At 43.1% G+C, this 60,948-nt stretch overlaps 2 protein-coding genes and 2 long non-coding RNA genes across 5 annotated transcripts; all 4 read right to left on the bottom strand.

Moving 5' to 3' along the window:
* Window positions 1–237: 237 nt before the first annotated feature.
* On the bottom strand, window positions 238–4,580 carry LOC148044755 (uncharacterized). The gene is made up of 3 exons (XR_015697371.1): window positions 4,509–4,580; window positions 3,995–4,048; window positions 238–274 (listed from the first exon to the last, which is right to left on the bottom strand). It is a non-coding gene; the product is annotated as an uncharacterized LOC148044755 (long non-coding RNA).
* Window positions 4,581–7,293: 2,713 nt separating this feature from the next.
* LOC148044754 (uncharacterized) lies at window positions 7,294–15,218 on the bottom strand. Its single transcript, XR_015697370.1, has 3 exons — window positions 14,745–15,218; window positions 9,340–9,408; window positions 7,294–7,364 (listed from the first exon to the last, which is right to left on the bottom strand). It is a non-coding gene; the product is annotated as an uncharacterized LOC148044754 (long non-coding RNA).
* A 7,341-nt stretch (window positions 15,219–22,559) lies between these two features.
* On the bottom strand, window positions 22,560–43,112 carry OGFR (opioid growth factor receptor). 2 transcript variants are annotated; one of them, XM_087720573.1, is made up of 9 exons: window positions 42,505–43,112; window positions 37,549–37,587; window positions 36,745–36,855; window positions 32,409–32,471; window positions 31,886–31,967; window positions 28,680–28,758; window positions 27,095–27,161; window positions 26,007–26,155; window positions 22,560–24,023 (listed from the first exon to the last, which is right to left on the bottom strand). In XM_087720573.1, exons 1-9 carry the CDS (start codon window positions 42,775–42,777, stop codon window positions 22,709–22,711), a joined length of 2,178 nt encoding a protein of 725 aa, XP_087576699.1. In that variant the 5' UTR covers window positions 42,778–43,112; the 3' UTR covers window positions 22,560–22,708. The 2 variants fall into 2 exon arrangements, with proteins under 2 accessions (XP_087576699.1, XP_087576700.1); XM_087720574.1 differs by lacking the exon at window positions 36,745–36,855 and having other exon boundaries at window positions 42,505–43,110.
* Window positions 43,113–47,221: 4,109 nt separating this feature from the next.
* On the bottom strand, window positions 47,222–58,442 carry MRGBP (MRG domain binding protein). The gene is made up of 5 exons (XM_087720571.1): window positions 58,157–58,442; window positions 54,740–54,861; window positions 52,797–52,878; window positions 51,118–51,192; window positions 47,222–48,236 (listed from the first exon to the last, which is right to left on the bottom strand). The coding sequence occupies exons 1-5, from the start codon at window positions 58,416–58,418 to the stop codon at window positions 48,046–48,048; spliced, it is 732 nt and encodes a 243-aa protein (XP_087576697.1). The 5' UTR covers window positions 58,419–58,442; the 3' UTR covers window positions 47,222–48,045.
* Between the last annotated feature and the right edge of the window lie 2,506 nt (window positions 58,443–60,948).

The raw sequence follows: 60,948 nt of genomic DNA, 5'->3' as shown, positions 1-60,948 counted from the left end.
TATACTTTCTGTTCTATTCTATTCTATTCTATTCTATTCTGTTCTATTCTACTCTACTCTACTCTACTCTACTCTACTCTACTCTACTCTACTCTACTCTACTCTACTCTACTCTACTCTACTCTACTCTACTCTACCCTTAACCCTAAGTGGATTTTTACCACAATGGGATTTTCCCATGTAATGTTTTTTGCTAGATTGCTTAATGGGAGAAATAGACATGGATCTCTTCACTTACCGCTGGCCCAACAGCTCCCGCTGCTCCTACACTTCCCTAGGTGGACAAAACACAAAAATTAGTACTCTCCATCTTAAAAATGCTGATACAATAAGAATCTCTTGGCTCTTGGAAGAAAAGTAGGACAGATTAAGAGAGAAAAAATACACACCCTCCCCATCTTTCCACTGGGCTGCAATCATTCCAGCCATTGCCTATCGGCTGCAGGATGAAGGCCTCTTCTGCATGTTTTCAACCAAGATGGCCATGAGCGTTCTTTTGCCAATTGGTCCCACCATACTTGCTGATATCATCCATCCATCTTGTTTTAGGTCTCTTTCATGGACGGTTTTTATCAAGTGGGATCCATTGTACGACTGCCTGCCTTAGTCCACCTGCCACCAGTGCTTCTTGCTATGGGACCAGCCTGTTTCCCTTTCAGTTCTTCTATTCTCTCGATGATATTGTATACTTTCGTTTGTTCTCCAATCCATGCACAGGTCTTTCTAGCTTGCCTTGTAATGCATGTATCTTTCCATGGCTCTTTGTGCCACTCATAGATTTTGTATCAACGGTGAGGTTAGTGCCTATGTTTCACCAGCAGATGCATCGTCTTTTGGCTTATATTGTTTTTATCTTTTAGGATTGTAAGCCACCCAGACTTACCCTGTGGTATGATGGGCAGCACTAAATGTAGGAAAGAGAAAGGAAGGAAGGAAGGAAGGAAGGAAGGAAGGAAAGAAAGAAGAAAGAAAAAGGAAGGAAGAAAGAAAGGAAGGAAAGAAAAAAGAAAGAAAGAAGAAAGAAAAAGGAAGGAAGGAAAAAAGAAAGGAAAAAGAAAGAAAGGAAAAAAGAAGAAAGGAAGGAAGAAAAGAAAGAAAGCAAGGAAAGAAAGAAAAAGGAAGGAAGGAAAAAAGGAAGGAAAAAAGAAAGAAAGAAAGAAGACAGAAAGAAAAAGGAAGGAAGGAAGGAAGGAAAGAGAAAAGAAGAAAGGGAGGAAGAAAAGAAAAAAGAAAGGAAGCAAGGAAAGAAAGAAAGAAAAAGGAAGGAAGGAAGAAAGGAAGGAAAGAAAGAAAAAAGAAAGAAAAAGGAAGGAAGGAAAGAAAAAAGAAAGAAAGGAAAAAGAAAGAAAGAAAAGAAAGAAGAAAGGAAGGAAGAAAATAAAGAAAGAAAGAAAGGAAAAAAAGAAGAAAGAAAAAGGAAAGGAGGAAGGAAGGAAAGAAAGAAAGAAGAAAGAAAAAGGAAAGGAGGAAGGAAGGAAAGAAAGAAGAAAGAAAAAGGAAGAAAAAGGAAGGAAGGAAGGAAGGAAGGAAGGAAGGAAGGAAGGAAGGAAGGAAGGAAGGAGGATTAATGGAAGAAAATGCTATGAAATAGGATCAAAAGAAGCTTGTGTTTGTGCATATGAGGAATGCCTAAATTATAACTGACTGATTTCTCCCGTTCAGACTGAATTGATAAAACCACTGTCTGCACCACTGAAGCCACCTTCTTTTCCACTTCAAGTGATTTTTCACATTTCACATTTAGTGTAATTTTCCTTGCTTCCTCCCCCTTCTGCCGTATCGCCAGGTATTTTTCTTCCTTTCCTTTCCACCTGACCAAATTCTCAGAGTCTGCATTTCAACTTGGGAGAGCATGTCGACATGCTTGCCTTTAATTGGGCACTTGAATAGCTGTCAAAGTCCATTCAATTTTGCTAAAATTAAAGCCTTTAAGAGTGCGCTGGGGGCAGAGAAGAGTGCAAGACTGTCTTGAATCTTGGGGGCTGAACGAAAACAACTAAAAAAAAGTCAAATTCCTTATGGGTCTAATCATACTTGGACTAATCATACTAGTATTCAATCTAATTCAGTTCAGTTTAATTCAATGCCATTCAATTTGGATAGCAGACGTTTGACATTAATTTAGCCTGTAGTTTAAGATGAGCAATGTTTTTACTAGTCTTGCAATAGGTATTGCCATTTTATTTGCACAGCAGTAGGCTGGCATTTATTTAGCACTAGCCGATAACCTGGCGTTGCCCTGGTATTGACTTAATTTCTAATGCTGGATTTTCCCCCTTACCAGAGGGAGCCCCTTTGTGGAGTACTGTGAAGGCATTACCAGGGCAACTCCACTGTGCAGCACAGTAGAAGCTTTTTTACGGCAGTACAGTAGAAGTCATTTTAAGGCACAACAGGCTGTATCTTAACAGAACACACAGTCCGCGGGGTTTTAGGGGTGTCTTACCCACACAGTATTTGTTTCCAGAGAGTAAGTCATCTGTATACTAAGTTTGGTTGAAATTGCTTGAGGTGTTCCAGAGTTATGCTGGAACACACACACACACACACACACACACACACAGCCATTTATAGATAGATAGATAGATAGATAGATAGATAGATAGATAGATAGATAGATAGATAGATAGATATAGAGATAGAGATAGATAGATAGATAGATAGATAGATAGATAGATAGATAGATAGATAGATAGATAGATAGATAGATGTTCAGACTAATGACATACATATATACCGGTTTTTCAGTACATAATACATAGATAGATTGTGCTCAAGACTATCAATATTTTTTATTGTCTATTAAAGCTGACCTTTTATGTAGAAGTGCATGTACAGCAGGCAAAAAATTGTAATTAGCTCCCACCTGCCTTCAAAAATCAGGCTGCAATTTTTAAAAAGTTTTTAAAAATTCAGAAATGCCAGGTTCATTTTTTTAAAGATTGCTTTATGCTTTGCCAGTCTATTTCCCCCATGACTTTGTCTGGCTAGAAAATAATTGTGTGTGTTGCTTTCCTTTGTAATAGCTTCTGGAGGAGAACATTTCACTTTCTAACTGGAAAGTTGTTAAACACGGCTGTCAGTTCTCATAAGAAGTCATCCACCCAATCCTAACCCTTTCTCAGCTCAGTCCCCTAATTTGCAGAAATTTAATTAAAGTTCAATCTTTCCCAATGAAAATCCTATTAGGAGATATTGGGGGAACTGTCAATTAAATTAAAAAAAAAAACAAGTTCCTTCACACAAGTATTTTTAAAAGTTGGCATCTTTAAGATGTGTGAACTTTAATTCTCCAAATTGCCCCAGAATTTTTCAGTCAGCATATGTGAACTTCAACTCCCAGAATTCCCCAGATAGCCTGTGTGAACTTTAACTCCCAGAATCCCCCAGCCAGTCTGTGTATTCTTCAACACCCAGAATTCTCCAGTCAGCATGTGTGAATTTCAACTCCCAGAATTCTCCAGTCAGCATGTGTGAACTTCAACTCCCAGAATTCCACAGCCAGCCTGTGTACCTCAACTCCAGAACTTTGACTCCCAGAATTCCCCACCCAGCCTGTATATTCTTCAACACCCAGAATTCCACACCAGCATGTGTGAACATCAACTCCCAGAATTCTCCAGTCAGCATGTGTGAACTTTAACTCCCAGAATTCCCCAGATAATCTGTGTATACTTCATCTCCCAGAATTCTCCAGTCAGCATGTGTGTACTTCAACTCCTAGAATTCCCTAGACTGCATGGGTGAACTTCGACTCCCAGAATTCTCCAGTCAGCATGTGTGAATTACAATTTCCTAGCCAGCATGCAGACATAGGGAATGCTGGGAGTTGAAGTGAACACATGTCAAGTTTGAAAAAATCTTGTTTCGTATCTTAATAATAACAGCAACGTGTTTCAAAAAGTCCATGCTGGACACAACTTGGGATAACTCATCCTTAGTTGAAGAGCTGCACAAATAATGAAGCTTCAGTACCAATAAAACGATTACTTACTCGGTCTCCTGGAGACCCCATTGGTCCAGGCGGGCCATCCAAGCCTGTTAAACCCTGAGAATGAACGAGAAGAAGATATTAGAAAGAATACTAGGAATGTATTAGAGCAGGGGTGTCCAAACTTGGGAACTTTAAGACTTGTGGACTTCAACTCCCAGAATTCCCCAGCCAGCATTCTGGGAGTTGAAGTCCACAAGTCTTAAAAGTTCCCAAGTTTGGACACCCCTGTATTAGAGAGAATGGGAATCGGGAGAAAATTGAAAACAAAAGAACGATCATTCTCCTTAAGCCAAAAGTGTGACCATGTTTTATGTTTGGATGGAAGACCAACAAGAAACTCTTAACGGTCGAAGTCAGATTGAAAACTTGGCAAAGTGTTTGTTTGGCACTGATCAGGGGCCAAAGAATTTTTTTGATCCGGAGACAATAAACACTCCACTGGGTAAAGAAATTTATCTCCCCGTGGGTGACGGGAAGAGAAGACAATGAAAACACAGGAAGCTTGAATACTTACATCTACTCCAGGAAGGCCTGGCAAACCAGCATCTCCTTTCTTCCCATTCTTTCCTCGTGATCCTTTGAGTCCCTGAAACCAGGTAAATAGACAAGCGCTGTTAATATTAGTACCAGGTCATAAGGCGTAAGCCCACCCTTGGAATACTGTGTCCAGTTTTGGTCACCCTGATATAAAAAAGGTGTTGAGACTCTAGAAAGAGGGTGACAGGGCTCCAAATAATGCACCAGTGGTTGGTTTCAAAAATTTTTGGAACCTCTTCTGTAGGTGTGGCCTGCTTTCCGGGTCCACTGGTGGAACCTCTTCTAACCGGTTCGGTAGATTTGACGAACCGGTTCTACCGAATAGGTGCGAACTGGTAGGAACCCACCTCTTTAATGCACCCATAGAAAACAAACTCTGAGGTGCACTTGAGCACCTCAAAGAATAGTTTATTTTGAACATCATATTGGCCCAAACTGGTGAAAGCCGACTCTGATATTTCCCGCGGCTTTCACCTAAGTAAAAGTAAAAGTTTCCCCTCAAGTCACTGGTTGCGCTGTCCAATCCAGGTGCCGGCTGGTTGCTGGGTTACTGACTCCTCCTCTGGCTAGACACCTGTGAGAATGTCCTTGGCTCCCACAGCAAAAAAATTATTGCTTTGGCTACAAAACCCCATCTAACTATTCCCCCCCCTCCCACTGCTGTGTAGCAAGCCTGAAACCTCCAATATGGCTTCAGCCAGATTCACTTCAGAATTGACAAGAGTGCAGAGAAGAGCAACAAAGATAGTAGGAATCTAAAGCTAAACGATAAGTTGGTTGATTGATTGAGGGAGCTCGGCATGTCTCTTCTAAGGAAGAGGAAGACAAAGTTGGCATGATAGCAGACTTTAACATTTGAGGGGCTGCCACACAGTAGAGAGGGGTCAACCTATTCTCCATAGCACCTGATGGTAGAACAAGAAGCAACAGCTGGAAACTAATCAAGGAGAGAAAACCAACCTAGAACTAAGGAGGAATTTCCTGACAATAAGAACAATTGATCAGTGGATCGGTTTGCCTTCAGAAGTTGTGGGTGCTCCATCACTGGAGGCTTCAGGGAGGCCTGCTAGGCCCAAAATGAGGCACCGGGGGGAGGGGGGTTGCATGCGCATGCACAGGTGGGCAGGTGCATGGGAGGTACACGTGTGCATTGCATTATGGGTTTGGGCATACACATCCGCCCTGTCGCACACACGCTCACGCTTTTGGCACATGAAAACAAAAAAGTTAGCCATCACTGGAGTTAGAAATATAATTCTAACGGTTGGGTTGGCAATATATAAATCATATAGCAATGCTGTACCTGTTTCTTTAAATCATACTGTAAAATGTGATTGGTTGCTGTTTTCCTCAATCGGCCATAAGAGGGAGCCAGAGTGACTGTTAGCTCTCTGTTCGTTAGATGCTGGGCTGATCTGATCTGAGTGTTTTGGAAGCTGGCTGTTAGAAAGCGCCGTGAGCTATTGTAAGTTTTGCAACTGTTAGCAAACTTTGTGTACCGGACTGATTATATGATACTGGACTATGTAATTTGGATTATCCCTTAACTAGCAATAGCAATAGCAGTTAGACTTATATACCGCTTCATAGGGCTTTCAGCCCTCTCTAGGTGGTTTACAGAGTCAGCATATTGCCCCCAACAACAATCCGGGTCCTCATTTTACCCACCTCGGAAGGATGGAAGGCTGAGTCAACCCTGAGCTGGTGAGATTTGAACAGCCGAACTGCAGAACTGCAGTCAGCTGAAGTAGCCTGCAGTGCTGCATTTAACCACTGCGCCACCTCCGCTCTTGAAAGACATTGATGACTGACTGTCTTATCCGTGTATGACTTGGACTGTTTGATGGACTCTGATACCTCTATTTCCACAAAAGTAAAAGCCATTTAAACTGCATTGTCTCTGTATGCTGGTTTGTGTGTTCTCCAACACAACTCTCACAACGCTTCGCTGAACGTACTCGGTCTTCCAACGGGGAACTTACTTAACAACTGGTATAGGGTTTCCTGCTGGAGCAGGGGGTTGGACTAGAAGACCTCCAAGGTCCCTTCCAACTGTTATTCTGTCAATATACACAGAACCTGTAACAACATGATGATGGAATACCCAGCTTTAATAAGTGAATTACCAACTGGTATGTGGGCTGCAGGGTCAAATGTCTGGTTACCTTCTCATTCATCCCCATACCTCTCCAGCTTAAAGCTTCTCTAGGTTTAACTCTCTTTCTTCCTTCAGAAGTACTAATGACGTAATGGAAAATGGTCTGGAGATGTTCCCTCATCTCAAAAGCTGCCCAGATATTTAGTAGGTTTCCTTGCAGTCTTTTTTGTTTCCATAGTTGTGTCTCCTTCCTACCAAAATTTATTTCTACCTATGTCTTGAAGATTGTTTAGATATCTTACTAACTGAATTTGTTTCAGAATATGTCATAAAGGTGTAATGTTATTGGAGGTTTATTGAAACTGCGAATGAATGCCAGTAGGTGGTTGGGTCTTTAGATAAAAACATGTTTAAATAACTGTAATTAAATGTGAATGGTGGTACAGGGATAGTAAAATACATAAATTTTCTTTTTTGATTTAAAATGTGCAACTCAATTTGAATGAAGTTTATGTAAGGATTGTGGAAGAAACGCACAAAATAAATGTATTTGTAACCAATCGACACGCTTTCTACAAGATGTAACGAAAGATGATTCTTTTTTGTGTGTGTGTTTTTGTTTAATTAAAATAATAAAACTTTTTCAAAAAAAAAGGTTGTTCCAACAAAATAATATTGTCCCAAGAGAATAATACTTACTGGTGGCCCTGGTAAGCCTGGGGGCCCAGGTTCTCCCTAAACAGATAAGGAAAAAGAGAGCAGCATTAACAACGAACAGTTGCAAGAACTAGGCAGGACTAGTCTAGTGAAGAGGGGAGACATGATAGCAGTCTTCAAATATTTGAGGGGCTGCCATGGAGAGGAGGGGGTCGAGCTATTTTCCAAAGCACCCGAGGGGCAGACAAGGAATAATGGATGGAAACTGACCAAGGAGAGAGATTCAATCTGGAAATAAAGAGACATTTTCTGACAGTGAGAACAATCAACCAACGGAACAGAAGTTGCCTTCAGACGTTGTCGGAGCTCCATCACTGGAAGCTTTCAAGAAGAGACTGGATTGCCATCTGTCAGAAATGGTGTAGGGTCTCCTGCTTGGGGGGTTGGACTAGATGACCTACAAGGTCCCTTCCAACCCTGTTAATCTGTATCTCTGTTATGTTGAGGTGGACCCATTTTAAAATAACAGAAAATAATTATTTTCTCCAAAGTGTGGTGTGTTGTTTTGCTGGAATAAATTATTCGTGAAAACATATTCCTGTGATTCCCCCCCCACTCCCCGTCCCACAGGGTTACCAAAACTTGATGGATGCCAGATTTCCTAACATTTCATTAATTCACGTTAATGTTGATCACAGGGTGAAACCAGCCTTTTCTAACGAAGCATTTATTAAAGCAGTCGTCTTAGTAATTCGTGATTAAGCTACTGTTTTGCCTTAATTGAACTGAATCGGGGCTTGGATTTGTCCCAGAGAAGCAATTGTGGCCTTTGTATTTTTTATTTTTCCTGAGGAAGAAGCTTCAATTGACTTTTCTTGGTGCCTCCTCAAGAAAGATAGACTGAGGTAATCTCATAAAGGCGAAAGGAAAGATTCTAGTCTACACAGAACTTCATAAAATCAACCATTCAGGAGTTGACCACAGTAACCTTCTATCCCTTTCTCCTTCTAGTGTGGACTTATTTATATTGATTGATTGATAGATTGATTGATTAGCCTATAGGCCCATGATGGCGTACCTATGTCACGTGTGCCAAAGGTGGCATGCGGAGCCTCCTCTGCGACCAAGTGAGCTGTCGCCCATCTCAGCTTCATTGCGCATGCACATGGGCCTCTCACCGACCAGCTGATTTTTTTGGGTCTCTGTGCGGGGAAGGGTGGGGGTTAGCACACAAGGGGGGGAGTTTTGCACACATGTGCGGGGGGTCATGTGTGCATGCACAGGGGGCAGGCCGGGTTATATGTGCATGCGCAGGGCCAGGTAGGGTCATGTGTGCATACATGGGGGGGTCATGTGTGCATGCACTGGGGGCAGGCCGGGTTATGTGAGCATGCGCAGGGGCAGGGGGGTTTCATGTGCGCATGCACGGGGGGAGTGATATGCATAGGCGGGGGCAGGAAGGTGGTGTGTTCCCTGTGCCCCGTTTTTTGTTTCAGGAGGCTTCAGGGAGTCCTGCTAGGCCCAAAACAGGGCACAGGGATATGTGGTGCGCCCCCCCCCCGGTCCTATTTTTGGTCTGAGGAGGCTTCAGGGAGGCCTGCTAGGCCCAAAATGAAGCACAGGTGGTCCTGCACATGAGGAGGGGTGTTGCGGGGGGTCATGCACATGCTCAGGGGGCGAGGGGAGTGCAGGGGAGTTGTGTGTGCATGCTCAAGGGGCGGAGCACATTGCAATGTGGGTTTGGGCATGCGCACACTAATGCATGTGCGCGCGCAATTTGGGCACACAAGGGTTAACAAAAGGTTAGCCATCATTCCTATAGGCCGTATCAATGTACAGATTCAAAAACATATTACCAATAAAATTTAAAGAAACAATTTAAAACGAAGGTGGGGTAAAATACAAGAGTTAGATAAAATGCAATAATCTAATGCATAAATAGGAAAAATAGAATAAAATGACATAAAATGATATTTCTCGATCACCCCTGCTGCAATCTGCCCCCCATTCAGGTTCCAGCCTGAACTATAACTCTGGCCGCCTTGATACTTACATCAATGCCATCCTTGCCAGGTGACCCAGGAGGCCCTCGCGGTCCCGGCAAGCCTCGTGCTCCTGGCCTCTGGAGGGAGGAAAATTGAAGCCTCACATCAGAAGAAAGTTACCGCTTGAAAGCAGCGCATGACAACGCAAAGTATTCAGACTCTTAGAATCCCAATAGGAAGTGAAATTCATTGCTACCCATTCTCCCTCCCTCTGGTGAACTGGGTTTTCTTCTTTGGAGCTCTCTACTGCTTCAAATAGCAATAGCAAACTTAGACTTATATACCGCTTCACAGGGCTTTATAGCCCTCTCTAAGGGTGGGCTTCAAAAATTTTAGCAAGGAGTGCTCTGTCCAGTGGCCATAGCGGATGTGGCCAGGGGTGGGTGGGTCATTTTTGCCCTCCCCGGGTTCCGGAGTTTTTTTCCGAGCCTTTGGGAGGGTGAAAACCGTGACCCGTCAAAAGCGCGTTCCACAAAAGTGCGGTCGACGAAATCGCGTATGTGACGTCATCACAACACGACGAAAAAGATCGAAAAATTGAAATAAAAATTAAATTACAGCAAGCCGATTCACATAAAGGTAAGGGTTAGGTTAAGGGTTAGGGTTAGGTTAAGGGTTAGGGTTAGGGTTAGGGTTAGAGCGTTAGCGTTACGTTTAGCGTTAGGTTAAGGGTTAGCGTTAGGTTTTTCGTTACGTTAAGGGTTAGGTTTAGGGTTAGGTTAAGGGTTAGGTTTAGGGTTAGGTTTAGGGTTAGGTTTGGGGGGTTAGGGGAAGGTTTTAGCTTTATTTTTACATTTTTCGATCTTTTTCGATCTTTTTCGTCGCGCTGTGATGACGTCACATACGCGCTTTCGTCGACCGCAATTTTGTCGTCCGCGGTTTTGTGGTAGAACCGGTGAAAACGGCCTCCCCAGGCTCCGGAGGCCCTCTGGAGGCTGGAAATGGGTCTTCCAATAGGCCCCGTTTTTGCCCTCCCAGAACCTCCGTGTGCGCCCTGCACTTATCTGCACCCAAAACAGGTTGCGTGGGGACTTCTGGGAGGGGTGGACGGGGCGGGGCCAGCCAGGAATGGGATTCTGCACAGAATCTTAGCTAAAGGTTCTCCCAAATCACTGCGAACCCCCAGCAGACCATAAACTCCAACAAGTTTTGAAGCTCATTTTCCCCAACGTCCAGCTAAGAAGTTGGGACCACCTTACTCAAGAGAGCAAAAGCAGAATCAAGCAGCAAAGGCTTACCACTCTGAAACTCCAATCATTTAAACTTTTTAAAAATTATCTGCTAGGGAAACAAGGCTCAGTTTTCCACACCCTATAAACGGAACAATATTTAACGGTTCAAATGACGAGAACAATTAACCATGGGCTTGCCTCCAGAAATTGTGGGTGCTCTACCACTGGAGGGGTTTAAGAGGAGATCGGGCCGCCATTGTCTGGAGTGAGTCAGGGCCTCCTGCTTGAGCAGGGATTGGACTAGAAGACCTCCAAAGGTCCCTTCTAATGCTGTTACTTTGGGGGCAGGCAGAGAAAGCACTATTTGGAGTGCTTTGAGGACCCAGATTGTTGGGGGCAATATGCTGTAAACCGCTTAGAGAGGGCTGTAAAGCACCGTGAAGCGGTATATATAAGCGCAATTGCTATTTAAAAATGGGTTTTGTTCTGACCCACCTCGTTCCACACCAAAGCACACTCCGAGTCACAGATAAGTTACGGCATTTAATTAACAGACAGACAGGTCCTTGGCAGCAAACCAGCACAGACAAGCTTGGGCAGCAATAACCACAGATAAGGTTTGGCAGCAATCCAGCCTGCCAAGCTCATAACAATGTTCTCCGACATTCGATCCTGTATTGACTTCTGCAAAGAGGGGCGTGTGCACAAGTAGTCTTTTTAGCCAAGTTAAGAGCCAAGGTGGCGCAGTGGTTAAATGCAGCACTGCAGGCTACTGCTAGATAAGCAGTTCAGCGGTTCAAATCTCACCGGCTCAGGGTTGACTCAGCCTTCCATCCTTCCGAGGTGGGTAAAATGAGGACCCAGATTGTTGGGGGCAATATGCTGACTCTCTGTAAACCGCTTAGAGAGGCCTGAAAGGCCTATGAAGTGGTATATAAGTCTACTGCTATTGCTATTGCTATTGCTATTTATAGTCTGGAGAGGAGCCTAATGACCACCAGCTGAGTGCAATTACCTCCTGTAACTGCGCAACTGTTCCTGATGCCTATTAGCTCTTCGATGCCGTGCATCCAGGAACAACTCACTATTGACGTCCGGATCACTCTCCCTTGTCTCCTCCCCACTGGTCCGAGGCTCAGGTGCCTCCTGGTGGCCAACCAGCCTCTCTGCGCCCTGCTTGGAGTTGGAACCCTGTCCAGGGTCCTCCACATCCTCTAGAGCCGACTCAGAGGACCCCTTGCTGTCGGAGTCTGGTGGCAGCTCCAACGGCTCCTGCTGGGCCACAACAGGTTTGCACTTAATTAGATCACTAAAGTTGTATAGATGTGCATTCACTCATCTTGTTAATCTTGGTTTGTTTCAACTTGCATTAGATTTTGGGGTGGGGTTTTATGTATGGCCATTTGATTCATTTATGACCTGGTTCTGTTGTGACACCTCCCAAAATAGGTTAATTCAGGAACCAGGTTAAGCAAGCTATGATAGCCTTCAAATTAGAATAATAGAATAATCACAGAATATCAGAGTTGGAAGGGACCTTGGAGGTCTTCTAATCCAACCCCCTGCTCAAGCAGGAAACCTGGTATATACCATTTCAGACAAAATTGTTATCCAATCTCTTCTTAAAACACTCCAGTGTTGGGGCACCCACAACATTGGGAGGCAAGAGTAGTGGACAACTTTATAACAGGGTTGTGGGTACAGGCATATCTTTAATTCCCAATGAATGTCACAGTTTAGTTCAGTTTAATTTATTGTCATTGCACATCGTACAATGAAATTAAATGTCACCTTCAGTGTACATTATAACTATAAAGTAAAAGCACAGACACATCCTTCACATGCTATATAATTGAAATGCAAAACCCAATATTGCATTAATATTGCACTGTGCCATAGAATTCAATATAGTTACTGCCCTGGGATGGAAGCTGTTTTTCAGCCTATTTGTCCTTGTTTTTATTGCCCTGTACCGTCTGCCAGATGGTAATAGTTAAAAAAAAGGACGCCCAGGATGAGATGGATCTTTGAAAATGTTTTAAACTTTCTTAAGGCAGCGGGAGCTATAAAGCTCTTTCAAAGAGTGGAGAGAGCAACATCAGTTCAGTTTGATGGCACCGCTTTCTAAATTCCAGCAGTGTTTTATTTTCAGCTCTAGGTATGCAGGGGGAAAAAAAGATGCTATAAAGGTTTCTTTATGTAGGGGAAAAAAAACCTTGGTCCCAGAAAGAAACTTTCAACCAATTTGGACCGACAAAGGTTTCATTGTATAGCAAGATGTGCTCACATCTAAGGAGAGGCAATACCAGGTTTCTGAATTTGACTGCCAAAAACACCCCTGTGCAATTTGATTTGCTAATTAAGAAAGGGATATTTTTTTCCCATTATTCAGTCACATTAACCTGTTTTAGGGTTCTTTTTAAAAATAGACTTTTTAACAGGATAAATCCCTTCTTATATTTGCCTCAAATGCACTGCAAGTAGAGGGCTAAACTTAATTGTGAATGCCACTGAAAATACAGAACTGAGGAGATTTTGTACTTTGTGAAACTTAATCCTTCCACCTGAAGCATTTCCCCCCCCCCCCAAACTTTTTGCTTTAAAAATAATAATCCTATTTTTTTACTAAAGAAGGAAAAAGGAAATTGCAAATATTTTAACTACAGTTTGGCTACTCGGTGACAGGGCCTGTGACTTAAAACCTTCTATTATCTGCTCCTGATGTGGTTTGGAAGTCCAGCTCAGTAAAACTAGTCCATTTTTACTCTTAAAAGTTCTCAATTATGAAATTGGCTTAGAAAAATAGCCCCATTTATCTGTTCCTCTATGAAAAGTTCAGGGCATACACGGGGATGATAAAGATTAATTGCACAAGTGAAACTTTTCTTTAGTTTTTCTAAACAAAATCCCAACATTATTTTTTATTATTATTATTATTATTATTATTATTATTATTATTATTATTATTATTATTATTAATAATAATAATTTTATTCATTAAGCATGAAACTCAGTCAAGGGAACATTTAAAGATGTGTCACAAATTTATTATTATTGTTGTTGTTATTGTTATTATTTAAATTATTAAATTATTTAAAAAATTAAAACAAATATCACCCATTTCTGCATGGAATTTGGTTTTAAGTAGCTGGAGACCAACATTTAGGATAATATTTATTGTCTTAATTTTGTGGAGGTTGTCACCAGAAAATGGATCTTGAGTAAATCATTAGAAGTTCCCAGTGCCAATTAGTTGTGTAACTAATTTTATGAGGGGTCCTTGGTGCCTTCTTGTTTCCTGCAGAAGTTTCATGATCAAACTAAATAACATCATCAAATAAGGCACTGATGTTGTTACCTAGTTTGGTAATAAAACATCTGCAGGAAAACAATGAAGATCAGAGGGCACCAAGGACCCTACATTTTAACCCTGAGCTACAAATATTCTTATCAGAACTAATCTTATTTCTGTAAGCTGCCTGGAGTCCCCATGAGTGAGTTGGATGACCATATAATTTTTATTAATAAATAAAAATAAAATAGATGTTAGAGGTGTATGCAACTTTAGACACATACACACATGAAAAGAAGGAGGAGTAGGGGTGATATGATAGCAATGTTCCAATAGCTAAGGGGCTGCCCCAAAGAAGTGGGGGTCAACCTATTCTCTAAAGAATCTGAAGGCAGAAAAAGGAGCAATGGAAGGAAACTAATCAAGGAGAGAACCAATCTAGAACTAAGGAGAAACTTTCTGACAGTTACAACAATTAATCAGTGGGACAGCTTGACTCTGGAAGCTTTTGTGCTCTCCAACACTGGAGGCTTTTAAGAAGCGATTGGACAACCATTTGTCTGAAATGGTATGGGGTTTCCTGCTTGAGCAGGGGGTTGGACTAGAAGACCTCCAAGGTCCCTTCCAATTCTGTTATTCTGCTCTCTCACTCTCTCTCTCTCTCTCTCGCTCTCTCTCTCTCTCCCTCCCTCCCTCCCTCCCTCCCTCCCTCCCTCCCTCCCTATCTATCTATATCTATATCTATATCTATATCTATATCTATCTATCTATCTATCTATCTATCTATCTATCTATCTATCTATCTATCTATCTATCTATCTATAGCAAGACAGCATCATCATTAATTATTTTAAAGGAGGCTATTGGATCCATAAGTATAGCAATCTATCTAGCCCCCAATTTTATAGGATTGAAGGACTGGCCTTTCAAAAGCCAAAGGGACTCTTACCTGAGCAGAGGTAATGGCTAAAAGTTGAGATAAAAGTATTCCAAGGAAAAATAAACCAGCCATAGTTGTCGCTGTTTAATTCCTTCCAGTCCCAAGGAAACAAGAGAAGTCTTCTTCTTCCTTCAAAGCTTAATTAACTCCTTCCCTGCTGATCCAATCCACCTTTTGCTTCAGAACAAACCCACCTTCCTTCTAGATTTTTCAGAACGACAAGGAGAGGCAGATGGGTGAACCAGGAGCAACATTCAGTGAGAGGAAAGGGGGAAAAAAACCACCCAGGTTCTCCAGAAAGGTGGGGGAGAAAGAAGGAGGGGCAGAAGGGCTGGTCCAACTGTAAAGTTGGACATGAGGCATTGCATTCACAGCTCAAGATTTCTTAGAGCCTGCTGTGTGCTTTCAGCTAGAGAGAGGCAGGAAGAGAGGCCCCATTGTACACCCAAAAAAGGCTTGGTTTAGCTGGTGTATCTCGTCTATTTGCTCAAGAGAGCCTATTTCCCCTTTGCAAAATGTCCTGATTTTTCTTTAGGCTTTTCTGCACAAATATTAAGCTACAGTCTGGAGAATCCCCTGAACACAACAGCCCATCAGAGCAGTCAATGGTGGCCCCAAAATATCCATGGATATTCTCTAGGTCAGGGGTCGGCAAACTGTGGCTCTGGAGCCGCATGCGGCTCATTCATCCCACTGTTGCGGCTCCCTGTCGCTGGATGGCACCACCATTTTGAGAGGACCTTTCGGTTGCAGGGTGTGAGGGTGGGGGTGGGAGAGCACGGCGCGCCAGGAGGCAACTCTATGGCAAGGAGCGGATTTTCCAGTCAGCTCCACAATTGATAGGGCTTTCAGTTAGGACCGGTAGAGGAAAAAGGATGCCACGCTAGGAGGAGACTCTTATGATGGAGGAACCAGCCTTCCTATCAGCTCCAGAATTGAAGGGGGGCTTCTAGTTGGGACTTTTGTAGCTCCTGGTGTTTTATTTTGTATGGGAAGTGAGTCCAAATGGCTCTTTGAATGCTTAAAGTTGCCGACTCCTGCTCTAGCCCATCACGTGTAGTCTGGAGGTTTGCAGGGATGAGGAATAAATTGTCCAAATGGGTAGACAGGGATAGTGGATACGTCTCTTGTGGGGGTGGGGTCGGGTGATGATGGTAATTTTTTGACAAATGGGATATGACGCTCAACAGATTCTGATAGGCCCAATGACCTTGTGGCTTTCCCCAGCCCATTTCATGTAAGTATTAGGGTGTGTTGGATGAACGGTGGCCTAGAGGAGTGAGCTCTCGCCTCACAATCAGGAGGCTGTGAGTTCGATCCTAGGTAGAGGCAGATATTTCTCTTTCTGAGCACACTGAGAACATATCTGCTGAAAAAAACTCCGCATTGGCAACAGGAAGGGCATTAGGCCATTCAAAACACTCTGCTAGCTCCATTCAGTTGCTCAGACTCCACCCCACTAGGGATTATAGGGTTGTTAAATGATGATGATAATACAATAGCAGAGTTGGAAGGGACCTTGGAGGTCTTCTACTCCAACCCCCTGCCTAGGCAGGAAACCCTATACCACTTCAGACAAATGGCTATCCAACATCTTCTTAAAGACTTCCAGTGTTGGGGCATTCACAACTTCTGGAGGCAATTTCTGTTCCACTGATTGATTGTTCTAACTCTCAGGAAATTTCTCCTCAGTTCTAAGTTGCTTCTCTCCTTGATTAGTTTCCACCCATTGCTTCTTGTTCTACCCTCAGGTGCCTTGGAAAATAGTTTGACTCCCTCTTCTTTGTGGCAACCCCTGAGATATTGGAAGACTGCTATCATGTCTCCCCTAGTCCTTCTTTCTATTAAACTAGAGCTAGACATACCCAGTTCCTGCAACTGTTCTTCATATGTTTTAGTCTCCAGTCCCCTAATCCTCATTGTTGCTCTTCTCTGCACTCTTTCTAGAGTCTCCACATCTTTTCTACATCGTGGCGACCAAAACTGAATGCAGGATTCCAAGTGTGGCCTTACCAAGGTATTATAAAGTGGTATTAATAGTGGTATTAAGACTTCACGTGATCTTGATTCCATCCCTCTGTTTATGCAGCCTAGAACTGTGTTGGCTTTTTTGGCAGCTGCTGCACACGGCTGGCTGCTATTTAAATGGTTGTCCACTAGGACTCCAAGATCCCTCTCACTGTTACTACTATTGAGCAAGGTACCACCTATACTGTACCTGTGTATTTCATTTTTGTTGCCTAAATGTAGAACCTTATTCTTTTCACCCTTGAATTTCATTTTATTAGATGATGATGAAGATTAGGGTGTGGTGGAAGCTCAAAGCGGCTCGAAGGCTTAGTGATTAAAGACGCTGAGCTTGTCAACTCAAAAGCTGACAGTCCAGGTTTGAGACCCGACCGCTGCACAACAGGGTGAGCTCCCATTCCATTGCTCCTGTTCTTGTAAACCTAACAGTTCAGAAGAATGCAAATGCGAGTAGATAGTAGAGCAATATGCTTTGGTGGGAAGATAACAGCGTTCCATGCTCTTCGGCGTATTGTCACGGTGGACGCATGACCATGGAAATGTCTTTGGACAACGCTGGCTCCCTTGGCTAAGAAACAGAGATGAACACCACCCACTAGAGTCGGTTACGACTGGACAAGGGAAACTTTTACTTTCACGTCTGGTGGAATCTCAAGACAGACTGGAAGGCGGCGTCAAGAGAGAGACAAGCTTAGAATCCTTGCATTGCAGAAAGCCTCCCCTCCCCTTGAATCCTTACCTTGCCATTGCTAAAGGAATGTAGTCAGTCTGATGAGATTCTTGTAAAATAGTTGAGCAATAAAACTATTGTTGAGACTTTCCAGGAGTGGTTCTGATTGCTTTCTCATGACATTGCTTTCTTCCATCTTTGCTGAATGACTGCTAAAGGCAGGAAAGTTGGAGCTGCATAAACCTCTTTGGGTTTATTGAATCAAACACAAAAACAGAGAGGAGATACCTCCTGGGTCCTATAAGGTGTTGTTGTTTAATGATGGGACCCTGCCAGATATTATCGGATGGATGGAAACAACTGGAGAAAGACAATCTTGTAAATACTCAGGTCTTGCACCATGTATGATGATCACTGGAACCTTAGTTTGCACTCAGAGGTCAAGTGGTAACCTGATCTTGCCAAATAGCAGGGTTGATGGCTGTATTGAGGTGTGCTTGTAACTAACATATTCTGGACCACAGAGTCTTCAAGGGCAGCTCCATCTAAAACGCATTACGGTAATCCAGCTGTGAAGTGATTATGACTGTGAGAAGGGACTCCACATCCAAAAATGGAAGCAAAGTTGCCACGTGCTCTTCCAACAGGAGCTGTGGATCCAGAAGGACCACTAAATTACTCTCTGTTGTGGCTGTTAGTAGCCAGCAAAGCTGAGGGCAGATTTGGACAGTGAGGAGGTTGGGGAGGAACATGGGCCAGTCCTAGAGTCTGGGGAAGGCTCTGATGAGGGCTCTGTGTCGGAGGTAGCGATGGTGCCAGAGCCGTATGCCAGTTATCAGCTGCCTTCAGAGTCAGACATTAGTGAGGCAGACGAACAGCTGGAGCCTGTTCCCAGTGTGCACATGCACAGAGTTGTCAGACGAAGGGAACAGCTAAAGAACAGGGGTCGACTTGGGAGTAAGGCCACAGATGGACAATGAATGGCCCTTCCCAAAGGAAATAAAAGCGAAGCAAAAGGGGAGTGGAGTTTGCAGGAGACCATTAGTTCACTTCATTGGATCGTGACTCTCCGAGACTCCTTGCCGAGTTTTGCAGATATCGGCCTGGCAGCTCTCCAAGCCAGATAAGGTCTGTGACTGTAAATCGTCCATGGAAAGACTTTGCTGGATGTGAATGAGCAGAATTCAGAGTAAATTAATAAAAGGGTTTTTTGTTGGGACCAGGAGTTTGTTTCATGCTCTTGGGAAGCCTCGATCAGAATACACTCTGTCTGATGAAATATCATCCTATCTAGAACTAAAGTGGGAAGGAAACAGAGGATCTAGAGTCTATAGCTGTCTTTTTCCGTGCTGTTGTAACTTCGAACAGTCGTTATATGAACTGTTGTAAGTCAAGGGGAGAGGAAGGAGAGAAGGATTAGGGATTTGAACTGCCGACCTTTCTGATCGACAAGCTCAGCGTCTTAGCCACTCAGCCACCGCCACGCTGTGTGATAACTAGTTACGTGAGGGTAAATATCACATAATTCATGATGAAGAACTCCACAAAGCGTGCCAGATAATGGCTGATAATTAATTGATCTTCCTTTAGTAAGGGTGATTTGTTTCAAGGAGCCCTTTACTCAATACATGCTGTGATTATTATCTGAACCATGGAAGGTTTAAAGATGTAAAATGAGCCCATTAATCCTTTCTGCTCAGATCAACGACAGACCCCCTCCTGTTGCCCCATAATTATTCCCCTATTATTGCCATAATCTTTTTGAGCAGGATGAAACTGAGAAAAGGACCATTGATGGACTAGTGTTCCTTCGTCAGCCTAATCAATGCTTAAGAACAACCCTTGAAAAGGGTCCCATCATGAAGGCTAATTGAAGAGACAGTTTCTCAGTTCAGTGATTTGAAATGCTTCTTTCCAGATTTCTCTGCACCTGGGATAAGTTTATGAGATAAAACGCCAGTAGATTTAGTTTCCATCTCTTGATTAAATTTCCTTCATTCCTTTATTACCTATCAGGTGTGAAAAACCCAGGCCCATTTGTAAAGGTTCAATTAAGCTGATTTATTGCTAAAAGCCTATGCATAAGAATCTTCTCAATTATTGGTACCTGCTTGGAGTATCTAGGTAAAGGTAAAGATTCCCCTCGCACATATGTGCTAGTTGTTCCGGACTCTAGGGGGCGGTGCTCATCTCCATTTCAAAGCCGAAGAGCCAGCGCTTTCCAAAGACATTTCCATGGTCATGTGGCCGGCATGACTAAACGCTAAAGGCGCACGGAACGCTGTTACCTTCCCGCCAAAGGTAGTTCCTATTTTTCTACTTGTATCTTTTACATGCTTTTGAACTGCTAGGTTGGCAGAAGCTGGGACAAGTAACGGGAGCTCACTTCGTTATGCAGTGTTAGGGATTCGAACCACCAACCTGCCAACCTTTCTAATTGACAAGCTCAGTGTCTTAGCCACTGAGCCACCATGCCCCTCTTTGGAGTATCTAATGACACTCATAAAGGGATTGGACTTAGTTCTCTTGTGGTTCCGTAGGGATTCTAGGCCAAGTCCCCTTTTCACTCCGCCTCAGGTTCTAGCTGTGAGGTTTCCAAAAGATGCCCTAATTAATTCATGAGCCTTGAGCCAAGTTTCAAAAGAAATCGAGTCATTTATTAGGAACACCATTTCGGCAATAACCTATTGCAGGCAGATCTGACCTCATTTTAATTATGACTGAACTTTGCCCGTTTCTTCCCTCCCCTCAGTCTGTGTCATAAATCACATTCTCCAATGAGGTGCACATCTCACAAGCCTGCTGTAGTAATCTGAGATCCGACTCTAGCCGTAGGTATGCGTGGAATGCGCTCCCCCACCTTTCCTCACCATGGCAACTTTATGAGTTGACACTACCATTCCTTCTCACTACATCACACCACCCTCAATCTCTTATAGGAACTCCATAAGGATTAATAGGAGGCTATCAATACAAGAGAAGAATTTAGTTAATACAAGCTTCTTGCCTGTGTTTTCAGAAGTCGGTTTTCAGAGCCGAGGTGACGTAGTGGATAGAGTGCAGCACTGCAGGCTACTTCAGGTGACTGTTAGCTGCAGTTCGGCGGTTCAAATCTCACCGGCTCAGGGTTGACTCAGCCTTCCATCCTTCCGAGGTGGGTAAAATGAGGACCCAGATTGTTGGGGGCGATATGCTGACTCTGTAAACCGCTTAGAGAGGGCTGAACGCCCTATGAAGCGGTATATAAGTCTAACTGCTATTGCTATTGCTAAGGCTGTGCCCCCAGTCACCAAGAACCACTGGGAATAGTTAGATACAGGTATAGGCATTGCTCAACTTACAATGTTCCACTTAGTGACTGTTCAAAGTTACAATAGCTTTGAAAAAGCAACTTATGCCTGTTTTCACACATACGACTGTGGCAGCATCCCCATAGTCATTTGTTCAAAATTCAGGCATTTGGCAACTGGTTCATACTTACGACCGTTGAAGCATCCTGGGTTCATGTGATCCACTTTTGCGACCTTCAATCAAGCAGAGTCAACGGGGAAGCCAGATTCACCTAACAAACCAGGTAACTAACCTAATAACTGTGATTCACTTAACAACTGTGGCAAAAGGTTGTAAAATGAGGCAAAATTCGCTTAACAACTGTCCCACTTAGCAACAGAAGTTTTAGGGCTCAATTGTGGTTGTAATTCGAGGACTACTGTATGCTAATTTCTTTCCTTAATGCCCTGGGTCCCTATTCCAGAGTGATGACACACAGAACTACGGAAGACCATTTAATTAATTCCTTTTCCCATTCCTATCAAGTTGGCAGGAATAGCCAACATTCCAGAAGACAGGCTTAAGATACAGAAGGATCTTGACAAACTTGAACATTGGGCACTATCTAACAAAATGAAATTCAATGGTGAAAAGAGTAAGGTTCTACATTTAGGCAAGAAAAACAAAATGCACAGGTACAGTACAGGTGTTACCTTGCTCAACAGTAGTAACTATGAAAGGGATCTTGGAGTCCTAGTGGACAACCATTTAAATAGGAGCCAGCCGTGTGCAGCAGCTGCCAAAAAAGCCAACACAGTTCTAGGCTGCATAAACAGAGGGATGGAATGAAGATCACCTGAAGTGTTAATACCACTTTATAATGCCTTGGTAAGGCCACACTTGGAATACGGCGTTCAGCTTTGGTCACCACGATGTAGAAAAGATGTGGAGACTCTAGAAAGAGTGCAGAGAAGAGCAACAAAGAGGATTAGGGGACTGGAGACTAAAACATATGAAGAACGGTTGCAGGAACTGGGGATGTCTAGTTTAATAGAAAGGAGGACTAGGGGAGACATGATAGTAGTGTTCCGATATCTCCTAGGTTGCCACAAAGAAGAGGGAGTCAAGCTGTTGTCCAAAGCGCCTGAGGGTAGGACAATAAACAATGGGTGGAAACTAATCAAGGAGAGAAGCAACTTAGAACTAAGGAGAAATTTCCTGACAGTTAGAATTAAATCAATGGAACAACTTGCCTCCAGAAGTTGTGAATGCTCCAACACTGGAAGTTTTTAAGAAGATGTTGGATAACCAGTTGACCTGAAGTGTTGTAGGATTTCCTGACTAGGCAGGGGGTTGGACTAGAAGGCCTTCAAGGTCCCTCCCAACTCTGTTATTCTGTTCTTTTAACGAGAAACCAGAAACGTCACCTCCAAAAGTTAAAGATCTTTATTTAACAAACACAAACTTAATTTAGCAAATAACATTCTTGCGGCTCATCAAGTAAACCCTGGAAAACACACCTGTAAGAAGGTGGCATACCTTGTACTGAACAGGTGAGTGCTTTCTGTTAAAAAAAGAACACAGCCCTCTGGCAATTAATTAAAAGTTAAAAGAGTTCTAGAAATGGAATAAACAGATGTGCAAGTTACCAACCAAGCGTGGTAACCTGTCACCCCAAAGATTCACCCTTAGGTGTCAACTAGGGGCCATGTTTATAAAAACCTGGAGATATCAGACCACAAACCGAGCAAAGGGTTATTTTGATCTGCTTCTGAAAGAATCTTCTGAAAAGACACACCCCGTTCTGACCTCTGGTATTTCATCCAATCTGGGATAGGACTACACTTCTGGCCTGACCATGGTGTTTTCATGTTCCTTCATTTTGGAGCTTTCATTCCTTTCAAGGAAACCATCAGACGTTTCTCCAAGGTCCTGCTCCTTCCATCCTGCACTGTTTCTCACACCCCTTTCACGAGCTGTTATGGGTTCAGACAACCAAGGGACCTCACTTCGTTGGAGTGGTAGCTTCTTGTTCGTTCACTTTCCCCAGCTGACAGCCATCTCCAGGGAGGTCCTCCTTGTTGGAATCAACCACCACATCCGCCCCTCCAGCCTTGTGTCCTGTCAGAGTGTCTACAGAAGGATTAGCCGGCATTTTGGTTTCTTCTTGGCCGACAAGATCTTTCTCCTCAACATCATGAGTGCTACAGTTTGCCCCTTGGTCCTCAGACGGGATCGCCTCACAGCCTTCTTCCGAAGAACTACTTTTGGGTACAACGTCTACTTTCCGCCTCTTGATCACCGTATCAAGGGATTCAATCTCCTTCCCACCTGGGATGTCCTCGTTGCCACCTTCGGGGGCCAAGAAGCTAACTTCCTCCTTCGTAATTACCACCTCGCCCAGATTATAAGAGATCCTCTCAATATCATTGGGGCTTTTAGAGGCCCCAGGGATATCTCCACTTAATCTGCTCAGCTTCCTCTTCTTAGCTTCCTTGAGGTTTTCTCCGTCAGCTTCACCCACGCACTCATCGGCGGGGTCTTCCAACGGGCAATCGGAAGGTACTAGAACTTCTTCGCTGTCTTCCTTCTCTGCCTTGGTTGGCATCACCAATGCAAGCTGAGATTGGTTTGCATTTTTGGAAGTCTTACAGTCATCCACAGGCTTTATCTGAGGTTCTACAACCTCCCCATCTTGTAGCAGGTCACCATCTTCTACAGAGCTGGTTTTCCTCCCGATATCTTTGTCCTGCACAGAGTTACTGTCTGAAAGGCTCAAGGTGGCACTAATGCTGGATACAGGCCGCTCCGTGTGGTTATGTTGTACTGTTGCGTCTAAATCGTGGCAAGCAACACAACTCTTGTCTGACAACCCACGTTCCTCTTTTTCCAGCGTTTCTCTAGCTCCCTCCTGCCCAGGTTTTTCTGTCAGCCTTTGAAGGATTGCTTGGCGTGCCTCAACACTGTCCTTCTCTACAACCTCTCCATCTTCTTCCTTGGCGCCTTCTTGTTCTTCTGGGTTATTCAGTAGTTTGAGGGACGGAGGTTTGAATTTCCGGAGTTTCTTGTGAGGCCCCCAGACAAATTCATGTTTTGGCTTGAAGTGTTGCCAGGCAAAATAGACCAACTCCCGCCGTTTGGGTTTGTTTCGGACGGTGAACATGAAGTAGTCTAAGACGCTCCTTAGCACCCGAGGCAGCTGCTGGTGGACCAAAGTCTCTGACAGGAAGAACTCCACCAGCTGCACTTGGTAGTTCTCGTAGCCCATCTCGCCCAAACATTTCAGGATGCGAGTGATCCGTAAATTGTTATGGCTGTACCTGAACAACAACAATAACAAACAATAATGTGACAAGGTGTGGAAGGGAAAAAATAGGTCAATTAAATACAATCGAGACATTGTTATGACAGACAGTTCTCAACTTACAAAAAGAGTTGCTTAGCAACCATTCAAAATTATGTGGGAGGGGAAAAAAGATGACAATTAAGTACGACTGAAATGTTAAAAAGTATAATTTAAAATCTGTATTACAAGTAGGCCTTGTCTTACGACAAGCTGCTTAGCAACCATTCAAAGTTATGTGGGAGGGGGAAAAAGAGGACAATTAAGTGCGATTGAGACGTAAAAAATATAATTTAAAATCTGTATTAGAGGTAGGCCTCATCTTATGACCAGTTGCTTAGCAACCATTCAAAGTTATGCAGGGTGGAGAGAAGGACAATTAAGTACAACTGTGATATGAAAAACAGAATTTAAAGGGTTGTTATTATTACAGGTAGTTCTCGACTTAACGACCGGTTGTTTAGCAAACAGTCAAAGTTATGACAGCCTATCGGGGGAGGAGGACTATTGAGGATCTGGATTTGAAGTTCCAATGGTCATCTGCCTCCCTGCCCCCCCCCCCAAGATATCCACGTGACCGAACTTCAGACATTTGACAACTGAGCTGCCTTTTAAGCATTTTTAAGGCTTAAATTTTATCGATCAAATTGTACATTGGCCAAAGCCCCTCTCTGAGGAGGATGGGCAGTTAAGAAGCATGAAAAATTAATTAATGAATGAATGGACATTTGCAGTGCAAATCATGTGACCATGTTTTACTATGCTTTGGTGGACAAACACCCCCCCCCCCAAATCAAAACAGTCCTAGGCTGCGTTAACAGAGAGATAGACTGGAGGCTAAAACATATGAAGAACGGTTGCAGTTTAATGAAAAGAAGGATTAGGGGAGACATGATAGCAGTCTTCCGATATCTCAGGGGCTGCCAGAAAACTTTTCCAGAGCATTTGAAATCAGGACAAGAAGCAACAGATGGAAACTATTCAAGGAGAGGAGCAACCTAGAATAAGGAGAAATTTCCTGGCAGAAGAATTAATCAGTGGAACAATTTGTCTCCAGAGGTTGTGGGTGCTCTAACATTGGAGATTTTAAAGAACAATTTGTCAAAAATGGTATAGTGTCTCTTGCTTGAGCAGGAGATGGACTAGAAGACCTCCAAGGTCCCTTCCAACCTTATTATAGAAGTGTGTCTTGATGCTGTCCTAACCTAACCAAACTCAGAACGGGGTGCTTTGAGCCGGACATGTTTTTCACACAAGAGCTACAGCCTGAAGGTTTCACAAAGAACCACTTCCAAAGGATGGTTTGTTACATCCAAGGGAGCTTATTGCTTGTACGAAATGAGAGTTTACTCATCAGCTGATTTTTGTCTGATTGAAGATAATTTTTGTAGCTCAGAGTTGAATTGTGGGGGTCCTTGGTGCTCCTTGAGTTGGTGATTTTCGTGCAGATATTGCATTACCCAACTGGGTAACTTCATCAGTGCCAGAAGGGAGTGGAACTGGGTACTCAAACAAATCAGCCATCATCAATCTGTATATATCTGTATAAGCTTCCTTCCTTAATTGGGGCTTACCAGGGGTTGTGACTCTAAATATATACCTTCTTCCCTGGCTTCAGCTGATAAGGAGGAGACCTGTGGCTTAATGGCTAAGACGTTTGCCTAAAATGCAATACAGCACAGGTTCGAATCCCAATAAGGGTATGGCTAGCTGATGAGAGCTAAATAGCTTGAAATAGATCTATACTAGTCTCCCTTTATTTATTTATCAGCACAAATAAAATAACACACACACACACACACACATATATAATGTCTCTAGTTATTCGGGTTTTCTCCCGCGTAGAATTGGAGATGTCTTGGCGACGTTTCGACAAAGTCTCATTCGTCATCTTCAGGCTACTTCAGGCTTGGTGTTTCTAGTGAAAGCAGGCCAAGAGATAATCTCTGAAGAAACTCACCGATTGAGATTTCCGAATCGCTCACACCAGTTTTCCGCTTTACTCAATTCTCCGGTTTCCTCGTTGATTAAGTTGATGCCGTAAAATTTCAGCATGAGTTTATAAGCCCGGACGAACCTCTCCATGACTTCTTTAGATTTCTTGAAGGCCTGAGAGACGCCAAAGAAGATATCAAATATCAAATCACCCCTCTAGTCCATTTAGGCATATGAGAAAATACCATGTCAAATATCTAGCAGTAGCTGTCAGGCCTGGGAGCCATTGGGCCTTCAGGCCTGCCACAATTTCTACAGTGGGAAAACGGGTGGGGGAATTATATGGAGTATGGGAGAGATGTAGTCTAAATAACATTCCTTTCTCAGAGAGTCAAGGACGTCTCACCCTGCAGCTGCGATGGTGTGACTGGGAGGCATCTCCTGATTTGGACGGTGCCTGATTGGGCCATGGGATGGACATGTGGGAGCTGGGCAGGGACTTGAACTTTCTTTTGGGTGGGGAAAACCTGGAAGCTTTCGGATTCGGGTTTTCCCAGATGTGCCAATAGGGCGTCTCTAATAAAATGATTTGATTGATTTTTGATTTTATTAAACTTGTATGCCGCCCTATTCCCCGAGGGGACTCAGGGCGGCTAACAAACCCAATAGGGAAAAGGGGGAGTACAAAAAACAAAGAAGACAAAACAAATACAGAAAACAATTTAAAAACTCATCAACAGCCGCAACAATTCGAGTGGAGCTGGGAACTCATTGGCCCCAGGCCTGCCGGAACAGCCAGGTTTTAACGGCTTTGTGGAAAGCCTGAAGGGTGGTGAGGGTCCGAATCGCCACGGGGAGATCGTTCCAGAGGGCCGGAGCAGCCACAGAGAAGGCCCTCCCCCGGGAGGCCCATGACAACAAAAAGGTTATCCATCACTGTCTTAGTCCCTCGTTCCCGTGCATTTTAAAAATAGGTAAAAGGTATGAATCACTTCCAAAATGTGATGCTCTACGCTGGGCTAAAGAGTGTGGAGGCAATCAGACAAAACATCAAAACTTCAATTTCATGGATGAGATGGGATATTATAAAAAACGAGACAAGATTCTTCCTACCTCAATTTCTTGGCGCGTGAGCCGTTTGGCGTGATAATTCATCCCTTGTTCACGCAAAGGAAACAGCCTGGAAGGAACAAAACACTTGCCGGTCAGAAAAGATTTTTTTTAAAAAAAAATCAGAAAGAAACACTCATTTTAAAGATGTGGAGACTCTAGAAAGAGTGCAGAGAAGAGCAAAAAAGATGACTAGACGCTAAAACATATGAAAAATGGTTTCAGGAACTGGGCATGTCTCATTTAATAGAAAGAAGGACTAGGGGAGACATGATAGCAGTCTTCCAATATCTCAGGGGTTGCCACAAAGAAGAGGGAGTCAAGCTATCCTCCAAAGCACCTGAGGGTAGAACAAGAAGCAATGGGTGGCAACTAATGAAGGAGAGAAGCAACTTAGAACTGAGGAGAAATTTCCTGGCAGTTAGAACAATGAATCAGTGGAACAGAAGTTGCCTCCAGAAGTTGTGAATGCCCCAACACTGAAAGTTTTTAAGATATTGGATAGCCATTTGTCTGAAGTGGCATAGGGTTTCCTGCCTAAGCAGGAGGTTGGATTAGAAGACCTCCAACTATTCTATTCTATTCCATTCCTCTATTCTATTCTATTCCATTCCATTCCATTCATCAAAATAAATATAGGTAGTCCTTGACTTACAATATTCATTGTGTTACCATTTAAAGTTACAATATTGAAAAAGGTCCCTTTAAAAGCAAGTTCACTCTGACAGAAGTTGGAAGGGGCCTTGGAGGTCTTCTAGTCCAACCCCATGCTCAAACAGGAGACCATATAGCATTCCAGTGAGATGTAAGATTGAAATTCAGACATTTCACTTGCATTTAAAGCACAGAAGAGATTAAAAATTGGGCACATAAAAGACAGCATGTATTTACAACTAGCCAATAATCGGCGTTGCCCGGGCATTTATTTATAGGGGGAAAAGGTAATTTATAATGTTGGATTTTCCCCTTTACCGGAGGGAGCCCCCTTGTGGAATACTGTGAAGCCGTTACCATGGCAACTCCACTGCGCTGCACACTAGAAGCCATTTTATAGCAATACAGTAGAAGCCATTTTAAGACACAACAAACTGTATCTTAACAGAACACACAGTCCGAGGGGTTTTAGAGGTTTCTTACTCTCACAATATTTGTTTCCAGAGAGTAAGTCATCTGTGTACCAAGTTTGGTTGAAATTGCTTGAGGCATTCCAGAGTTATGCTGGAATATACATACACATACGGCTGCTTTTATATAGAGAGATGGTTGCAGTATCCCAGGGATATGTAATTGCTGTTTGCCAGCTTCCTGTCTGGTTTTTGACACTCAAAGTCACCCGGGAAAGCTACTCGCTTAACGACCATGCAATTCACTTAAGAACTGCGGCAAAAAAAGATCATAAAATCAGTCCGCGACTCAGTTAGCAACCGCCTTGCTTAGCAATGGAAATTCTGGACGTAAGTTGGGGAGTACAGCTGGGAAAAACGTACACTTCATACAAGCTATGTGCCGGCTTCCAGCAATTTTTTTTTGGGAAATATTTTTTTTCTGGATTCCATCATGCATTTAAATGAAAGTACATTAATTTTACCACTGAATATATGAATGGTTTTCTTCCAAAACGCTGTAGTTATCTTGCCACACGTCAAGGAGATCTTCGATGTACAGACCTTTGAAAGAAAGAGGAAAGGAAAAAGGATTCACGGATTACGAATGACTGCGGAGGAGGAGGGAGTAGAAGAAATGTTCAGATGGGTTACAAAATACAAAATGGGGAACACAGGGAGTCCTCAACTTACAACCTCAATTGGACCTACTAAGCGAGACAGTTGATTTTTGCACCTTTTTAATGATCTTTCTTGCCACCGTTGTTAAGTGAACCATTACAGTGGTGATGTCAGTAAGACGGTTGTTCAGTGAATCTGGCTTCCCCCAAGGGCTTTGCTTGTCAGAAGGTCGCAAAAGTGGATTGCGTGACCCCGGGACTCGGCAACCGTCATAAATATGAGTCTGTTGCCAAGCGTCCGACTTTCGATCGTGTGACCATGGGGATGTCGCAACGGTGGTAAGCGTGAAAACTGGTCATCGGTCATTTTTTTTCAGTGCCGTGTTGATTTTGAACGGTCACTGAATGAATGGTTGTAAGTTGAGTATTCCTTTGTAAGTCGTGAAAGCAAGATCTTTTCTTCAGCTGGACAGCACTTATTTTGGCAGATGTTCAAGGCAGATCAGGTAAAAATGAGGTTCTACTGGGCAGATGTGGGCATTTTATACTCCCCCTCCCCCAGGTCATCTTTGACTCTTTGGCTCTCTCTGTCTGCCTTGCATGGACTGCTTTTATTTTGAAGGCAAACTGCGATTCCTCCTCCCTCCCAATTTACAATTTGTTCGCTTAATTGGTTCGTGACTCTCTGAGATTCCTTGCCAAGTTCTGCAGATATCGGCCTGGCAGCTCTCCAAGCCAGATAAGGTCTGTGACTGTAAATCCTCCCCTGAAAGACTTTGCTGGATGTGAATGAGCAGAATTCGGTTCACCGACAAAACCGCGAAGCCCTTATCCGCATCGACATAAGCACGGAGGGCAAATCCGTGCCGTCCGAAGCGCTAAGGAAAAAGGCGACCCTAGCGCGACGACATAACCGCGGAGGGCAAATCCGCGCCTTCCGAAGCACTCAGCACCCTAACCTTAACCCCTAAACCTAATCCTAACCCTTACCTTAATTCAAATCGGCTTTCTGCCGCCGCGCTGTTTTAAAGCACCCTTCTGTCGCCGCGCTGTTGTCGCCGCGCTGTTGTCGCCGCGGTGATGACGTCGCGGCTTTAGCGATGCGGTTTTGTCGCTGCTATTTTGACGAGCACGGTTTTGTCGGGCCACGCAGAATTCACAGTCAATTAATAAAAGGGTTTTTTTTGTTGGGACCAGGAGACCGTGGCTCTGGGTATGGAATTTACCACAGAAGCCGTGCCAGGCCTCATTTCTCCTTAGAAGTTCAAGGCTTCCTCTGAATAAGGGCAAATTTAGCCTGGGAATTTGGCTTACTGCAATTATTTTCTATTGCTGCCCTGCTGATTTCAGAAGGCCAAATGAGATTTAAAAACCCTTTTTTTTGCAAAACTCACTTGAACCACAAACACTTGGAGGGAACACTGTCAGGTGTAATTATTTCTAATCATTTCATTTCTATCAAATGATCTATCATTGATCATTTCTAATCAATCAGTTACAGAAAGAAAGGTATGTCCATGTATCTGCAGGTGTGGAAGAGGGAAAGAAAATTATGCTCTGAATTCTGTCTCTGGGTGAAGCCATCCTTGACTTACAACCACAATTGGACCAACATTTATTTTAGTAAGAGAGAAAGTCGTTAAGTGAGTTTTGACTCATTTTACAACCTTTCTCGTTGTTGTTGTTAAGTAAAGGTAAAGGTTCCCCTCGCACATATGTGCTAGTTGTTCCCGACTCTAGGGGGCGGCGCTCATCTTCGTTTCAAAGCTGAAGAGCTAGCGCTGTCTGAAGACGTCTCCGTGGTCATGTGGCTGGCATGACTAAATGCCGAAGGCGCACGGAACGCTGCTACCTTCCCACCAAAGGTGGTTTGTATTTTTCTACTTGCATTTTTACATGCTTTCAAACTGCTAGGTTGGCAGAAGCTGGGACAAGTAACGGGAGCTCACTCCGTTACGCGGTGCTTGGATTCGAACCACCGACCTTTCTGATCAACAAGCTCAGAGTCTTCGCCACCGCGTCCCTCGTTGTTAAGTAAATCACTGCAATTATTAAGCTAATAGCCGAGGTGGCGCAGTGGTTAGGGTGCAGTACTGCAGGCCACTTCAGCTGACTGTTATCTGCAGTTCAGCGGTTCTAATCTCACCGGCTCAAGGTTGACTCAGCCTTCCATCCTTCCGAGGTGGGTGAAATGAGGACCCAGACTGTGGGGGCGATATGCTGACTCTGTAAACCGCTTAGAGAGGACTGTCGAGGTGGGTAAAATGAGGACCCAGATTGTTGGGGGCAATATGCTGACTCTCTGTAAACCGCTTAGAGAGGCCTGAAAGGCCTATGAAGCGGTATATAAGTCTACTGCTATTGCTATTGCTGAAAGCCCTATGAAGCGGTCTATAAGTCTAACTGCTATTGCTATTGCTAATAACATGGTTGTTAAGTGAACTGGCTTCCCCATTGTCTTTGGTTCTCTGAACGTCATAAGTACATGCCAGTTGCGAAGCATTCAAATTTTGATCAGATGACCATGGGGATGCTGCAATGGTTGTTGAGTATGAAAACGATCATAAGTAACTTTTTCCCATGCTATTGTAACTTCGAACAGTCATTATATGAACTGTTGTAAGTCAGGAGGAGAGGAAGGAAAGGAGAGAAGCTAGAAAGAAAGAAAGAAAGAAAGAAAGGAAGGAAGGAAGGAAGGAAGGAAGGAAGGAAGGAAGGAAGGAAGGAAGGAAGGAAGGGGAGAGTGGAAAGAACGGGAGGATTGAACAGAGGGTAAAAGGGGAAGGAAGGAAGGAAGGGGAGAGTGGAAAGAACGGGAGGAAGGAACAGAGGGTAAAAGGAGAAGGAAGGAAGGAATGAAGGAAGGAAGAAAGGAAGGAAGGAAGGAAGGGGAGAGTGGAAAGAAAGGGAGGAAGGAACAGAGGGGAAAAGGGGAAGGAAGGAAGGATGGAAGGAAGGAAGGAAAGCCTTTAACTAAATGCAATGTATTGCCATGTCAAAAGCCAACAGGAAAACCCAATTATGATCCTCACCCTTCCCGTTAGAAAACCAAGCATTTTCAAAAGCCTTACCCCGGGGCAAAAAATTAACTTCATTTTTGTAAAAGCTCAGATTCCACATTTCTTCCTCGCTGACCTCAGCTTCTTCCAATCCCTGGAAGATAAAAGGGAGAGAGGGAGGGAGAGAGAGATGGAAGGGAGGTAATAAGCAAATAGGGGTATTATTAATTCATTCACAATTAAACACAGTTATCAAGAGTTCTTAAAGACTATTTCTACCCATAAATCGTTTCTGTCCCATTCTTAACAACTTACTCCTTCTATGCACCCCAAAGAGCTTTACAGATCCCAATACAAAGACCCTCACTATTCCGATAACCCAAGTTGTATCAGAAAAAGCAAACACAAACTTTTTAAAAAAAAATATTATGGCCTCCCAACTTGAATAATTGCAATGCAGGGTGGTGTATAATCGGTAAGCAGGGGAAAATCAGGTCAAAACAATAGCAAAAATTAACAGGCATTTTAACCCAAATTTGTATTATACCCCTCTAGCTGGAAACTCAACGTAACCATAATGGGCAGGAAATCTTACCGGATAATGCCGCCTATATTTCTGCATATCTCTGGCTGCGTTCCAGTTACGGCTACTTATGCTCTAATTAAAAAAGAGAAAATAAAATAGCTTTATTTTTAAAGTCTAAATCTTACAAAAGGCCTCTTCCAAACAACTGCAAAAGAAAGTACGAGGTGGCGCAGTGGTTAAATGCAGCACTGCAGGCTACTGCTAGATCAGCAGTTCAGCGGTTCAAATCTCACCGGCTCAGGGTTGACTCAGCCTTCCATCCTTCCGAGGTGGGTAAAATGAGGACCCAGATTGTTGGGGCAATATGCTGACTCTCTGTAAACCGCTTAGAGAGGGCTGAAAGCCCTATGAAGCGGTATATAAGTCTACTGCTATTATAATTTCCTTTGATTTAGCGACATTCTGCCATCTCACTTTTCCTCTAGAAGTTGAATATAGTGAAAACATTTGTTTTCCCTTCTAATTTATATGAGTTGAGACAGACTCTCTTTATTTTTGTGTAGGAAAATACTCAAAAATCTACCTTGTATTTTAGTTCATTTAGAGACTGAACACTTTTCTTATTCTTTCTCATCTCTCTCTCTCTCTCCCTCTACCCACCCATTATCTATCTATCTATCTATCTATCTATCTATCTATCTATCTATCTATCTATCTATCATCTATCTATCTGTATCTATTTATCTATCATCAATCAATCAATCAATCAATCTGTATCTATCTATCTATCATATATCTATATCTATCTGTATCTATCTATCTATCTATCTATCTATCTGTATCTATCTATCTGTATCTATCTATCTGTATCTATCTATCTATCTATCTATCTATCTATCTATCTATCTATCTATCTATCTATCTATCTATCTATCTATCATATATCTATATCTATGTATCTATCTGTATCTATCTATCTATCTATCTATCTATCTGTATCTATCTATCTATCTATCTATCTATCTATCTATCTATCTATCTATCTATCTATCTATCTATCTGTATCTATCTATCTGTATCTATCTATCTGTATCTATCTATCTGTATCTATCTATCTATCTATCTATCTATCTATCTATCTATCTATCTATCTATCTGTATCTATCTATCTGTCTGTCTGTCTGTATCTATATCTGTCTGTCTGTCTGTCTGTCTGTCTGTCTATCTATCTATCTATCTATCTATCTATCTATCTATCTATCTATCATCTATCTATCTATCTATCTATCTATCTATCTATCTATCTATCTATCTATCTATTATATTTTGATAAATTATCTAGAATTATTGGAACTGAGGAACATTTATATCAGTTCTTCTGTGTAGAATAGGGACTACAAACTTGGCAACTTTCGGTCTTCAACTCCCAGAATTCCTCAGCTAGCCATGCTGGGAGTTCAACTCCATGAGTCTTAAAGTTCCCAAGGTTAGAGATCGCAGGTGTAGAATTGTGTTAATCAGGTGGCATAATTTGGAACTGCCAGGCAAGCAAACAAAGCTGATTTAGACTTCACTTCAGTGATAAATCAAACTCTTGAGTCTCCCTATCAGATGTGCATAAAAGCACACACACGTACACTTTGGCATGCTCACATCAATGCAGAACATCAGTCAATATGCTTGAGTCAATATGCTTGAGGCATATTGACTGGGTAGTTCAATCTTAACACTCCTGGGCCTTGCCAGATATCAAGATTACCTGGGTGAAGAGACACTGAACAATGCACGCATAGTAATGTCTTGATCCCTGGGATCTGCAGACTGTATCTTATGTTCTATAGCAGTGTTTCTCAACCTGGGCATTTTGAAGGTGCACTCCCAGAATTCCCTAGCTAGAGTTGAAGTCCACACATCTTCTAATTCAGTGTTGGTGAACCTTTTCGGTACTGTTAGGAATATAATTTAACGGTTGGGTTGGCGATGTATAAATCATGTAACAATGTTGTACCTGTTTCTTTAAATCATACTGTAAAATGTGATTGGTTGCTGTTTTCCTCAATTGGCCATAAGAGGGAGCCAGAATCACTGTTAGATGCTGATCTGATCTGAGTGTTTGGAAGCTGGCTGTTAGAAGTGCCGTATAATGATCAGCGTGAGCTATTGTAAGTTTTGCAACTGCTAGCAAACTTTGTGTACCGGACTGTTTGTATGATTATGGACTATGTTATTTGGCTTATCACTTAACTGAAAGACATTGATGACTGACTGTCTTATCCGTGTATGACTTGGACTGTTTGATGGACTCTGATACCTCTATTTCCACGAAAGTAAAAGCCTATTTAAACTGCAGTGTCTCTGTATGCTGGTTTGTGTGTTCTCCAACACAACTCTCACAACGCTTCTCTGAACGCACTCGCTCTCCCAACGGGGAGCTTACCTAACAGGTACCAAGTGCCAAAACCAGAGCGCATGCGCAGGGGGGAACACTGGAAACGGGAAGAGCAGTTCCTCTTCCTGAGCTTCCAGTTTCTGGTGTGCGCATGTCCGTGGGTCACCTGGTCTTCCGGTTTTTGCCATGTACGCACAGGCAAGCACCAGCTGGTTGGTGCTCATGTGCCTGCCGGAAACCGGACGCTCAGCTTCCTGGCATGCGCATGCGCGCCAGGGAGCTGCTCTTCCAGTCTCCGGTGCTCCCATGCATGCGAAGACCGAACCCGGAAGAGAAATAGGTGACGGCTGGCGTGCCCGGAGAGATGGCGCTGTGCACCACTTCCAGCACACATGCATTAACAGATTAACAGAGTTGGAAGGGACCTTGCAGGTCATCTAGTCCAACCCCCTGCCCAAGCAGGAGACCCTACAATTGAACTCACAACCTCCCGATTGTGAGGTGAGAACTCCCCCTCTAGGCCACAGCAGCCATAGATTCCCCATCACGGTTCTAAATGCTAAGGTTGAAAAACCCTGGTATACCTATATATTTTATATTCTTACATGCTTGGTTGTGGGAGAAATATTGTGGATATTCAGAAACCAAGGGCGAATGTATTCAGAAAGCATCCATGTTTGATCAAAATCTGACCTCTTTTTATGCATGACCAACATCTGACCTCTTTTAGTACTCATGATGGATAATGGACTTAATGAAGGATATGATGGATACTCAACCTAATGTCAAAGGCATTGTTTTGCTAAAGCATTAGACGCCAGCTGGTTTTCATAATCTTTGTACACAATATAGTGTCCGTGACCCGTCAAAACAGCGCTCGACTAAACCGCATCGCTGACGACATCAACAGGGCGACAACAGCCAGCGCGGAGAAAGAAGGGCGCTTTAAATAGCGCTTTGAAAGCAAGCCGATTCAACTTAAGGTAAGGGTTAGGTTTAGGGTTAGGTTTAGGGTTAGGTTTAGGGTTAGGTTTAGGGTTAGGTTTAGAGTTAGGTTAAGGGTTAGGTTTAGGGTTACGTTTAGGGGGGTTAGGTTTAGGGGTTAATTTTAGGTTTAGGGTTTACAGCGTGCTTCTGTCTCCGCGCTGTTGTCGCCCTGTTGATGACGTCAGTGATGCGGTTTAGTCGGGCGCGGTTTAGTCGAGCGCGGTTTTGTGGTGGAACCTATAGTGTCAAGTTTAGAAAACAATGCAGGTGGGACTTGAATTGTTTGAGGGCAGTTTTGATAATAGAAGGTCTTGTCATAATTCTTGCTACTTTTATTCATTGTTCATGGTATGATCCCCCCCCCCCGGCCCCCGGGGGATTTTTTGGCACATTGTTGTTTTAGTTCACTTTACCTCAGTGTCATGTTTTTGCATGCATTATGTGCTGAAACACCGGTATATACGTCATTAGTCTGAACATCTATATATATAAAAATGGCTCTGTGTGGGTTTGTTCCAGCATAACTCTGGAATGCCTCAAGCAATTTCAACTAAACTTGGTACACAGATGACTTACCCTCTGGAAACAAATACTGTGGGGGTAGGACACCCCTTAAACCCCTCGGGGGGAGGTATTCTGTTAAGATACAGCCTGTTGTGCCTTAAAATGGCTTCCACTGTACTGCCTTAAAATGGCTTCTACTGTGCAGTGAAGTGAAGTTGCCATGGTAACAGATTCACAGTACTCCACAAGGGGGCTCCCTCTGGTAAGGGTGAAAACCCAACATTAGAAATCACGTTTGGTCCAGACATTTCCCCCCTATAAATAAATAAATACCTGGGCAATGCCAGGTTATCAACTTGTTTATCAAATTTTTCATTTAGCTCACTATCCATCATGTGCTGTAAAACGAGTTCATTTGTTGGTCCAGGCTGCAAAGAGATTATACAGGTAGTCCTGGACTTACAACCATTCATTTAACAACCGCTCAATGTTATGTTAGCACTGAAAACAGAGACTGGTCCTTACACTTATGACTGCTGTAGCATTTCCATGGTCATCTGAGCAAAATTCAGGCACGTGGTAAATCCACCCGTAAAGGTAATCCTCGACGTACGACCACAACTGAGCCCAAAATTTCTGTTGTTAAGTGAGACATTTGTTAGGTGAGTTTTGCCCCATCTTACGACCTTTCTTGACAGCGTTCTTAAGTGAATCACTGCAGCTGCTAAGTTACTAGCAAGGTTGTTAAGTGAATCTGGCTTCCCCATTGACTTTGCTTGTCAGAAGGTCGCAAAAGCGGATCGCATGACCCCGGGACACTGCGACGGTCATAAATACGAGCCAGTTGCCAAGTGTCTGAATTTTGGTCGTATGATCATGGGGATGCTGCAACAGTCGTAAGTGTGAAAAACCAACATAACTCACTTTTTTTGCAGCGCCCCTGTAACTTTGAACGGTCACTAAACGAAGTGTTGTAAGTCGAGGACTGCCTGTATTTGTGACCGTTTCAGGGATCACATGATCACCATTTACGACCTTCCCTGGCAAGCAGTCAATGAGGGGACCTGGATTTGCTTAAAGAACATATGGTTCACTTAACAACCGTAACAATTTGTTTAATAACCATGGCAAAAAATGTTTTAAAATTGGGGTGTGACTCATTTAACAACCACCTGGCTTAGCCATGTAAATTCTGGGCCCAACTGCGAACCATGTATTCGTTCTGGTTTTGCTCGCCTTTGGTTTCTAAATATGAGAAGAAAACTTCCAACAGCCAGCAGGAGTTATTAAAAATCATGGCTCTCCCATTCCAGAAGAGAATTTCCCTACCTTAACTCCTCCTGTTGAAAGTCCTGGTCTTCGCCATTCCTGAAGAGAAAACACACTTTTAAAAATAATTATAGAACACGAGAGAATAAATAGAATAGAAATAAGGAATAAAAATAAGGAACAGAATAGGAATGGAATAGAAAATAGAATAGAATTAAGGAATAGAATAAGAATAGAATAGAAATAGGAAAGGAATAAAATAGAAAAGAAATAAGGAATAAAATAAATAGAAGAGAATAAAAAGAATAGAATAGAATAGAAATAAGGAATAAAAATAAGGAACAGAATAGGAATGGAATAGAAAATAGAATAGAATTAAGGAATAGAATAAGAATAGAATAGAAATAGGAAAGGAATAAAATAGAAAAGAAATAAGGAATAAAATAAATAGAACAGAATAAAAAGAATAGAATAGAATAGAAATAAGGATTAGAATAGGAATAGGAATGGAATAGAATAGAAATAAGGACTAGAATAAGAATAGAATAGAACAGAACGGAATAAATAGAATAGAATAGACATAAGGAATAAAAATAAGGAATAGAATAATAGAATAGAATAAAATAGAAATAAGGAATAGAACAGGAATAAAATAAGAACAGAATAGAATAAAGTAAATAGAATAGAATAAGAAATAAGGAATAGAAATAGAATAAAATTCTTTATTGCCCAAGAGTGATTGGACACACAAGGAATTTGCCTTTGGCGCACAAGGTCTCAGTGTACATAAAAGCTATAAGTGATCATAGTCATCATAAAATTACATTTATCATAAATCATAAGATACAGCATCCCAGAGGCCAAAAACGCAGAAGACCCTGTGATTTTTCTCAATTTAGTTCTTACAGAATAGCATTTCAAACCTTTTACCCAGGAGCCATTGATTTTCTGACTCATAAAATATGCTGGGAGCTCATTAGGTTTCGTTTCTTCACTCATCCAGCAAAAGAAAATTCTGTTTCTCTTTCCTAGATTTTTCTTGCAAGTTTTACTTTCCATTTCCACTGGAGCATTCAGTTTAGTTTCATTTTAGTTGTTATTTATTGTTTCATACCAGAATTTTTAATTATATATTTACTGAGGGCTTTTTTTGGGGGGGGGGGTTCTGGTCTTTGACTGTAATAAACTGAATAAAAATAAAACAAAACTGGAGTAAACAGAACATGAATTTTCTTCCTGAATCTTAGAATTTGCATGAAAAGGGACAAAATTGTCTGAAAAAGGAAAAATAAAAATAAAAGATATCTGCTGGGGTTATTGTTATTATTTTTTTTGACCGCCAACTAGTTTTAGCGTTGTTTTGAATTGTTCCTAAACATGGTGAGAAATGCTGTACAAGCAGAACTGAGGCCCAAATTTCCATTGTTAAGTGACTTTTGCCCCATTTTGTTAAGTGAGACATTTATTAGAAATGAGTCTTGCCCCATGTTACCTTTCTTGCCATTGTTGTTAAATGAATCATCGAAGTTAGTAACATGGTTATTAAGTGAATCTGGCATTTGTTAAATGAGTTTTACCCCATTTTACGACTTTCGTCATAGATGTTAAGTGAATCACTGCAGTTCTTAAGTTAGTAACATGGTTGTTAAGTGAATCCGGCTTTCCCGTTGACTTCGCTTGTCAGAAGGTTGCAAAAGGGGATCACGACCCTGGGACACTGCAACCGTCATAAGTATGAGTCAGTCGCCAAACATTGAAATTTTGATCATGGGACCACAGGGTGTTGCTGCAACGGTTGTTAAGTGAAAAATGGTCATAAATCACTTTTTTTGCACTGCCGGTTGTAATTTTGAATGGTCTCTAAATGAATTGTTGTAAGTCAAGGATTACCTGTATTTCATTACCCGGTTAGGTAAGATCACAACATTGGAAACCACCAAGCTGAGAGAGCATCAAGGACCCCCACATGGATGCATTCATTAAATTTATGGGACTACCTATGTGACTGTACACCAATCAAATTAAACAACCATTATACAAAGAACAATCGGTCTAAAAAAATAAGACGATCATAATTAAAAATTAAAGTACTATTAAAAATGAAAATATACCACCCAAAAGGCAAGAAGAAAATAATAGACCAAACACAACAGTGGAGAAATGGTTCTCGTTCCCTGGGACCCCCGTGGGCATGTGACATAACCAGATCTTGAGGGTCTTCAGGAATATCAAGAGGGATGGATCTAATTGAAGGGAGGGGGCGGATGTTCGGTAAAATGGGGGGGGGGCAGCAGAGAAGGCCTGCCTCCTGGGACCCCCTTAAATGTTAGTCCCCCGCAGATGCTATTTACAACTTGTCTTCTCTGCCAGATCTCAATCAATCAATCAGAATAGAGCTGGAAGGGACACCTTGGAGGTCTTCTAGTCCAACCCCCTGCTCAAGCAGGAGAGGCTGTACCAATGATGGCGAAACTTTTTCTTATGGTGTGCCACAATTGCGTGTCTGCGTGCCATCGCACGCATGCCCATGCCAATTAATCTTCCCAGCCCACATGCACGTGTGACAGCCCCCCGCCCCCCCATACATGCACAAACCCTCCCCAGACTCCGAAGACTTTTCTGAAGCCTGGGGAGGGCGAAAACAGCCTCCACCGGAAGCCAGAAATGGATCGTTCCCGAACCTCCGGTTGGCCCGTGGGAGGCGTTTTTTGCCCTCCCCAGGCTTCAGGAAAACCTCCGGAGGCTGGGGAGGGCGAAAAACGCCCCCAATGAGCCAACCAGAAGTTTGGAAATGAACTTATGGTTGGTGTGGCAGCAAATATGGCTCGATGTGTGCCATTGGTTCATCATCATGATGCTATACCATTTCAGACAAGGACCTGTCCAGACAAGTGATTACATCGGCCTGTCTCATAGACAGGGAGAGGTGAACCGTCAAGTAAACCGCCTCCCTTGCCAATTAAGTCCTTTCAAGGAGAGGTCTCCAGCCTCAGCAACTTTTAAGACTTGTGAACTCCAACTCCCAGAATCCCCCAGCCAGCAGGTTAGAGACCCCTGCTTCAAAGGTTAAAACCAGCACTTTGAATTGGGCCCGAGAAGCAAATCTGGGAGTGACTTACGGCCACAACTGGGCCCAGCATTTATGGTGCTAAGCGAGACGTTTGCTAAGCGAGGTTGTCTCGTTTTACGACTTTTCTCGCCCCCGTTGTTAAGCGAACCCTTGCAGCTGGTTCAATGAGTAACACGGTGGTTAAGTGAATCTGGCTTCCCCATCGACTTGGCTTGTCAGAAGGTCGCAAGAGAGAATCCCGTGACCCCAGGATATATGCAATGGTCATATATGTGAGTCAGTTGCCAAACATCCAAATTTCAATCATATGATCATGGGGATGCAGCAACAACGATGGGAAGTCATTTTTTAATGCTGTTGTAACTTCGGTCACTAAAAGAACTGTTGTAAGTCGAGGACTACCTGTATACCTAACTGTCTCTATCGGTGCATTCTGCCCCAGCTGAAGCATCCATTTGGAGACTCTTCAAAGGCAGCCCCACAGTACAGGCAGCCCTCGACTTACGACAGTTCGCTTAGCGACCGTTGCAAGGTCCCAAGGCCACTGGATGCCCTTCCAGCAAGCAAAGTCAAGGGAGGGGAGAAGCAGGATTCGCTTAACAACCTGCTCCCTCACTTAACAACCACAGCGATTCCCCTTTAACCACCCGGGGTGAGAGAGAGAGAGAAGTCGTAGGAGGGGGGCCAAATCCTCCGAACCCGTCTCGCTTAGCCACAGAACCCATGGGCTGGATGGCGGCTGTAAGTTGAGGACTCCCACCTTCCAGCGGCCAGTGAGATCCCATAGATTGGGCCTCCTTCAGATGCCGTCGGCCAAACAATGTCGGCTGGTGGGCCCTGGGAGGAGAGCCTTCTCTGTGGCTGCTCCGACTCTTTGGAACCAGCTTCCCCCCAGAAATCCTGGACCATACCCTTTCTGATGGGTTCCACCACAAAACCGCGGTCGACTAAAGCGCGCTCGACGAAACCGCGTACCCGTCATCACAGCGCAACGAAAAAAGCACGCTCTGTGCGGTAAAGCTAAAATTAACGCGTAAACCTAAACCTAACCCCCCCAAACCTAACCCTTAACCTAACGCTAAACCTAACGCTAACCCTTAACCTAACCCTAACGCTTAACGTAACCCTAAACCTAACCCTAACCCTTAACCTAACCCTTACCTTTACGTGAATTGGCTTGCTTTAAAAGGGCTTTTTAAAGCGCCCTTTTTTCTCCGCGGTCGTTGTTGTTGCGCTGCTGATGACGTCAGCGACGCGCTTTAATCGGGCGCGCTTTAGTGGAACGCGGTTTTGTCGTGCCACGTTCTGATGGCCTTCAGGAAAGCCGTAAAAACTTGGCTGTTCCGGCAAGCCTGGGGCTGTTGACCTCACTGTTGAGGTCCGGCCCCGACTAGAATAAATGTATGAGGGGCGTCTGATGTTTTTAAATTGTTTTGTCATTATGTGTTTTTTATATTTCTTGTAAGCCGTCCTTTGGGATTGGGCGGTATATAAAAACTCCAAATAAATAAAATAAATAAATAAAAGATGACTTCAGCACCAGAGTGGTCAATGCTCTACCTGACTCCGTTGCTACGTCCTCAACCCCCCCAAAACTTCAACCTTAAACTGTCTACTGTCGACCCCACCCCATTCCTAAGAGGTCAGGAAGTGACACCGTCCCTGTCCTGCTGTCCCCATTTATTTGTACCCGTTTCCTGTGTTCTCATTCATATTTATTTCTATTCCTCTTGAACATGAGTGACAAACTACGGTAAATAAAATAAATAAACAGGCACAACCAGAGCGATCGCCTCCTGCTCGTCTTCAATCAGACTTGGCCATTAAAGAATTCTATTCTATTCCATTCTATTCTTCTTCCTTGTTCTGTTCTGTTCCATTCTATTCTTCTTTCCTGTTCTGTTCTATTTTCTATTATATTCTTTTCTTCCCGAGGAATCGCTCACCTGGCTAGCGGAGGCCCACCAGCCGTGCTTTTCCCGGACTTTGCCTTCTTCCAGGTTGGCGGCTTGAGACGCCGGTTCCCGGGTCTTCTTCTCCTTCCTCCCTTCCTCCTCCTCTTCCTCCTCTTCCCAAGTGGAATCGTACTCCCAAAGCCCTCCCGCTCCGGCGTCTTCTTCTTCTCCTTCTTCTTCCTCCTCTTCTTCCTCCTCCTCCTCCTCTTCCTCTCCTTCGCCGGCGTGGTTTTTCTCCTTCCCCGCTCTCACCCAAGCCGCCATGGCTCCCGGAGGCGGACTTGGCCTTTTTCGATGGGCACGGAAGAAAGGAAAGCGAAAGAGGACGAGCTCACCAAAAAAAAGGGACGGAGAGAAGGGGAAAAAAAGCAGCGAGCAGGGAGACGGCGGCGAGATCAAAGTGAAAGGCACGTGGAGGGGAAGAGAGAGAGAAAAAAACAACGAGGAGGGACAGGGCAGCGCGAGACCCCAAGACCGCAAAAGCCCCGTCCCTTTCTGCAATCTGATTGGCCGGCCGGCGTTCCTTCCGAACGTTGGGAAATCCTCTGCGTTCCAGAATGGAATGCTCGCAACCCGGAGGGGGAGGGGGGGATGTGTGAGAGAGAGAGAAGGAGGCGACGGGCTTATCGGCTTTGCTTCCCCCCCACCGAGGCGTTGATTGACAGAGACCGCCCCCACCTTTCTCCCTCCCCTCCCCTCCCCCGGGGGCGGGTCTCTCGTGCCTTGTTAACCCTTCGCCCGAACCACCCGAACACGCAATGCTGTATTCCCACGAGGACATCCTCCTGATCGGCAAACGAATGTATAGTAAGCGCCAGGTAACAGGAACAGAGTGGGAAAGGGACCTTGGAGGTCATCTCGTCCAACCCCGTGCTCACGCAGGAGACCTATGGTAGGGAGTCGAACCGCCAAACTGCCGACCTTTCGGATCGGCAAGCTCAGTGTCTTAGCTAAGGAGCCACCACCAACTGGACTGGAAAGACTGGACTGCCATCTGCCAGAAATGGTGTAAGGTCTCCTGCTTTTTGGGGGGTGGGGGGGGGAAGGGTTGGACTAGATGACCTACAAGGTCCCTTCCAACTCTGTTGATCTATATCTAACTCTGCCTGCATGGCCGCTTTATCTTAGGTATGTTGGGTAGAAACTATTACATTAAGCCGATTTGCCTATGGAGATTCTCCGTCATCCAGGTCATGGTTGTCCTAAAGGTGCCCCCCCCCAAGAGGCAACTGGACCTTCTTGGGTCCCCCCCCCTGCCCCCCTCCCCCGAAGACGTTTCGCTTCTCATCCAAGAAGCTTCTTCAGCTCTAACTGAATGGTGGGGAATGGAAGTAAGATTTGGGTATTAGGCTGAACGTGTTTTATTTTTGGCTAATAAGACCCATAAGGCTTACAGGTAGTAACCCTGGACATAACAACCACAATTGAGCCCAAAATTTCTGTTGCTAAGTGAGACGGTTGAGTTTTACCCCGTTCACGACTTTTCTTGCCACGGTGATTAAGTGAATCAGTGCAAATGTTAAGCCAGTAAACATGTTTGTGAAGTGAATCTGGCTTCCCCATTGAGTTTGCTTATTAGAAGATGGCAAAAGGTGATGTTAGAAGACCCTGGGGCATTGCAACTATCATAAATATGAGCCAGTTGCCTAGCATGGGGGGGGGGGGTTGAGAGGAAGGTTTTGGGAAGGAAGAGGTAAGGAGAGGAGGGTGGAAGGGAAAGAAAGAGAAGGTGTGAGGGTAGGAAGGGGAAGAGGAACAGCAGGAGTAAGGGAGAGGCAAGGAAAGGAGGAAGGGGAAGAAGAGGAAGGAAGTAGAGAAGGGAGGGAGAAAAGAAAGGGGAAATAAGGTGGTGTCACAACAGGCAGAAGGGATGGTAAATAAAGCCACCCAAACTCTATATTATAACCTATTAAATAGAATAACAAATGTATAAGAATGATAAATGTAAAGAAGAATGACAATTATGTGAATGTATACTCATAATGGTATGTAAGAGAATAAAGAATTTAAAAAAATGTTCAAACATCTTGAGTTTTGATCCCGTGACCATGGAGATGCTGCAGTACTCATGTGAAAAACAGTCCCTATCATCATCTCCTTTTAACCACCCCATAATCCCTTGCAGGATGGAGTCTGGACAACTGAATGGAGCTGAGTGTTTACTGGCCGGACCCCCTTTCTATTGCCAGTGCGGAGTTATATTCAGCAGATATATTCTCATCGTGCCGAGAGAGAGAAATATCTGCCTCTACCTAGGATCGAACTCACAGCCTCCCAATTGTGAGGCTAAAGTTCCACCTCTAGGCCACCGCACCACTCAAGTGTGAAAAACAGTCATTAAAGTCACTTTTTTTTAGTGCCACTGTAAGTTCGGTCGCTAAATGAAAAGTTGCATTACTTGTACAAATTTGCTGTTTTTAGTTGATCCTGATAAAAGATGGACTTGAGTTGTTTTTTTTCCTGGAATAATGAAGCTATACCGTTTCAGCACAACTCAAGAGCCAGAATCAAGAAAATTTTCAGCTTCGGAACATGTAGTAAATTAATTTCCTTACACTTAATTAATTACACTGATTGCACTACGATAATATGGGTTGCTTTGAAATTGCAAGGTGGGCCACAAATAAATTAGGTAATAGTAAAAAAAATCACTTGTAATTAAATACACTTAATAATTGCATTGTTATTAACCCAGAGGTTAATTATGTTAACCTTACCTTAGTTATCAGTAGGTGTTTGTGTTGTAACATTTTGGGTAATCTTGGTTTCCTTAGTTATTTTGTGCTTCAGTGTATTGCACCAATTCAGAAAAACCAATTCACTTATTAACCAAGTCAGGTGCATTGAATTTACACAGCTAATAAAAAATGTTTAGTAACTGTCCAGCTAAGGATGATAAGCAAGAAATGAGATTGTAGATGACCAGGTTGATTACGAAGGTAGAGTCAAATGCATCATCAGTTTGGAATTCACTATGCTGTGGTAAGAAACAGAAGTCTTCCCCCCGCACCCCCCCCCAAAAAAAATCCATTAACTCTTACCTGGCACCAATTAGCCTTGACTGTTGGTAGATCAGATTCTTATATAAGTAGCATGGAATAAACTCGTAATGTTTTTGCGCTCTATCCTGGCTTCTGATTTCTTGTGCCTGACAGACACCTGCCATCTTACCGCAATGCAAACTTTGCATTTGTTTCCTGATGTTGGATGTTGAAATGTTAAGGCATGTTTTTTTAAAAAATTTCTGATGCCATGATATACATATGTGTGTGTGTGTGTGTGTGTGTGTGTGTGTGTGTGTGTGTGTGTACATACCACCTGACCAATTAGGTGTTTTGTCCCTGTGGATGCAATGAAAGCAGTTCCTCAAGATTTCAAAAGCCACAAGATTTTAGGGATTACTTATTTAGTCCCTTTCTAAAGGCCACCCACCACTCTGGAGAGGTTAAAACAAATAATACGGTCAGTTAAGAACACAGGTAGTCCTCCACTTATGACTGGCTGCTTTGTGGATGTTTGAAATTACAACCTCTCTGGAAAAAGAGACTTATGACCTAATTCCAAAGTTCCAATAGCAGTTAGCAGTTAGACTTATATACCGCTTCATAGGGCTTTCAACCCTCTCTAAGCGGTTTACAGAGTCAGCACATTGCCCCCAACGGTCTGGGTCCTCATTTCACCCACCTCGGAAGGATGGAAGGCTGAGTCAACCTTGAGCCGGTGAGATTTGAACCGCCGAACTGCAGATAGCAGTCAGCTGAAGTGGCCTGCAGTACTGCACCCTAACCAATGCGCCACCTCAGCTCCTGTTCACAGTCACATGTCTGTATTTCAGGCTCAATTACAGTCATTGGCCGAGAACTAAAACTGTTGCATTGGTGAGAAATCAACAGAAGTCTAGAGCAGGGGTGTCAAACTCAAGGCCCGGGGCCAGATCCGGCCCGCAGGGTAGTTAGATCTGGCTCGCGGTGCCTCTGCCAGTAAAAAGGGAGCTCATGCAGCTTTCCCGAACTCTGTTTTCACTGGAAGAGGGTTGTAGGTGGCCATCACAGGCGAAAGTGGAGCTTGGGAGCCCATTTTCACTGGGAGAGGGTTTCAGACACCACAGGAGATCCCGACAAGAGTGTTGAGCTGGCTGGTTCCACTACAAAACCGCGGTAGACTAAAGCGCGCTTGACGAAAGTACGTACGTGACGTCATCACAGCGCGACGAAACAGCACGCTGTGAGCGGTAAACTTAAAATTAACGCGTAAATCTATACCTAACCCCCCCAAACCTAACCCTTAACCTAACACTAAACCTAACGCTAACCCTTAACCTAACCCTAACCCTTACCTTTACGTGAATCGGCTTTCTTTAATTTTATTTTTAATTTTATTTGTCGCGCTGCTGGTGACGTCAGGTACGCGCTTTGATCGGGCGTGCTTTAGTGGACCGCGGTTTTGACGGGTCATGGAGCTGGCCATGTCAACCCTGGCCATGCCCACCCTGGCCCCCCAGGGTCAAACACAACCCTGATGTGGCCCTCAATGGAATCGAGTTTGACACCCCTGGCCTAGAGGGTGGAGAAAAATCACTGGCTGCTTGCAAGAATTAAAGCTGACCATAAACTGAGCTATTCTTAGAACTCGGTGAAACAAACCTGACTTCATGAAGGCTTGCAAAATGAAAGGGGTTGGAATGAAATACGAAATGGACTAGAACTCATTTTATCGGAGAGCAGAAATTTATTCAAACAGAATGTCGAATGTTACTGTAGCTATTCCTCTTTTTCGTACAAAAGGTGTTTTCGCCTCCCCCCTCCCCCGTCCCCAATTCAGAGAAGGAAATTTCACTATCGGATCATACAGAAACGCTACGAGAATTCGTCTTTTTAACACCTGTGCGTATAAACTCAGCGCGTTCTCAAGTAAAAACCTAAACTGACTTCCAAAATAGCTTAAATAGCAAAGTTACCCGAACCTCTATTTAAGAATTTCTGCAAAAAAATACTTTTTCTTTAAAAAAACGATCAGAAAATTAAATAATGAATAATAATAATAAAAAACTGCATACATATATACAAATATACAGGGAACTCGGCTCTCCTGCTATCAGGCAACATGCCTGACTGATCCCAGGATGTATAAAACTCAGCTGCTTTTGGCAAGTTCCGATTCCGCTTATCAAAAATTGTGCCGCAGTCGCCAAGGTGAGCCACTCCAGTTCAAAACACAGAAGTCTCTAAAAATTTAAATAAAAAAAAAAAACGATGCTCCTTGGTCCCCACGGATCCAGTTGTGAGACTTAAAGTACGTAGTTTGCATTTGACGGCAAAAAAGAAATGTCGGACTTGTTTGGCATTTGCTGTAAAGCCTCCCTCTCTTCCTAAAATTTGGAGGACAAAAGCTACCGCTTGCTTCCTTTTAGAGGGGTGATGACCAGTTTATCTCACTTTGTCTCCCCGTTCGACACTGATGGGCTAGCTGGGACACTACACTTTTTCCTGGTCCAGACTTCAGGATATGCTCCAGAGTTGTTATGCCTTCTTTTTATGTCCTGCGCCTTTTGGCCGCGCTGGGACTGGAGGGGTTGCTGTTTGCATTTAAGACCTTTTCTGTGACTCTGTTCCGCTTTCTCTTATCTCCTCCTTCTTTGGATCCAGACTCCGAGGAACTCCTTTCCTTCTCTTTGCTGCTGGGTTTTTCGGTGGCCTTTGTCAGGTTCCCCAGGGAAGCATATACTGAAACAAAACGGTGAGACAAAATTTAGGCAACATCTCTGTTCCCAAAAAGAGCGTGGCTGCAATGAATTTATATGCATTTTTTTTTCCATATGTGATTGTACTTTTTATGAGAAATATACATTAATACATTAATATACATTAATTTGTTTTAAAATGAAGGATAAGGATAATAATTAATCTGTGTACATTTGATAGAGGATTGGGGATATAATGTATAACCCTAAGTGTATATTATAAAGATATCTTGTTGTTGATAAATAATTTTAATAAGAAAGTAATCAAAAATTGGTATATATATGAAGTGAGTATTTAGAACAGTGTTTCTCAACCTTGGCAACTTGAAGATATCCGGACTTCAACTCCCAGAATTCCCCAGCCAGCGAATGCTGGCTGGGGAATTCTGGGAGTTGAAGTCCGGACATCTTCAAGTTGCCAAGGTTGAGAAACACTGATTTAGAATATCTTGTTGAAAAATGAAGGAATAACATATTTGTATGAATGTATGATGTACAAGGACAATAATGAACATAAGCATACTCGATAGACGATTGGTGGGATTATACATAAATGAAAATAGTGATATATAAATATAAACAGTTGGTAAACTCTTTTATACTGTAAAAATATTCAGAATGGGATAAGTGATTATATAAAGGTATATTGTTATTAAACAGACAATCAAGAATGTAAGGGAATTAGGTTCGTTGAAAAGAAAGAAATATTAACCGTAAGTGAATATATGTTGTACAATGAAAGTGAGGTATCTAGTTATATTAGATGGAAAATCTGTGATTGTATGTGTAATTGAGAATATGGATGCAAAAACACTTGGAACCAAACGACATGCAGCATGTAAAGGATGATAATTTTTTACGTTGTTTTTTATGTTTAAAAAATAAAATAAAAAATGAAAAAAAATACATTAATACAATCTAGGTAAAGGTTCCCCTGCGTGCTAGTCTTTCCTGACTCTAGGGGGCGGTGATCATCTCCGTTTCAAAGCCAAAGAGCCAGCACTGTCCAAAGACCTCTCCATGGTCATGTGGCCAGCATGACTAAACGCTGAAGGTGCACGGAATGCTGTTCCTTTCCCACCAAAGGTGGTTCCTAATTTTCTACTTGTATTTTTACGTGCTTTTGAACTGCTCAGTTGGCAGAAGCTGGGACAAGTAACGGGAGCTCACTCTGTTATGCGGCGCTAGGGATTCGAACCGCCGACCGTCTGATTGAAAAGCTCAGCGTCTTAGCCACTGAGCCACCGTGTCCCTGAGCCACATGATCATAATTTTTATAAGACATATACATTAATAAAAATCTATATGTAGGTTAAAAGTAGGTCATTCTATCCACAATTTCAACCGATCAATAAGTGTAGAGCTGGAAGGGACCTTGGGGGTTTTCTCATCCAGCCCCCTGTTCAAGCAGGACATCCTATTATACCATTTCAGATAAATGGTCATCCAATCTCTTCTTAAAAACCTCCAGTGATTAAGCCCCTACAATTTCTGAAGGCAAACTGTTCTACTGGTTAATTGTTCTTACTGCCAGGAAGTTTCTCCTTAATTCCAGGTTGCGTCTCTCCTGGATTAGTTTCCATCCATCTGATTTTATCCAATTCCTCATGGACCCAAATAGTCAGTTTTGTATCTAATTAGTTAACTAGAGGTAGAGCTGGAGATACAAGTGTGATGGAGCTGGCCCATTGCGGTCGTCACTTGCAATGAGTCGTAGAATGGTTTGATGATGAGATTGATCCAGTTTCAACACTTCTGTGGCAGTTGTTAAGCAAACCAATGGTTTGCTATGGGATGTGGTTTTGCTGAAAATGGGGAAAAGCTGGTTTTCAGCAAAGCTGCCCTAAAATGTGGTCGTATGACTGCAGGATACTGCAAATGGCCATAAACGCAGCCCTATGGCTGAGCATCTGACGTTTGGCCACATGACCACAGAGGAAGCCTGACCATTGGAACTTCAAGTCTATAACAAGATCTCATGAACAGAGATAAGAGTTTTGAGGAATTCTGGGAGTTGAAGTCCACATAGCTTAAGTTTAACAGAATAAGAGTTGGAAGGGACCTTGGAGGTCTTCTACTCCAACCCCCTGCTCAAGCAGGAGACCCTAAACCAGTGATGGCTAACCCTTTTGCCCTCGTGTGCCGAAAGCGCCCGTGCCCACATCCATAATACAATGCGCACGCAACACCCTCTGTGTGCCCTGGCCCCCTGCGCATGTGCGTGCGACATCCCCGCGCCCCGTTTTGAGCTTAGCAGGTCTCCCTGAAACCTCCTGGGACCAAAAATGGGGCCGGGGGACACGGGATACACCGCGCTCCCCCCGCCCCTGATGCATGTCTACGCTGTTACAAATGTTAGTCCGCCTTGTATGCAGCTTTATTCCTCTAGCATTCATCTCCATTGTTCAGGGATGCATTTCCTGCCTCTCTAGGATTTATCTCTATCTGCTCCTGTGAGGCACTTCCTGCTGGATGTATATAGTTATATTCTCAATGGCTTGTATAGTGTTTTAATTAAACAGCACGCTCTGCAGAGACCTGAAAATTAGTTGGCCAGTGGGAGGCGGCGCCTGCATGCACGGTGGAGCTCAGCTGGGGCGACAGCTTGCATGCCGGCAGAGAGGCCTCTGTGTGCCATAGATTGGCCATCATGGCCCCATACCATTTCAGACAAGTGGCTGTCCAATCTCTTGTTATGTTGCAAAGGTTGAAAAGCATCACAATAGGCCGTTAACAATGCACGATCTCTTTCAACTCTTCTAAAACGGTCTACCTTCTAAAACATTCCTTTCATAACCTCACATGTGAGGACTAATAATGGCCAACCCCTGTCTTAACTGAAGACTTTTCCTATATCAAAGTACCTTCTTCGGCAGCTGAGTGCGCTTCCATCTCTTCCTTTATTTCTTCCTTCATATCGTCTTCAATCATCACTTTACCTATGTGCAGTATGAGAAACAGATCAGTGGACAGTAGGGTATTTTAATGTCTTTCTTCCTTCAGTTGATCTTCATAAGGCCGCCCAAGTATGTTTTGGGGCAACAGGACTTTTCAATGCCAGCTCCTCCTGCCACCAAGAGCCCTCCAAATCATTTAGATGATGATGATGATGATTATTTCTTTTATTCATTAAACATGAAACTCAGTCAACTGAAAATTCAAAAATGCATCACAAATACTATTGACTAGTGCTAATGGTTGATAGTTTGCTGCCAGCGTCCTAAGTATCAACCAAGTACCTTCTTAAAATATACGATGTTCCGAATAGTGCAGTTTTTTGTAGTTCTGCTGTTTTTGTAGTTCTGTAGTTCAGGAAGCTGCAATTTGTGGATGGATCTTATAAAATTCTTGGACATGGTACTTATACCATGTACTACTACTATTACTTGTTGTTGTTGTTATTATTATTATTATTATTATTAAGTATGGGCTGGAGGAAAAAACCAAACCAAACCCGTAGCCTCCAAAACAAAGAAGCAGGAAATGAGCAATTTCTATATACATACATACATACATACATACATACATACATACATACATACATACATTTAGTGTCACAACCCCTGGTATGCCCCAATTATGGGAGGAAGCTAACTGCTTCCATTATCTCTCTATTGGCTCGTCACAAGAGTCCATCACGACAGAAACCCAATATTTTTACTGTTGCCTTTGTTACATTTGTTGTATTTGTGCTGATTTATTTATTTATTTATCAGCACAAATACAACACACACACACACACACACACACACATTTTCAGTTTACATTCAACTGATAGTGTCCTCAAACTTCTTTTTTGTTTGGCGCAAAAGAGAGGCCTTTCCTATTCTACTTCTAAAACGGATGGCATTATGACTTAAATCCAATTTTATAGTTTTGGCAAATTTCTCTGTTCTCTTGAAGTTGTTGCCTTTTCCCAAATTTCAATAGCTTTCAAAGCACATTTTTTTTCTATCCAAAAGTGTTGAAGGGAACACCAGATTTAGTCTAATCATCCCTTTCCACCAAAAATGAAAAGCATTCTCCAAGATGGAGATTTGCTTTCTTCCTTCATGAAAACGTGAGTGATGCTCTGCTTTCAGGACATAATTTAATAGCTTTCCTTAACTCCGGCATGGCCACTACTAAAAAATTCTGGCAACTGAAGTCCACGCATCTGGGAGGCTCCAAAGATAGCTCAGGTCTACAAAGTTCTCCAAATTTTCTGAAAATAGCAAAGTTTATCCACTTCATCTTGGCTTGGAAGGTTTCCCTGTGCTATCATCGGGACGCCAGTTTGGATGATAGCAGAAAAGAGTTTCCAAAAACAAGCTTGCGGTGTCTTTGTAAACCTGTGCTGTCTTTGGACAACTTTCAAAAAGACACCACAGCTTGCTTTGAAAATTAGGGTTTTAAGTTGTAAGACTACTTCATGCCGAATTCTGGCCTTTTGAAGACCTTATCAATATCTCCTCCAGTGTAATGGCTTAGGCTGCAATTCTATAGACACTTTTACTGTAATATTTTGTTTGCAAGAAATGTACTGTACATCCAAATGCCTCACCTTCTTTTACTTCCTGAATGATTTCTTCAGGGAGGATGAAGTTTTTTTCCGAGTTGGGGAAAGGAAGAATCTCCGACTCATGCTTAGAAAGAAAAACAATATTAATTAAACCAATTATGCCAACCTTTAGATGTTTCCAAATAAACATACACAAAGTAAGATTTCGCAATTAGGGCATAATGTTTTGAAAGAGCTCTTCTTTTGCTTCTAGCCCTTCCTTTTTTCTTTTTTCTGACCTCTAAACTCGTTTAGCTTATAGGATCAACACTTCTCAGTAGGTTTTTAAAGTTTGTATGTGTTGATGTTTGATTCAGCATTTCTATTATTTTATTCTTTTGTGTATTTTTATTGTATAACTGCACTGTCTGCTACCATGAATCATGCTGGACAAAACTGAATTATTCTGCATGGTTGCCTATACCGAAGATCAACAAGTAAGGTTTCCTTTAAAAATGAAAATATACAATAAAGCAGCAATCGTTACAATGTGTGTATCTTTCTCTCATATTACTTAATCCCCAAGTGGGTGCTACTACAGATACATGGCATGTGCATAAGAAAGATATCAACTAGAACTAACCCACAGTTGCCTTCTCAGATGAATTTTAGACCTTGTGATGTCTTTTCAGTTCTCAATTTCCACACTTTTTATCTGATCACAATATTACAATACCTACAGAGCTTTTTGTAGGCATAATATGGGATTCCTTAACAAGCAAGGACAAGATGAAAGGATAAATGTGTGCACGATATAAAACTTTGTATACTGTATCAACCCTAATCAATTCTCTGCAGGACAAAGGTCACTTTATTGAACGTTGGGGCCATAATCTACCCTGGTTGCCCAATGAGGGTGGACAGATGTTTTTTGATTTCCCAATCTAGTGACTAACCCCAAAGGATCCAGCCTGCTTGCGTGCCAGAGGGAGGATTAGAATCTGGCTCTCCCCATCTATAATTCAACCCCGGAACTCTTCTTATACCTATATCTAACATCTAGCACAAAGATGGCCAATCTATGGCACACACCTCAAAGGTGACATGTTTTGGGTGACACACCAGTGTTTGCCAACACCCACCTATTCTTGAAAGTACACCCGGTTCTCTAGTGATTTTTGGAGACTGGGCAAGAATGGGATATGATCTTGTGCAGTCTTCGGAGCTCCTGAAAATGAGGTTCTTTTACTTGTATTTCATTTTTGTAATTATATGACATTTATTTACCTAATACATAGCACCGCACCTGATAGGACTGTGGTTTTTTTTTTTTTTTTTAAATAATTTGCTTCTCTTTCCTTGGATGGGTTATCATGCCAACAGAGTACAGTTTGGCATTTTCCACATTTCTGACACAAGAAGCCCAAAAGGTTCATCATTACTGATTGAGTATGTATTTCCAAAAGGGTGCTCTGGACCCAACATGGTTTCTTTTGGTATTATGATCAGCCTCACAGTAGGAGTGGTACGGTGGCCTAGAGGGGGAGCTCTCGCCTCACAATCAGGAGGCTCTGAGTTCAATCCTAGGTAGAGGCGAATATTTCTCTCTCTGGGCATGCTGAGAATATATATGCTGAACAAAACTCTACACTGGCGACAGGAAAGGCATCTGGCCATTAAAACACTCTTAGCTCCATTCAGTTGCCCAGACTCCACCTCGTTAAATGAAGATGATGATGATGATCAGCCTCACAGTCAGGAGTTCCAAAGACTGAAAAAATAGCTCGTGTGGAATATTTTTGTCTACACGCAACTGAATCTCTGATGCAAAATGAAGCTTGGGGGATGGAACGGACCACCCAGCTATGGTTTCCCCTCTGAAAGAACAAGCCATCATCATTTCTCCACTTGACCTGGGTTGCAGAGCAAGCACTTTCTATGGCCAGCCCTCATAGCTGTAATTCAGCAGAGGCACCGACCTCTGTTTTTCACCTGTCAACACTTACCAGTGCCTGCATGTCATACATCGTGCTCAAGTGATCCCAGATAACTTTGGAAGAAATTTGCCTCCCAATATTCTGACTAAATTTATCTCGGATACAGATCATATGAAAATGGCGATTCACACCTGAAGGGGAAAGAAAGAGTGAGAACAGTGGAAGGGGAGGGAAAAAAAAGGTAACACAAAAAGAAAGCCTTCTTCGTGTCACGCTCGACTTCTGACGGCTTATGCAGTGTTTCTCAACCTTGACAACTTATAATAGGTGTGGACTTCAACTCCCCGAATTCCCTACCCAGCATGGGGAATTCTGGGAATTCAACACACATCTTAAAAGTTGCCATGGTTGAGAAACACTGATTTAATGGGCACATCCATGCTTCTCTTTGGAAATGATACAGAAGCAGTTTAATTTTTATTTTAAAAAACCCAATCTAGTCTGCATTATTGGCATTCCTTGGAAGTCTCTAATTCAGGAATATAGTCCTTGACTTACGACCAATCTTTCTGTTGCTAAGTGAGACAAAATTTCTGTTGCTAAGCGAGCCCGAATTTATGACTTTTCTTGCCACGGTTGTTAAGTGAATCACTGCAGCAATTATATTAGTAACATGGTTATTAAGTGAATCTGACTTCCCCTTTGACTTTGTCAAAAAGCTGCAAAAGATGGTGACATGAGCCCAGGATCCTGCAACATCATAGATACGTGTCAGTTGACAAGCATCTGGATTTTAATCATGTGGCCATGGGAATGCTGCAAAAGTCATAAGTATGAAAAACGATCATGTCAACGATCACAAGCGCAAGTTTGAATGGTCACTAAATGAACCAGAATTGCTCCTGTTCAGCTTCCAAGCCCAAGCAAGGTGGCTACTGAGGCCACAAGTTACTTTATAAATACTGCAATACAAACCTCTCCCCCCCCCCCAGATGTCTAGTTTAAAAATTTAAACCAACTCCACAGTGGATCAAGAATACAATTTGCCAAATTAGATTACAACTGATTACATTAAATAGATTTGGCCGCAGGGAGTAAGAGGTGCTTTGGTACAGTTAAGCAGGGAAAATTTTTGCAAAAATGGCATGCTTTATCTACCAAGGACAAATGGATATGTGGGGCAAAAAAAGGGTTAACAAAATCCAGCCATTTTTGCCTTTGTGGACTTATTCACAAAGTACCAGATTGCACTACTTATGTCAGGCTTAATATGGAGGAGGAAAAAAACCCAAATCCTCTAGATTGCAATCAAGGAAAGCAAAACGTGAGGGGGGGGGGGGGATCATGCACAAATAATTTATATTCCAAGGTTTTCTTGGTCAAAGTTCTAGTCCCCTGGATGACATCGCCAGATCTCGCTGCTTTAGCAGAGTAAGGAAGATACTCAGAGATGATTCACACCCTGGTCAATGTCTCTTTGCAGTTCTACCATCAGGCAGAAGACATCAAAGTATAGCCAGCCGAACAAACAGGTTTAAAGATAGTTTCTATCCTTGGGCTGTGAGACTTTGAAATACAACCACAATCACTCCATGCAGACGCTAGTTTTTTTCCTTTTTTCTTTCTTTCTTCGTTTCTGTTATAATTTTGCACCAGTGAGGTTAAAACCAATTTCGTTGTATTTGTGCAATGACAATAAAGATTATACTTGTACTTATACTGGTTCCACCACAAAACCGCGCCCGACTAAACCGCGCCCGACTAAACCACGTCGCTGACGTCATCAACAGGGCGACAACAGCGCGGAGACAGAAGCACGCTGTAAACCCTAAACCTAAAATTAACCCCTAAACCTAAACCTTAACCTAATCCTAAACCTAACCCTAAACCTAACCCTTAACCTAACCCTAAACCTAACCCTAACCCTAACCCTAACCCTAATCCTAACCCTTAACCTAACCCTAAACCTAACCCTAACCCTTAACCTAACCCTAAACCTAACCCTAAAGTTAACCCTAAACCTAACTCTTACCTTAAGTTGAATCGGCTTGCTTTCAAAGCGCTATTTAAAGCGCCCTTCTTTCTCCGCGCTGGCTGTTGTCGCCCTGTTGATGACGTCAGCGACGCGGTTTAATCGGGCGCGGTTTTGACGGGTCACGCTTATACTTACTCTCTTGTAAAGGCCCAACAACATACAATCACGATGGAATAAAGGTAAAACCACACAAAACAAGCCAAATGCAATCTGATTCTGCTTGCAAGATCTTAATACTATTTTGGGGTTTGTGAATTTTTTTTAAAATAAAATTTGTATTGTTTTTATTAAAGGAAAATACAAAAAAAAAATCATCTTTCATTACATCTTGTAGAAAGCGTATCCATTGGTTACAGCTATATTCCGTGCCTTTCTTCCACAATCACATGTATTTCATTCAGTTTAAATTGTACATTTTAGAATTTATATATTTTACTATCACTATTCCACCATTTTCATTTAATAGAGTTTTAAGGACACAGCCACCTTACTGGCATTGTTAAAAAGATATCTAACATCTCTCCCTCCCTACCCCACAACTCACAACTTAACACTTCTGTCCATTTTACTCTTACTAGTGGATGGCACCTGCTTGTATCATTGAATATTATCAATTAATATTTCTTTGTTATTATTGTAATTAGCTAAAGATTGTTTATTTTTTTCACCTCTCCTCTCCATAGGCCCAAAAGAGATTTACCTTTATAACCATCTCTAAGCAGCAACTTATTAATAAGTGTTAACAAAATAACCATTTAAGATCTAAAACAGTCTAATGTTTGAATTTTTGAGGGAACAAGTCTGATTTTAAAATTCCTGATACTTTCCATTTTTAGTGACTTTCCTCTCAATTTATGTATATACACATACATATATGTATGTATGAACACACACACACACACACACATGCACACACAAACACACACACACACACAAAAGCAAAGTCCGCAGCTTCTTCGATTGGAGATCAATTTTTGAGGAGTCAAGAATACAGAAGCAGCTTGCCCTTCTCCTTCTAGTCCACTGAACCTGGACTCTCCTGGTGGTCTCCCATCCAATAATAATAACCAATAATAATCAGAACCAGCTCAGTTACTTAAGGTTTTGAAAGAATGCTGGTCTCCCTGGGATTTATCCCGGAAACAAACAAACAAACAAAAAATATGCTTTTTTTCGGCCCAGACACCCCTACAGCCTGAAAAATCAGATCTTGCTGCCCTCCAGCCCTAAAAGGCCGCGATAACGGCAACCCAAGCGAAAGTAAGCACGTTTGGGAAGGAAGTGCCGGGCCGGAAGAGGAAGGCCCAGACCCCGCGCTGCCGTTAAGAACCCCTCCCGCCTCCTCGCGCCCCGCCTCGGCTGGCGCCGCTACGCGAGGCCGAGGCTCCACCTGCGGCCTACTTTCATACCTTTCTCCGTCCCCCCCCCCGCCTCCCCTCAAAAGCACTCACCGACGGGCTTGTGGCCCAGCATGGCGTGGAAGAGGCACACCTCCACTTCGGGGCTCCACACCACCGGCACGGGCAGCAGCGGAGGGGGCGGCGGCGGCGGAGGAGCCGCGGACGTGGCCGCCATCGCGACCGCCGCAGCCGCCGCGTCCTCCGACGATGCTTGAGACCCGGGCTCCATCGCAGCCGGAGCAGGCCCAGGGCCCAGGCCAGAGGAGGGGGGCTTCACCTCCGCGGCCCCGGCCGAGCTCTCCGCTTCGCCCATGGCCGCCGCCGAGGCCCATACGGAGGCCCAGCGCCCCCTGGCGACCGCGCCAGCATCGTCAATGGCTGAGGACCCGCTCTTAGCATCTCTAAAACTGTCTCTAAAGTGCTTTTTCTCTCCCCAACAGGCAACGGGACTTTTTAGGTTTTTTTTATAGAATAGAATAGAATAGAATAGAATAGAATAGAATAGAATAGAATAACAGAGTTGGAAGGGACCTTAGAGATGGTCTAGTCCAACCCTCTAGTCCAACCCCCTGCTTAGGCAGAAAACCATACACCACTCCAGACAAATGGTTATCTAATTTCTTCTTTAAAACTTCCATTTACAACTTCTGGTGGCAAGTTGTTCCACTGGTTAATTGTCCTCACTGTCAGGAAATTTCTCCTTAGTTCTAAGTTGCTTCTCTCCTTGATTAGTTTCCACCCATTGCTTCGTGTTCTACACTCAGGTGCCTTGGAGAATAGCTTACCTCCCTCTTTTTTGTGGTAGCCTCTGAGATATTGGAACACTGCTATCATGTCTCCCTTAGTCCTTCTTTTTATCAGACAAGAACTACCCAGTTCCTGCAACTATTCTTCATATGTTTTAACCTCCAGTCCCCTAATCATCTTTGTTGCTCTTCTCTGCACTCCACATATTTTTTTACATCGTGGTGACCAAAACTGGATGCAGTATTCCAAGTGTGGCCTTACCAAAGCATTATAAGGTGGTTTTCCTTTGAAGACGTTTCGCTTCTCAGCCAAGAAGCTTCTTCGGCTCTGAAGGATAGTGTAGAATGGAAGGATTTACACCCCTTGCAGTCATCTGAATATAAATCCTTCCGTTCTCCATCAAATGAACAGGTGACTGCATCCTTTTAGAGGGTCGTTGAAGGACTTGGAGGTTTATCTGTGTCCTCAGGGTCACCTGAATGGTGCAAATGGATGTGGAATTGTTAAAAGGACTGTGTTGTAGACTGGAGATAGATAATGTCTTATCCCTGAATCTTTACATTCTCCACCGTCCTGTCAGAGCCGAAGAAGCTTCTTGGATGGGAAGCGAAACGTTTTCAAAAGAAAAAAACAACAACAAGAAAGTCCAGTTGCCTCCAGAAAAATCACCTTTGGGACAACCATGACTTGGATGACTGAGAATCTCTACAGACTTTTAGCCATACAATTTGGGATGAACTCCCTTGGAATAGTGTGGGAGTCGGAATGGATTTCCAGGAGGAAAAAGTGCAGAGCACAGGAACCAGGAGCACCACTCAGGTGACCCTGAAGACACAAATAAACCTCCAAGTGCTTCAAAGACCCTCTAAAACAGGGGTGGGTTTCAGGCGGTTCGCGGCGGTCCCTGCGAACCGGTTGGTCGGCGAACCCGGAAGTAAGTAACTTCCGGGAACGCCGAAGGGTCCACCCGCCCGCCCGTGTTTCTTACCCGGTTTTGACGGGTTCTGAGCTTCCACGCATGCGCAGGACGCATACAGTGCCTGCGCGATCCTCCAGGAGCAGCTGGAGCATCGCACAGACGCTAGTACGCATGCGTGCACTGCGCACGTGCACGAGGACGCCGCCAGCCCCGTTCCAACCGAATCGGTTGGAACGGGGCGAGAAACCCACCCCTGCTCTAAAAGGATGCAAGCGACCAGCTGTCTGCAAAGAATAGATATCCTTCCATTCCTCACTGTTCAGTTAGAACTGAAGAAGCTTCTGGGATGAGAAATGAAATGTCTTCAAGGAAAAAAAAACCAAGAAAGTCCAGTTGCTTCCAGAAAAAGCATCCTTTGGGTCTTACCAGAGAGCGCTGTTCAGTTTTGACATAGATGGCCTCTTTCAAGGGGGTCCTCTCTGTCCAAAATGTGGACTTGGCTGTCTTCAAAAGCGTGGCCTTTGTCTTTTAAATGCAGATGGACATTTAAAACAAATTTAAAATAATTTATCTAAACAGAAAGTATCACTACTATAGGGTGGGTTTTAAGGTTTAATTACTGGAGGTTTTCATTGGACAGTCATTTGTCCAGAGTGATATGGGGGCAGGTTGTGTTTTTTTATTGCAATAAACATTGTGACACGAGGAAGATGTCAAAATGGAAGAGGCTAGTATTGGTTCATTCACACAGTCAGGCAGATGTTCAGACTGGATTTGGCATTTTTATCCAGTTACTGAGTTCAAGGACCTGGGATAGGCAGATGTTGATGCTTGATGGTGTTAAAAGATATCATCACAGAACGTTAACTGTTCCAAGTAAGGCTGCCTTTTTCAATTGACTGATGTATTGTTATTATTAATTCCAGAATAACAATAGTGTTATCTCTTCCATTATGATTAGATGTGGGATTGATTAGATTAGACAGATTTCCACACCTCAAATATTTGTTTATTTAATATATCATTTATATGGCATTACTGGAGCATCTTCCTTTCTTCCTTTCCTTCCTTTCCCTTCCTTCCCCCCTCCCTCCCTCTTTCCTTCTACCTTCCTTCCTTTCCTTTCTTTTTCTCTCTCCCTCCCTCCCATATTTTCTCTCTCTCCCTCCCTCCCTCC

Source organism: Thamnophis sirtalis, unplaced genomic scaffold (assembly GCF_051295495.1).
Source record: "Thamnophis sirtalis isolate CommonGarterSnake01/CBP01778 unplaced genomic scaffold, rThaSir2_p1.2 scaffold_7, whole genome shotgun sequence".
NCBI lineage: Eukaryota > Metazoa > Chordata > Lepidosauria > Squamata > Natricidae > Thamnophis > Thamnophis sirtalis.
This window is presented reverse-complemented; position numbering and strand designations above follow the sequence as displayed.

What these genes read in the sequence shown, in the direction of transcription:
- OGFR (XM_087720573.1), bottom strand. Translation starts at nt 42,777, where the DNA reads ATGGCGGCTTGGGTGAGAGCGGGGAAGGAGAAAAACCACGCCGGCGAA. An exon ending in TTTCAACAGGAGGAGTTAAG is followed by an intron (nt 36,856 to 37,548) that starts GTAGGGAAATTC and finishes ACTTAACAACAG; the next exon opens with AAATTTTGGGCTCAGTTGTG. An exon ending in TCACGCGCCAAGAAATTGAG is followed by an intron (nt 26,156 to 27,094) that starts GTAGGAAGAATC and finishes GGCGTCTCTCAG; the next exon opens with GCCTTCAAGAAATCTAAAGA.
- MRGBP (XM_087720571.1), bottom strand. Translation starts at nt 58,418, where the DNA reads ATGGGCGAAGCGGAGAGCTCGGCCGGGGCCGCGGAGGTGAAGCCCCCC. An exon ending in CATTCAGGAAGTAAAAGAAG is followed by an intron (nt 51,193 to 52,796) that starts GTGAGGCATTTG and finishes TACTGCACATAG; the next exon opens with GTAAAGTGATGATTGAAGAC. An exon ending in GCACTCAGCTGCCGAAGAAG is followed by an intron (nt 48,237 to 51,117) that starts GTACTTTGATAT and finishes GTTTTGTTTCAG; the next exon opens with TATATGCTTCCCTGGGGAAC.